The sequence below is a fragment of the Portunus trituberculatus genome, chromosome 10, assembly GCF_017591435.1.
Source record: "Portunus trituberculatus isolate SZX2019 chromosome 10, ASM1759143v1, whole genome shotgun sequence".
NCBI lineage: Eukaryota > Metazoa > Arthropoda > Malacostraca > Decapoda > Portunidae > Portunus > Portunus trituberculatus.
In genome coordinates this window covers 8,589,058-8,661,146 of record NC_059264.1, presented here as the reverse complement: position 1 = coordinate 8,661,146, position 72,089 = coordinate 8,589,058, and the positions used below count along the sequence as shown (strand labels likewise).

Genomic DNA, 72,089 nt, shown 5'->3' with positions numbered 1-72,089 from the left:
TCCTCCAAACCTAGTATCTTCTTTGACCCACTGAGTTAACACATTTTCCATTGCCAGTGTCAATAGTGTATTTCCCCATGTTGTCTCTGATCCTTCCATTGACCAGTCCTCCCAACACACCTCTTTACAATTAAAATCTCCCATCATTATAGTTCGTTCACAGCCACCCAACATTTCTTCCAGACATGTTCCTGTATCACTTATCATTTCTTCATATTCCTGTACTGACCATGCATTTGTCTTAGGTGGTACGTACACCACTATGTAGTGCCTCTTTTTTCCTTCATTAGTTTCTGCTCTGATCTTTAGCACTTCTGCCTTTCCCATACCTTTTTTCACTTGATCCACCTTTATATCTTTTTTAACCAGCAACATCACTCCTCCTCCCATCTTACCTACTCTATTTCTTTTCCAAACGTTATATTTCCCTTCTCCAACCTTCATCAGGTCTTCTCCCTCTCTCAGTTTTGTTTCAGTAAGACCCACAATATCTGGGTTCTTGTCCCTCAAGTAATCGTTGAGTTCTAAAATCCCCGATATCACTCCATTTATGTTGGAATACATTACATTTCGCTCATATGTAAGTTTCTTTAGTCCTTTCTTGCTGTACGTGTGTGTGTGTGTGTGTGTGTGTGTGTGTGTGTGTGTGTGTGTGTGTGTGTGTGTGTGTACTGTTGGATATAAAATGTCACACTTATGAAGTTTTGAATTCTGAAAAGCAAGGGTGAGCACTGGAAAGAAATTCCCTTCTGGAAACATAAATCCACAAAGTAAATGTTACCTTCCATGGTAGCAGACACAGTGAACCTCACAGTGAAATGTGAGATGTGTGGGAATGATGTCTGCCTGGGAGAGAGTTTGATTCTTTAATTTTCCACTTTCCCATGACATAAACAAAAATACAGATAGGGTATGAATCTACAGTGGTGTGATGAAAATACATAAGCAGCAAGTGAATTACCAATTTTTTTGTGAAAACAATTTGTATTCTACCATCAGATTTCTTTTGGCATTTCTTGCTGCTGCATATTTATCTTACACCAATGTAGATTAATACATGATATTTTGTACTTTTGTTAATTTTATGGAAAAGGACAACATTCAGGAACAGATTAACTTTCTCCCTGGAAGACAAACATTTGTACACTTTCTACAGGCAGGCTGTAGTACTTTCTGTGGTGCAACATCAGGTGCTGTCACTGCCTCACACCCAAGAGTTAGGGCGAAGTAAGGTCAGTCTTGCATATTACCATGGTCACACACCTTGTTCCTGGTGAAATGAGTCCCTCACTTACTCTGAAACTATCACTGCCACCCACAGTCCTGCTGTTTCCACTGAAACCAGTCATGCCAGAGCTGACACTACAGCTTTGAATAGCATGTTTGTAGTTGTATTTTTCAACTGCTTATTCATGTCTCCTACAGTGGTTTGTAACATGTACATTACTGGTTTTATAACTGAAATTTCAATGTCACCAGAGTCACAATTATGATTGTCATGTGCCCAACTTTAAATCATGCATCAGCACAGCACCAGACTCATAATGCATTGATTGCATCCCGCTAAATTTGTTCTGGGATCTATGTTACTTTCCTCTGTTATCTGTATATTTCTTACAATGATTTGTGATTTCCACATATTTCTGATGTTCATAGTTCAGAGAAATACTCCTGAAGTACATATATTCAAATATGTAATTACAGTTAAAGGTATGTAGCTAATATGACTGCTTCCCCCTCATTCTCTCTCTCTCTCTCTGGAACAAATTAAATTTGTAACTGTACATCCAGATATTACATATTATTGAGACAGGCAGGTGGTTGAACAAAGCAATTACAAACCCCTTTATGAATCAGCATTGTAGTGCAAGGGTTGTTGTGTCTGGTTGGAGTGGAAAGCGTCATGGTGGCTGGGCAGCTGTGACGACATCAAAAGAGGGCTGAGATTGTTTCCCTTGGGTTCCTCAATATGATGAGGATTAGATTCTCCCCTGAAAGATAAAGTAAAGAGATACTAACCTAAGATAAATGGTTAGATAGTAAGTATCACACAGAAGCAGTCTACCATGACCTTTGTTCCTAGCAAGGCAGCCTGCCCTTCATTAGACCCAAGGTCTACTATGACCTTCAAGGCACTACAGAGCTCTGGCAGTGGTGACTCAAAAATTTGTTGAGTGTGATTCAAATTTCCCATTCACTGTCAGATACTAGAGATGACTCAGGTACTTCACTAAATTCTCTGACCTACTAGTCTTTTTCATGTCTGTTAGTTTATGTATTTATTATTGAATTCTTGGACCTTTAGTGGTCTTTTTCATGTCTGTTAGTTCATGTATTTGTTATTGAACAAAAGTTCACCTGGAAGTCTCTGAAAGATTTTAATTTCTCTATATAGTGTACTGCATTCCGTCACAGCCACGAGTCATTAATGAACATAATGGAAACAAGATGGTAATTTTCTCAAGAATATTTTATATAAATTAGATGCATTCATAGACATGAGTGATGCTAACGAATGGCTGGCTTTAGTCTTAGTATAAAAGTTACTTGCTTTTTTCTATTGTTTAAATTCTTAAATTCAAGTAGTGATACAATTTTTTTCTAATGATTTTTGCCTTATAAATTACAATAGATATCGCCAGACTGTGCCTTATAAATTACAATAAATATTGCCAGACTGATCAAATGATAATGTGTAGCTTGTTTCTCGTCCATCTTCAAGAGTGTCTTTATGCTTACCCTTTTCCACACACAAGTCCTTTAGTGAGGTGATGATTTACTGATTATTGTTATCATGATTTTCTGACTTTTTAAGTATAGTGTTTTACTGCCAGGTCTTGTACATTTGTTTTCACTTTTTTTTTCACACCTCATGTGATTGTGTTTTAGTTATGGCGAGCATTTCTCTATAACAACCGTGAAATGCTTTCAATAGTTCAGGACTCATTTTACTTTACTTTTCTGATCATTAGATTAGGTAAGGAAGCCATGCCATTGTCATCACGGATGAATTTACTATCGAATGGGACCTCTCATTTCTTCTTTTATCTTTGTGCATTTCTGCTTCATATCTGTTAAGATTTCTCTCGTGCAGAAAATTTCCTCTGCATTCACAGCTTACTTGAATGAACTGACAAGACAAGCCTTGCAAGTTGTTTTGAGATTAATATGGTTTATATTTAGCAGTTTGTTTCTTATATGATGCAGGACATTTTATGTCATTGATAACTTTCAGTCTGCAAACAGTCATCCAGAATGGTACATTGATCTGTTCTTTGTTTTTGTAGGCTGTGATTATCATGTTCTTTGTGTGCAAATTTTTAATAACTTCTAAGTCCTGTGTGACTAAAGCTCACTGCTCACTGCTTGCAGGAATCAGGTGCCAGAAGTTATAGTGACATTATATGTATTAATTGTGAAATGTAACTTATCTTACAATTTTTTTTTGGAAAGTTAATTTCTGAGTTTGTTTTTTTTTCTTGCATATTCATGATGTTTTAAAGGCTGCTTTTGTTAAGATATTTATTTCTTTTTATTTTAATTAATTTTGTTTATTCTAAATTTGGAATTTCGTATTAATTATTTTTTGCTGAAAAAAAATTGTCTGTGGTCTCTTTTTATTCCCATTATCATTTCTTTCACTTTTACCTTCTCTTATCTGTCTGTCATCTTCAGTTCATATCTTGATTCTTTTTTCCCTTATTTATTATCCTGTTTACTTTCCATAAATTCTATATTCCCTAACTTCTCTTTTTTTTTCATCCTTTCCATCTATACCTCCCATTCTGTGTCCACACCTTGGTTTCTCGCTCCCTAATCCTTCACCACCGTCTTGTTCCTCTGTTACTGCCTCACATCTACCTCTTCGCGGCATTGGTGGTGCTTGTGCTGGCCGCCCTGACCCTTAAAGGCAAGAGTGTGGTATTAGTGCATTATCAGAGTGCAGTTTGAGCAGTCCCTCCACTTCAGTACTTTCCACAATACTATTCCATACTACCTAGATCTCCCCTTACAGCCCTGCCTCTAAAGCTGTACTCCCAAAAGGGCTTTTCTACCCCTTAGTTTGGCTTACTGAAGTCTTCCCTCCTCCCAGCTCATCCTCATCCCTTGACATGTTCAGAGTCACAAAGTGTCACTTTTCATAAACCAATAGTGGAATGCTAAGATTTGATCACTGAAGCAACAAAGGAAAAGTCGTGTTAATTAATACTGGGCTCCAAAATTTTGCATATGCTCTATTTCTTTCTCTCTTTCTCTCCTGCATATGCTCTATTTCTTTCCTAATATGTAATTTTCTGGTTAATTTTTTGTCAACTTTATTTATTTTTATTTTTATTTTTAGCAGTTGCATTTTTGGTTCTAAGATGTGATGGCAACATGTTCTAAAGGCAGCATTTTGAATTCTAGGGATAAAGTGTCATATTAAAGAAAAGCTTGTCTTTTCTTTAATATGGTTAAAAAGTTAATTATTTTTTATTTAAATTTACATTCATTACTTAAAAAGAAAAAGAAAAAAAAAATGGTGAACATATCTAAAATAAGGATATTTCTTTTACACCCATAATGTCATTGGTGACTTTGAGCATTGTTAGTTTGAAAAGTCCCTTCTAGTATAGGCTACAATGTGTGGTTATAGCAGTGAATCAGTTTCCATGAGATGCTGAACTAGTGGTGTAGCAATAAGGGATGTGCATGTGAATGACAGTGATATTGTGTGAGTCTGCCCTCCTGTTTGCACTCTGTGGACTCATGGATGGTTTTGCTGAGGGATGTGAACCAAGCAATGAACTAGCTCTGTGTATTTACCTAGTTGTATATTACAGAATTCGAGTGAGGTTCATAGTGACCTGTCCCCATATCTACATTTATCCAACTTTTCCTTAAATTTGTGGGCTTTTTCTCCTACTACAATTTCTTCATTCAGTCCATTCCAAATATCCATTGCCCTATGTGGAAAACTAAACTGTGTGTGTGTGTCAGTTGTATTATTTTGGTACATGGACTCTCAGTTGCTGATTTCTGGCTTTTGCAATGTCTTCTTACTATCAATCTGAAATGCTTTGCTTGAAGTCAGTGTTGGTGCTGTACATTATTATATTAAGTAAAGCCAATACTTTGTTCCATATAGTAATACCCATACCTACTGCTGGTTCACTGTGACCACAGTGCTCATGACAGGGAAGAGGTCATGCTTGGCATGCCAGCAACACAAGTACATACTGATCACTGATCACCACTGATCACATTGTTTATCAGGGATTCACCAAGAAATTGTTTACTGAGAAAAAGTGTGCCAAAACAGAAGTACTTACCTGGAGAATCCCAGCAAAGTTTTCTTTTGGTCTGAAGAGAATGATGACGAAGTAGATTCATTAGCCTAGAACTGCAGTATCATGTGTATGAGCTGTTGCCTTCAGGCTTCTGAGTAACCAGCAGTGGTGTGTCTCAAAACTTCCATATCTGTAGATGATATTCAACAAAGTTTGTACCTATTGGAAGTTTACATAATCTTAAGCTCTATCTAGTAGCTGTATAGTGTTTCAAGGAGACTGAGTGGAAATCATGCTTGGGTCTTTATGAGTAACCTACACTTCATGATGTTTTACTAAATCTTTATATTATTACCACCACCTGCACATCACTAGTACAGTGGTTAATTCTAAAAGTAACCCTTGAAAAGGTAAACATGTGGAGGTAAAGAAAGGTAAATATGTCTTCTTACTTGGGTAAAGAATGAGGATTGATATGCACCTGTCAGTGTGTCTGCCTCTGTGCTTCAAGGCAGTGCTGAGATGTAGTCAGTGGGGCAGTAATGAACACTGTTAGTTGGACAGACTCAATGGCAGCAAATGTGCAAATTGTGCATATAGATTTAATTGACAACCTTTCCATTCAATGCAAATCTAATTGAGTTTAACAAATCCTGCTTACAGTTTTTATAATGTAGAACTTGAGTAACTGAGATGGGAACAGTTGGTTATAAAAGGATGCAAATAGTGATTGACCAACAGGCGGATAGGCTTGGTTGGGCTGACAAAAAATCTCAAATTATTGTTCCACATGTCTACTCCAGGCAGGTAGGACACCATGACAAGCCTTTCTTCCTTCTTGTTATGTAGGTAACATTTCACTATTTCATTGATCATCTCTAACATACTGCAGGAAATAGACTAACCCAGTGTGAATCTAGAGGAGCACTCATAGCCAGAATGCAGCAGGTAGTGGAGTGTGCCAGCTCAGGATACCATACTCCGATAATCTCTGTCAATAATATTGTTATAATTAATTAACACTTGCCACATTCCAGATGACAGCACCACCACCACCACCACAACCTCCACCTCCACGCCCAGCCAAGATGCCACCAAAGCCTCTGCTGCCGCTGCCACTCCTGCCACTCAAAAGTCCGGCCCTCAGACTCAGACGCAGCCAACGCCCACTAAGCCACCCGCACCACTTAAGGTATCTCAGTCCAGCCACATGGGTGCTGAGGCAGGGAGTTCCTGAATTGACCAGAATGAAGGATGAAGACACAACCCTCTATCACAATATTGTTAGAATATTATGCACACTAAAACCTCTCTTATCAATACCCACTGAATTCAGACTGGATAAGTACTCTTCACCTATATGGAATGAATCTTCACCTATATGGAATTGAGTGTTTGTAGGTAATACTTTAGCATCATAAGCTAGCCATAACTTATTGCATATCATAAACTGTATCCTACTATACATTAAGTTTGTCTGTCAGTCAACAAAATACTTCTCATGAGTGTAAAGGAAGGGCTGGGTATGTGTTGGTATTAACTGCATGAGGTGTAAGACAAACTATGATAAAAGGACGCAACTGTTTGTTTTGTGACACAATGAAAGAAAACAACAAATTGAATCAACACATTGAATCAATCTACAGTTGCTGCTCTGCTCCTCTGAAGTCACAGTGCAACATTTATTGATATTGCAATTATTGTAATGTGTTCAGTATTCAAGTGGTGAAGATATAGCAAGGGAATGATTAAAGACAACACTGAGAAGTTAAACAAGTGCATCGAACTCTGACCTGCCTGGGCTTCCCTATACAGGCGATGGATTCAAAGTCTTGTGAGGCACTCTGCTGCTGTCTGGCACTACAGCAGAGCCAATCAGTCAAAGTCACATGAAATCTGAGTGTTGATGGATTCACTAAATAAACTATGGAACTTAAGAATGCTTATATTACAAGTGCTTGCTCTATAAGTAATGAGTAATGGTAGTCAAGATTTTGAGTTTACACAATATTAATAACACTGAAATATAAAATTAATGTTGTTTTCATGTCACACAGAGCGCGGCAGCTCCAGTCAAGGGTCAGGAGAAGAAAGAAGAGGAAGATGAGGAGGAGGAGGAGGAGGAAGAGGAGAGTGAAGAAGAAGAGGAGGAGGAGGAGGAGGAAGAGGAGAGTGATGAAGAAGAGGAAGTTGTAGTCAGAGTTATAAGAAAAGTAGTCCCTAAAAAGCAAGTGGAGGAAGAAGAGGAGTCAGAAGAAGAGGAAGAAGAGGAGTCAGAAGAAGAAGAAACAACAGAATCCGAAGTAGTGGTGAAGAAAGCACCAGTCACCACCAAACAAACGGTTGTCAAGACCATCACAAAGTCTGTTCCAGCAACACAAAAGAAACAGGAAGAGGAGGAAGAATCAGAGGAAGAGGAAGAGGAGGAGGAGGAGGAAGAGGAAGAGGAAGAAGAGGAAGAGGGGGAGGAGGAAGAGGAGGAAGAAGAGGAGACAGAGGAGGAGGAAGTCCCCAAAACCAAAACGACAAAGCCAAGCCAAAACCTTAAGAAGTAAATGGCTCCACAATGCAATACTTTTCCCTCTTAACACAAAAGGCTAGTGGTAGAATGAGATAACATTGAATTTGGAAGTATAAGTAGAATAAGCAAACCCAGACACATACATACACACATCAGTACTATAAAAAAGCCACCTTCTTTCCCTCTTCAGGAACTCAACCTTGGGAAATGTGTGATTATGTACAAGCAGACAGCGAGGCAATCTAATGAATATCCTATTGCTATTGTTGACGTCACAGACTTTGCCCAATAATTTTGCGACTATGAGGTGCAAGGATTTGGTAACCATTCACTTTGTACTGATTTAGTTAACTAAAAAAATCTTTCCTTTATGACTGATAGTTTTTGGAAAGTAATTGAGTGGAGAGTTCTTGTATCTTTTTATGGTATCAGTTTCATTCACATGTAAAAGAGAGAAAAAAGTACCATTAAGAGTGCTGTCACCAGTGGATTGGCTTATATATATCAGGTAGTGTTTCCGTGAAGATTTCTTGTATTTATCAAAACTCATTCTTTTTTTCCTGCTGCTCCAGTAACTCACTTCACATACTGTAAAGAAGTTTCTGGGTAAAAAGTAATGGTGATGGTTACAGTGGTGTATGTCCTGGCTCAAGTGCCCAGTAATTATATCCTGTTTTTACCAGTGTTAGAAATGGGATCTAATTCACTCGTCTCTGAGGGCAGAGGAAGTGGCTTTTTACCGCCCTGCCTACACCAACACTTCAGACTCTGTGTCATTAACAAAGTGTGTGTGCATGTGTTAGCCCTTTTACTGCTGTGGCTCTATGTTGACATTCAAAGATACTATAAAGCAAAGAGAATAGGAGGTTAATTTTGTCTTTTTGTGGTTACAGAATTATTTAAGAGACTGTAGTACAAAAATAAGTTTAAAAATGTGAATATGGTTAAATTTGTCTAGCTGTGAAAGGGTTGGAAGAGATACATGAGTATGTGTGACTGTTTTAAATCATTAAAGATTATTGAACAGTGTCACTTACTAATGCAGAATTCAGGTATAATATAAATTCAAACACACACACACACACACACACACACACACACACACACACACACACACACACACACACACACACACACACACACACACACACACACACACACACACACACACACACACACTGCAGTCATTGCTTATGCTCTTTCTCATCTTACTCTGGTGACTTACTTACCCTTGTGGTCTGTTTCAAAAGGAGTTCTGTAGTTTTATGTGTTACTTTCTTCAAGCAGGTAATCTTTGCATGAGACACAAGTAGTCATTCAACTTCTTGCACAGCGCTTCTCTAGATGAACTCTGTTAAAAGTAAAGAAAAAAATGCTCAGCTATGTAAGACAAACAGTCCTATTTCTCCTTCTGTTTCTGTGGCTGGATTATGGTTGAGCTTGACGAGAAATGGATTGAGGAGTGAACAATGAAATACTAGGATGGCTTTGTCCATTTGAGAGGATGCATATTTTTATACTCCTTGTTTATTTGTGCCAACATTAATCAGGTTTACCGAGAGACCAACAAAGCCATGCAGTGGACCTTACTGTTGACTAAAAAGTGCTATACTATTCACACTACTCATGTGCAAAGTCTTGAGGTTTGTTTCTCATGCAACATTTGACAGAAGTACTCTCAGTATATGCATGACAGATGAAGGGCTCCATTTTGTAGTTCATTGAGTGAGGAGATTAAGTAGTACTCCTTTATCCATAGACACCTTGTAGGAATTCTGTAGTTGTTAGAGATAACCTCATAGACAATAACAGCTCTGTGACATTACTAATATAACAGATTCCACACTCACTGCCTTAACCTTATTTAACTATAAAAACTGTAAGAAGTGAGGTACTTCTTATTCATCATCAGGAATCTTGATGTATGTTAATTTCCTCTGACCACCACCTACATAAATGTCAAACTTTATGGTTTTTTTCATCCATTTTGCTCCTTTAAATCAATCCATAATTGTGTCAATTAATAACAATGGATGAGGAGTGAAATGGAAAAAAAAAATTAAGCTTGTTCAGACACCTACACATACGCACAGACACACCAATGGTATAACTGTCTTCTTGAGGAAGAGAATAGGGTGTGTGGTTTGTGAAAGGTCTCACTTTATCCACAGATTAGAATATACAAACTAGGCTCTCAGTGGGAGGCTGAATCTGATCCTCAAGACCTTACATCTTACACTCTCACACACAATTTTCTTTCTCTCATAAATGCCTTGACAATAATGTAAAAGAAAGTTGTAGGCTGGTCACACTGTTTAAGTATAGTTATTTAAGTCATGTATTGACCAGGGTGATTCATGCATTTTTCAGATGATGGACTGTGTTTTTTCTAGTCATATGACAAGGAAATCATTGCTGTTTATTTCATCTCTGAACCTCAACTTCTGTAACCTTCACTGCAGTTCTTTATAGGCATATCTCACATATATTTTTAAGATTGCCAGCTTCATATCTCTCTGAGCAGATGAATGCTGCCTCCACTACAGTGTGTCTCAAGGACTTAGAGCATCACTGAAGCTGCGCATTCTCTGCTTTGACCCATTACCACCACATCCAAGGTGACCTGTAACATGTGTTACTCCTTCACACTACTGACCTGTCTCTTGTACAGTTTTCCTTCACTAACCGAGAATGAATGTACTGACTGCATTTTTAAGAAGTATTTTTTAGCTGTTGGTGAGTAGTAGGTGTGTTTACTTCTGTAATAATTATGTTGTTTATGGGCTTTGGGGATTGGCCAAGATTTGTGTAGGTCAGTCAGGCATGTCTGACTGTGTGCTATCAAACCATTGCTACATAGATGAAATTTATATTCCTGGCCAAAGTGAGGGTAGGTTACAGTGCTTTCCATGTGTGTGGGAGCTACAGAAGTTTCATTAGTTATATAATCGGCAGTGTTGTGACAGCCAAGCGTCTAACCTCCGGTGGCAAGCACTCAAGTTGATGTTTTTGTATATTGAAAGTCCAGCACCAGGGTGGGCAGTACATTGATGTGTATCTCTGTTATAGTGTTTCCCTTTGTACGGGAGTCCTGTAATTTACTCTTGTTATTTATATACATACATAGTATATATATCCTAAGAAAGGTATATACTGTTACTGGAATGTTATGGTGTCGAGTGTGCAATGGTTTGCTGTAGTGGAGGTGCTGAACACTTGAGGAATCTTTATCTCTATGTGAACTCCTTTTTAGCAGACTTTTTTTCTAGGCTGGAACGGAGATTATTCAGCAAAGTTAATGACTAGTAGTGTCAGTTACGGAGAGGATGAGTAAGAGGAAAACAAGCAACAGTTAGAAAGGAGACCACACAGTCCAGTGTCAACACAGGCAGTGATAAGAAACAAAGCAGGTGGTTAAAAGATATGATCCACATGTTTTATAGCTTCTGTCCTCACTGTGGAGGTCATTATGGGTAATAGATAATACTGAGCAGCAGGAGCCACATCTGACCTAAGACTGCCTTCCTCCTTCCCTCTACTTGTCCCAAGTGTCCAAGGCTGATGCGTGCAGTAGTGGTTGGTTGACCAGCAATATTAACTAGTTGTGATTACATTTATCCTAGTCAATATCTTCTAGTCATATTCCTGTGTTCACACAATGATTTGTGAGTCTCCATATTGGGTTAATAATAAAAACATAGATCTGAAAAATGCTGGTCTTGCTATCCCCAACTAGACTTCAACTGCAGATTGTTCTTTATATATTGAACCTGAACCATGTCCTGTAAAGTGTAGATAACAATTACCACTCACTTAGCATCTCTGGAATTTCCTTAAATTAACTTATTTATATTTTTAAGGTAGGGTTGCAACCATGTTAAAAATATGTCAAAGAGACCAAAAGTTGCATATGTAAACATGCACACTCCTTTAAATGCATCAAATAATCCACATTTGATTGCTGTATCATAGGCATCTATAAGACAACATTCTGAAACACTTCTGTGCCATATGTCCACTATGAGTTTCAAAGCTCTATATAGTTGAAGTTGCAAGACCAAGATTTCCACATTACAGTATTAGGAAAAGCATTCATGAAAAATCTGGCTAATCGTCACTGTGCATTTTGAAAACATTTAGTCGTGGTAAGAGAGCAAAATGTTTCAGAGGACCAGTCTTGAGTTAAGAAAGACAACTGTGACTGACACTTGGAAGAACTAGCAGAATGTTGTGATGATAGTTAGTGTAGGACATGTGGACTTTCTTTCTTAAGTCCTGGTCTGCTCTATCTAGTGACAACTATGTAAAGGGAGAGGTCAAGTGTCGCCTATAATTATATAAGCTGCAAGAACTCATTATGCCTACAAGTGACAGTCCCTGCATGAAATGCTAATCTATATTCCCCTATTATCCTCATTCATATTTTCATCTAGAATAGTATTCTTAAACACCTTGAGGCAATACTACTACTACTACTACTATTCAAAAGGCTTTAAATGAATTTACATGGGGATTTTAAGAGTATTTTTCAGGATTTTAGTGGCAGCACTAATAAACAACCTGCCTGGGAATATAGATGAAAATACATTCCTTTATATTGTGAGGCAAATTGAATGCATGAGACATCCTTGTTCTCTGGTTTATCAGCATGCATCATCACAGACTTACTATAAGCCATGCTGATTACTAAGTACTCGCTATCTCCTCCCCTATTGTCAAGGATGTCCCTGCAAGGAGAGAGGATAAGATGTCAAGGTTTGAAGATATGATGCTGATTTACATCATTCAGAGAGAGAGAGAGAGAGAGAGAGAGAGAGAGAGAGAGAGAGAGAGAGCAGCAAAGATTTCCATGATCACTATTTAGATTTGTTACAAGACAATCTACTCAGCTAAATGACAGACATATTTCCTTATTTTTAGAGATAAAATACCAGGCCAACAATATCATATGCAAACTATCATTTCAAATTACCAACACCAATGTCAAGGTAAACATTCATATTCTATTATATGGAGGAGGTAGTAGACACCTACCAAAATGATAATTTAGCCCCAGTGAGGTCTAATAGCACTAGTTAATGGGGTACTGTGAACTCTCCATTAAAGCTAGATGTGATCTCGCTGAATGCTTCCCTTTGTGTCTCACAACTCAAGGGGGTAGTCAGAGCCTGCTCTCTAAAGACAACTCTCCTACTTATCACAAAACTACATGCACTTGCCACACACACACCTTTTACTTAAAATTTAAAATAAAAAGATGGCGACTCCAAATCCAGCCTCAGAGTCCCCTTCTGGAGAGAGGACCAGAAATGTTCCTAGGTCAGACTGCTCTCTTGTTGACAACCCAAAATGTCTTGACACCTCTATCAACTTTATCTTCATTAACTTCTGCAACATTCATGGTCTTAGATCTAATTTTCAATCTGTAGAATACCACCTCTGTTCTACTAAACCTCATCTTTTCCTCACCGAAACATAGGTGTCTGAGGCAAGTGACAGTATCCCCTTCTCTGTTCTCTCCTACTTTCTCTATTCTCATTTTCGTTCCAAAGCTGGATGTTGTGTCTATGTGAGCAACGACTTAACTTGCTCTCATGCCCACGCTCTTGAATCTTTGAGTTTTCCACCATCTGACTTAGACTCAACAGTCACTCTGTAACTAAATTTATCTGTGCTGTCTATCTCTTCTCTAACTCTTCTGACTATAGTACATTCTTTGACTATTTAACTTCTATACTAGAACATATTCTTTCCCTCTACCCTTTCGCGGAGATCTAAATCCCTGGAGATTTCAATATTCACCACCAGCTTTGGCTTTTTTCTCCCTTCACTGACCATCCTGGTGAACTAGCCTTCAACTTTGCTATCCTCCATGACCTAGAGTAACTGGTGCAACACCCTACTCATATCCCTGACCGTCTTGGAGATACGCCCAACATTCTTGATCTTTTCCTTACCTCTAATCCTTCTGCTTATGCTGCTACCCTATCTTCACCATTGGGCCCCTCCGATCACAATCCCATTTCTGTTTCTTGCCCTATTTCTCCAATCTTTCCTCAGGATCCTCCAAAGTGGAGTTGCCTCTGACGTTTTACCTCTGCCAGATGGAGGGACCTTAGGATGTATTATGTTGATTTTCCCTGGAATGATTACTGTTTCCAAGTCAGAGACAAAGCTCTGTGTGCTGAAAGCATAATGAAGGTGATAGTGTCTGGCATGGAGGTGTTCATTCCTCATTCTTTTTCTCAACTTAAACCTTCTAAACCTTCAATGGTTTAACACAGCCTGTTCTCGTGCTATACATGATAGAGAGGTTGCCCACAAAAGATACTTGAGCCTTCCATCTCCTGAATCTCATGCACTTTATATTTCTGCCCAAAATCATGCTAAGTCTGTTCTTCAACTTGCCAAACACTCCTTCATAAATAGAAAATGTCAAAATCTTTCAAACTCTAACTACCCTCGTGACTTCTGGCATCTGGCCAAAAAACATCTCCAATAACTTTACTTCTTCATCTTTCCTTCCTTTATTTCATGCTGATGGCACCACTGCCATCTCATCTGTTTCTAAAGCTGAACTCTTCTCTCAAACCTTTGCTAAAAACTCCACCTTGAATGATTCTTTGCTTGTCCCTCCCTCTCCTCTTCCCTCTGACTATTTCATGTCTTAAATCAAAATTATTCATAATGATGTTTTCCATGCCCTCTCTGGCCTAAACCCTCTGAAGGCTTATGGAACTGATGGGATCTCTCCTATTGTTCTCCAAAACTCTGCTTCCGTGCTTGCACCTTGCCTGGTAAAACCCTTTCAACTATGCCTATCGACTTCTACCTTTCCTTCTTGCTGGAATTTTGCCTACATTCAGCCTGTTCCTAAAAAGGGTGTGCGACACTGGTAAGGCAGTCTACTTTCATTAACGAGAAAATATTATGTTTCTATTGTGGTGTACAGGCACAGACACACAACTCATGTGTATCGTGGTCTTAGATCAAATTTCAAATCTGTAGAACACCCCTCTCCTCTGCTAAACCTCATCTTTTCCTCACCAAAACATAGGTACGTGCCTGTGGCAACTGACAATAACCCCTCCTCTGTTCCCTCCTACTTTCTCTATCCTCATTTTCGTTCCAAAGCTGGATGTTGTATCTATGTGGGCAACAACTTAACTTGTTTTTATGCCCATGCTCTTGAATCTTCCAAGTTTTTCACCATACGGCTTCGACACAATAGTCACTTTTTAACTAAATTTATCTGTACTGTCTAACTCTCACCTAACTGCACTGATTATAGTAAATTTTTTCACTATTCAACTTCCAAAATGGGACACATTCTGTCTTTCTATCCTTTTGCAGAGATCTCTATCCTTTGAGATTTCAATGTTCACCACCAGCTTTGGCTTTCCTCTCCTTTCACTGACCATCCTGGTGAACTAGCCTTCAACTTTGCTATCCTCCATGACCTACAACATCCTACTCGTATTCCTGACCATCTTGGTCAGGAATACGAGTACTTCTAATCCTTTTGTTTATTCTGTTACCTCATATTCCCTGTTGGGCTCCTGCAATCACAACCTCATATCTGTATCTTGTTCTATTTCTTCAATCCTTCCTCAAGATCTCCCAAGGAGGAGGTAACTTTGGCATTTTGCCACTGCCAGTTGGGGGAACCTGAGAAGGTATGCTGATTTTCCCTGGAATGAATACTGTTTCTGTGTCAGAGACCCATCTCTTTGTATTGAATGTATAACAGAAATGATAATGTCTGGCATGGAGGCGTACATTCCTTATTCTTTTTCTCAATCTAAACCTTCTAAACCTTGGATTAACTCAGCCTGTTCTTGTGCTTTACATGATAGAGAGGTTGCCCACAGAAGATACTTGAACCTTCCATCACTTGAATCTCATGCACTTTATATTTCTGCCCGGAATCATGCCAAGTCTGTTCTTCAACTCATCAAACACTCCTTCGTAAATAGAAAATGTCAAAATCTTTCAAACTCTAACTCCCCTTGTGACTTTTGGCATCTGACCAAAAACATCAACAATAACTTTACCTCTTCATCTTTCCCTCCTTTATTACATTCTGATGGTACCACTGCCATCTCATCTGTTTCTAAATCTGAACTCTTCCCTCAAATCTTTGCTAAAAATTTCACCTTGGATGATTCAGGGCTTGTTCCTTCCTCTCTTCCTCCCTCTTACTATTTCATGCCATCAATTAAAATTTTTTGTAATAATGTTTTCCATGCCCTTGCTGGCCTAAACCCTCAGAAAGCTTATGGACCTGATGGAGTCCCTCTTGTTGTTCCAAAAAACTGTGTTTTCCGTGCTTGCCTTGCCTGGCCAAACTCTTTCAACTATGACTATCGACTTCAACCTTTCCTTATTGCTGGAAGTTTGCTTACATTCAGCCTGTTCCTATAAAGGGTGACCGTTCTAATCCCTCAAACTATCGTCCTATAGCTTTAATATCTTTGCTTGTCTAAAGTTTTTTAATCTATCCTCAATAGGAAGATTCTTAAACATCTGTCACTTCACAATCTTCTATCTGATCGCTAGTATGGCTTTCATCAGGGCCGCTCTACTGGTGATCTTCTCTCTTTTCTTACCGAGTCTTGGTCATCCTCTTTTAGGGATTTGGGTGAAACTTTTGCTGTCGCGTTAGACATATCAAAAGATTTTGATAGAATCTGCCACAAAACTTTGATTTCAAAACTTCTCTCCTACGGCTTCTATCCTTCTCACTGCACCTTTATCTTAAGTTTCCTCTCCAACTATTCTATTGCTGCTGTGATAGATGACCACTATTCTTCTAAATCTATCAACAGTGGTGTTCATCAGGGTTCTGTTCTATCATCCACTCTTTCTATTATTCATTAATGATATTCTTAACCAAACTTCTTGCTCTATCCAGTCCTACACTGCTGATACCACCTAACACTTTTCCATGTCTTTTCAGGGACGTTCAACCCTTCAAGGAGTGAACAGGTCATGCATGTAAGCCACAGAATGCCCAACTTCTGATCTTTCTAAGACTTCGGATTCAATGCCTCAAAAAACTCATTTTCTCCATCTATCAACTTGACACAACCTTCCAGACAACTATCTCCTCTTCTTCAATGAAACTAAACTATCCCCTTTTCTACACTGACTATCCTCGGCCTATCCTTTGCTCATAATCTAAACTGGAAACTACATATCTCATCTCTTGACAAAACAGCTTCTATAAAGTTAGGCATTATGAGGTGTCTCCACCAGTTTTTCTTGTCTTCCCAACTGCTAACTCTGTATAATTACCTTATCCGCCCTTGTACAGCGTACTCTTCGCATGTTTGTTGGGGGGTTCCACTCACACAGCTTTATTAGATATGGCAGAATAAAAAGCTTTTCATCTCATCAATTACTCTACTCTAACTGACTGTTTTTAGCCTCTTTCTCACTGTTGGAATGGTATTGCATATCTTGCTATCTTTATCGCTAGTTTTCATGCTAACTGCTTTACTGATCTTGCTAACTGCATGGCTCCCTTCCTCCTGTGGCCTCTCTTTCTGGGGAGGAGACCAGAAATGTCCCCATGTCGGACTGCTCTCCCGGTGGTGACCCAAAATGTCTTGACACCTCCCTTGACTTTTTCTTCATTAACTTCTGCAACATTTGCAATCTTAGATCTGATTTTCAATCTGTAGTCCACCACCTCTCCTCTACTAAACCTTATCTTCTTTTCCTCACCGAAACACAGCTGTCTGAGGCAACTGACAGTATCCCCTTCTCTGTTCCCTCCTACTTATTCTATTCTCATTTTTGTTCCAAAGCTGGATGTTGCGTCTACATATGCAACGACAACTTGCTCTCATGCCCACACTCTTGAACCTTCCAAGTTTTCCATCATCTGGCTTCGACTCAATAGTCACTCTAACTAAATTCATCTGTGCTGTCTATCTCTCCTCTAACTCTTCTGACTATAGTAAATTCTTCAACTATTGAACTTCCAAAGTGGAGCACATTCTTTCCCTCTACCCTTTTGTAGTATTTCCATTCATGGAGGTTTCAATGTTCACCACTAGCTTTGGCTTTTCTCTCTCTTCACTGACCATCCTCGTGAACTTGCCTCCAACTTTGCTATCCTCCATGTCCTACAGCAACTGGTGCAACACCCTACTCTGACTGCCTTGGAGATACGCCCAAAATTCTTGATCTTTTCCTTACCTCTAATCCTTCTGCTTATGCTGTTACCCTATCTTCTCCATTGGGCTCCTCCAACCACAATCTCATTTCTGTATTTTGTCCTATCTCTCCTATTCCTCCTCAGGATCCTACAAAGTGGAGGTGCATCTGGCATTTTGCCTCTGCCCTGAGAACCTGAGGAAGTATTATGTTGATTTTCCCAGGAATGATTACTGTTTCTGTGTCAGAGACCCATCTCTTTGTGCTGAACGCATAACAGAGGTGATAATGTCTGGCATGGAGGCGTACATTCCTTATTCTTTTTCTCAACTTAAACCTTCTAAACCTTGGTTTAACACACCCTGTTCTTGTGTTATACATGATAGAGAGGTTACCCACAAAAGATACACACTTGAGGCTTCCATCTCCTGAATCTCATGCACTTTATATTTCTGCCCAGAATCATGCTAAGTCTGTTCTTCAACTTGCCAAACACTCTTTCCTAAATAGAAAATGTCAAAATCTTCTAAACTCCAACTCCTCTTGTGACTTCTGGCATCAGACCAAAACATTACTTTTTCAACTTTCCTGATGACTCCACTGTCATCTCATCTGTTTTTAACGCTGAACTTTTCTCTCAAACCTTTGCTAAAAACTACATCTTGGATGATTCTGGGCTTGTTCCTCTCTCTCCTCCTCCCTCTGACTATTTCATGCCGCAATTAAAGTTCTTCGTAATGATGTTTTCCATGCCCTTGCTGGCCTAAACTCTCAGAAGGCTTATGGACCTGATGGGGTCCATCCTATTGTTCTCAAAAACTGTGCTTCCATGCTTACACCTTGCCTGGCCAAACTCTTTCAAGTATGTCCATCGACTTCTACCTTTCCTTCTTGCTGAAAGTTTGCCTACATTCAGCCTGTTCCTAAAAAGGGTGACCGTTCTAATCCCTCAAACTACTGTCCTATACCTTTAATCTCTTGCTTGTCTAAAGTTTTTCAATCTATCCTGAATAGGAAGATTCTTAAACATCTGTCACCTCACAATTTTCTATCTGATTGCCAGTATGGCTTCCGTCAAGGTTGCTCTACTGGTGATGTTCTGGCATTACTGAGTCCTGATCATCCTCTTTTTAGAGATTTCAGTGAAACTTTTGCTGTGGTGTCTGACATATTAAAAGCTTTTGATAAAGTCTAGCATAAAGCTTTGATTTCAAAACTGCCCTCCTTCGATTTCTATTCTTCTCTCTGCAACTTCTATTGCAGCTGTGGTAGACGGCCACTGTTCTTTTCCTAAATCTATTAACAGTGGTGTTTCTCTAGGTTCTGTCTTGTCACCCATTCTCTTTCTATTATTCATTAATGATCATAACCAAACTTCTTGCCCTATCCACTCATATGCTGATGATAACATCCTACATCTTTCTACGTCCTTTCAGAGACGACCATACTCTTCAGGAAGTCATCAGATCACGCAGTCACGCCACAGAACGCCTGACTTCTTATCTTTCTAAGACTTCTGATTGGGGCAGAGAAAACTTAGCTGTGTTCAATGCCTCCAAAACTCAATTCCTTCATCTATCAACTCAACACAACCTTCCAGACAACTAACCCCTCTTCTTCAATGACTCCCAACTGTCTCCCTTTTCTACACTGAATATCCTGGCTCTGTCCTTTACTCATAATCTTAACTGGAAACTTTACATCTCATCTCCCGCTAAAACAACTTCTATGAAGTTAGGCGTTCTGCGGCGTCTCCGTCAGTTTTTCTCACTCCTCCAACTGCTAACTCTGTACAAGGGCGTTATCTGTCCTTGTATGGAGTACTCTTCGCATGTTTTGGGGGGTTTCCACTTATACAGCTTTATTAGACAAGGTGGAATCAAAAGCTTTTCATTTCATCAACTTCCCTCCTCTGACTGACTGTCTTTGGTCTCTCTCTTACCGCTGATATGTTGCATCTCTTTCTATTTTTTATCGCTATTTTCATGATAATTGCTCAATTGATCTTGCTAACTGCATGCCTCGATCCACTCCTCCTGCAGCCTCACTGCACAAGCCTTTCTTCTTCCTCTCACCCCTATTCTGTCCAACTCTCTAATACAAGAATTAACCCGTTTTCTCAATCATTTATACCTTTCACTGGTTAACTCTGAAACTCCTTTCCTGTTTCTGTATTTCCATCTTCCTTTGATTTGACTTATTTTAAGAGAGAGGTGTCAAGACATTTGTTCCTGAATTTTGGTTAACTCTTTTTTTTTTTTTTTTAGGAACTGGCAACATAGTGGGCCCTTTTTTTTTTTTCATATTTTGTTGCCCTTGGCCAGCTGTCCATCCTGCATAAAAGAAAAAAATTTTGTCCAACTCTCTAAAGCAAGAGTTAGCTAGTACTTGCAGTCTTTCCTACCTTTCCCTGGTAAACTCTGGAACTCCATGTCTGTATCTGTATTTCTAACTTCCTATGACTTGACCACATTCAAGGGGGAGATTTCAAGACATTTGTCACTATCCTTTGGCTAATTCTATCGGCTCTGTAAGGAGAATGGCAACTGAAGGGACTCTTTTTTTTGTTTGTTGCCTGTGGCCAGTCCTCCTCTATTACATAAAAAAATAATCTGACATCATGACTGGAGTTTGTGATGTCACATCAATAGAGGTTTGGAGCACCTTGAGCTGGTGGCAAGATCAACTCATCTTGAAGTCATGTTAATGTGCGCACGAAAACGCTTTTGATCAAGACGGCCACAAGTTGTAATGTAGCTATGACGTCAGTTCAAGACCACTTGACTGCAAAAATGTGGTTGATTAGTTTGCCACAATCTACAAGAAAACATTATAATGTCTTTACTTATGTTCATATATGATACACCAACAGATAGGTACACACATGTACATATACATGTCGTCTCCCTACTTATTAAGCAATTCTCCTACCTATATTTCAAACAAAAGTGACATCTGTCATCCTTTTTTTTTTTTTTCATGACATGACATTGGCTATAGCTACCTCTGACGTAGCCTGGATGGCCTGCCTGCCTTTTTCTCTCCCCATACACACCTCATCTTCCCCTCCCTCATGCTTCTCAAACCTCCTTCACCCACCCCATACCAAGTGTTGCTATTGAGAAATTATATGGCCAGGATTGGCAAGGAGTCAAGTGCTGGCATCTGTAGTTACATGCGAGTTTCTAAAGGAAAACACTACTTGCATACGCACCAAGCAGCATCACAATACAAAATACGTATGTACGTGTGTGATGTTACAACTAGCTCATTAATTCAGATAAACATCCCATCATTTCATATCTCTTAATTCAAATAAAGCTCGTGTTTGCTGTTGTCTTGACACAAAGATAACACCACTTTACTGTTCTGGGAAAGGGAAAAGGAAGGAGAAAGGTCGCAGGAAGTTATCAGCTCTCTCTCTCTCTCTCTCTGACATGAATCCTTAAGGTGGTGTCACACTAGAACTTTTTCCGTCGATTAATGCGATTTCCGTCGATTTTTCAACCTTCCACATGAACTTATCGCATGAATTTGTCAGACGATAGGGATCGTTTCCATCTGCAAATTTTCCGCCTTTGTTTACATACCAAGACCAAGACCACAAGACTTGCCGCGTCTCCTCAATCTGTTTCTACGTGCATTGGTTCTACCACTAACCATGAACGCATCCATGCACGCTTTTTGGCTTGTTTAGCTCTTCTAAGTTTCGTAATACACAGTATTACGTTCAGAGCAGCGTATCTTTGCCGCAGCATGGCCTCCATGTTTGTGTTTTCATTGTGTTGTCGGGAAGTGATGATGGAAAGTGACGACGAAACACCGTTTGTGTGTGACACACACACACACACACACACCGCGTAGCGTATAGTGGTTAGCACGCTCGACTCACAATCGAGAGGGCCTAGTTCGAGTTCCAGGAGCAGCGAGGCAAATGGGCAAGCCTCTTAATGTGTGGCCTCTGTTCACCTAGCACAGGATTCTCAACCTGGGGTACGTGAGAGGAATTTTGAGGGTACGTGGCAGGTTTCTCAAAATGCTTCAGTTTTCAATAGCTGCAAATTTGTTTGTAGTAGGTATACAATGTGGCCTACATGTGCTAGGCTGGATGTGTCCTTCACTGGAACCAGGACATGTTAACAACGTTAACAAGAAAACTCTTGGAGTTATATCACTTGAAAGAAAGCTCTCTTGGATTACAGTTGCCACACAACCTTGCAAACCTATAATATTTGTTCTGATTTATTATTTTATACGTTATTCACACACACAGTGACTTATCTATCACTGTTACTAGTTACACGTTGCAACTAGCTGCAAGCAACACTAGTTCACTGCCATAATGATCGAAAATTGACTTGATATAATTCTGTAGTCTTCTCTGACTAGCCAAGACATGGATGGAGAGGTAAACCAAAAATGTTCGTTACTGCTGTTTATTATTGTACACACAAGCGAGCGGAGATCTTACTCGCAGAAACAATCATTAAATACTCTATTCACCTCTCTCTTGGGGACCTACAAAAACAAACAGACCTAATGAACTCTCTCTTAAAACATAACGGCTGCCCCACAATATCCTTCCCACAACAGTACATAGAAAACAACAAACAACATTACCAACAAAAATACACCGAACAAATGGAAAAAACTCCTCCAACCACATCATTCCTACCACAGGATTCTTCCTCCTCTGGTGACACCAGTCCGAGCTCACCACCGGCCCTCCTTATTGCCGAAGAGACATCTGGGGAACCGCAGCCCCAGAAGCCCTCTCCACCGGAACCTGCTCCAAACACCGACACTAACAGCAACTCCACAAACACCACCACCAACAACAACGCCACCGCCACTAACAACACCACCACTAACAACACCAACACCACAAAAAACAACCCTTGATACAAAGCGACACCTCCTTGTTCCACCCCAACCCTCCCTCCTCTACACGTACCGCGTTAAGAGGAAGGAAAAACATATAAAGAAATATGATAACAATTATGCAATTAAACTGTCGCGTCTTCTGGAATAACAGACACCTTATCTCAGAAGCCATCCTATCTACCGATCCAGACATTGTTCTCCTCAACCACACTGGTCTTCCTCCTAAACCCCTCAAACATTACGGCTACAATACACGATACACGATAGGAACGCCTTATGACGGCGTAGCCGTCATGGTTAAAAACAACATAAAACACGTACACATAACCGACTGGCCATCAGAACACTTCCTTGCAACCAAAATTCACACTCAGCACGGGCAATTCCTAGTTGCCACAACATATGCAAGACCAAACACTGGACTTCCTCTGAACAGTTTAACTAACCTTTTCAACAACACAAACATACCAGTCTACGTTTTAGCTGACCTCAACGCCACACACACAGCCTTTCGTCACAACAGCAACAACAGACACGGACAAGAACTCCTCATGCTCACACAACTCAAACGCCTCCGGTTCCTTGGCCCAGATTTTCCTACCTGCTTCACCAATCATGGATCTGGCAGACCCGACCTCATCCTCTCCAACCGCCAGTCCTTACCCTTCCATCACCACATCTCCCACGGACCACCCTGTGGCTCAGACCACGTTCCCCTCATCCTTAAAATATCCTCCAACCCCATCTCTATTCCTTCCCTCCCCATCCCTGATTACCGATCCACTAACTGGGAACATTTCAAGGAAACACTTGCTGACATACATCAAACACCACATCTCGAGGGCTTACCACACACACAGATAGACAGGGCCCTTGAGCGACTTCACAACGACATCATAACATCAGCCGACAGACACATCCCAAAAAAACACCACAAAATCCACATTGACTTCAGACCCTCTATCAGAACACAGAGACTACAAATCTGTTACAAAACACGCTTTTTTCAAAACCACAGAGACACACACATCCTCCGCAGACACATCATAAACAGCTTGCTAGATGACCACAGCGCCCACTGGAGAACTATGGTCTCCCGTTTGGACGGAGCCCGCTGCCAAAACCCCATTCAGTTCTGGCACATGGTGCACAGGCTGAGGGATGCCAGCAGGAGAGATTCAGTATCTCCTAGTGGACGGCGTGCGCATCTCTGACCCAGCCCAGGTAGCCGACACATTCAAAACACACTGGCAAAACATCTTCCATCCTCACCCTCTCCCTGCCTACGGGCCCAGTGTCGAACACATCAACAACATCACAACACACGTACAACAACACTTAGAAAATACGCTGCCTCACAACACACCACAGCTAACACGCTTAGATCCAAACCACTATCTCACAACACCCTTTGAGGAGGAGGATGTCTCCAAGATGCTCAGGCACACCCCAAAACGGGCACCCGGGCCAACAGGTATAACCTGGCCAATGATCAAAAATCTTCCCCCAGAAATTATAACCAGTCTCACAAAAATTTTCAACGCCTCCCTTTCCTCCGGGTACTTCCCAAAACCATTCAAAATTTCTAACATAACACTCATCCCGAAGCCCGGCAAAAATTTACATCTCCCTGAAAATTATCGCCCCATAAGCTTGCTGGAAATACTCGGTAAATCTTTCGAGCGGTTAATTAATCAAAGGTTAAGATCATACCTCGAAAGCAACGAATTGCTGGGTCCCCAGCAATTCGGCTTTCGTAGTAATGCTTCAACCGAAGACGCCCTTAACAGTATTATCACGTATTTAGATGGAAACTCGCCCTATTATAAATCTGCACTAGTGACAAAAGACGTGAAAAAAGCTTTCGATACAGTCTGGCTCACAGGATTAAAATACAAAATTTGCAATAACTTTGATCTACCCCCCCTAACCCAAAAATCCTGTGCAGTTTCTTGGACGAGCGAGAAACTAGAATCAGACACCAGGGCGTCTTCTCCGCTTATTTCTCCCCCCAGGCCGGAGTCCCACAAGGCTCCGTCCTCTCTCCCACCCTCTACAACATGTATACCGCCGACCTACCCCGTCCCACCCACAATGATTCCTTAACAATTCAATATGCAGACGATGTAACACAATTGGCGCGCGCCAGAACGTTAGATCGCCTTACTGACAAAATTCAAGAAGAGTTAACAACCACAAGCTTATGGGAGCTAGAATGGCGCATTCACTCCCATCCAGAAAAATCTAAGGTTACCTACTTTAACACCAAATCCAAACAGCCCCGCCAAATTTCACTTTATAAAACTTTCCAAACCCTGTACCCATCCCAATAAGCAAAGTCAACATTGTCCTTGGCCTCACCATCGACAATCACCTTAGATTTCATACCCATATAAGTAAAAAAGTCGCCACTGCCTCAGGGGCCCTGAGCAACTTGGAACGTTTTCGCGACAGTACTTCTAAGCTGAAACTTCACCTTTATAAAGCTTTTATTCTTCCTCTAATAACATACTGCCCTCTTGCCTTGTCTCTCTCAGCCCCTTCCAATCTTCAAAAACTACAAAAGGTCCAGAACCGAGCAGTTCGTTTCGCACTTGGAACGAAGTGGTTCGACTTCCGGACCTCTTCATCTCTTCATGAGGAGTCCAACATCCTACCACTAAACATCACACTCTACAACAGAATAAACAAACAACTAAACACGTTTCCAGACAGACACACAGACACATACAACTTCCTGAAAAACCTTCCACGACCACACAGACGTCTACCCCACACCACCCTCCTTGACCCCACAGATGAACCTCCTGATCCTATCTACAGATAACGGACTCCTCTTCCCCTCTTTCATCATCTCTCATCTCACCTTTCTTTCACTCCCTCTTATTAACTAACTCCTACTCCTATCCATCCTCCCTATCACTTCTTCACTAACAAACCTTATTTTATTTTCTCTCCATCCATCCTCCTTTCACTTCCTTTCACACTCTCCTCTCACTTATCTTTACTACTAACAGTACCACTCCAGGTGTCAGAGTGGCATCACCCACACCCCATCACATGCCCCTTCCTACGGAGTGGGCCCGCGTGCCAACGCCTAGTGGTGTTTTCATATTTTTTGTCTTATGGCTTTGTATTCATCTTTTTGTTTTTATGCATTATTTTTCCGTCTCGCAGCCTAGGCTTTAAGGGGGCACCGGACCACCTCCAAGGGTCGGGGACAGCATTACCGCTCCTCCCAGTGACGGCACGGCATGGGGCCCCCGGCCGTCTGCATGACGTTCCGGTAGTGGCACCCCCTGTGTCTGTTACTGCGGAGCGGCCAGTACTGATGGAAGGTACTGTGAACGCACAAAATGCGGGAACATTTTCATCACCTCCACAGAGGTAGTTGGGAGCGGCCAATGCTGGGCGAATGACGAGAACAACCGCACCCCTCCCTCTGACGGCGCGGCAATGGGGCCCCCCGGCCGTCTACATGACGTTCCGGCAGCGGCACCCCCCCGCGTCTGTTATGGAGGGGCCAGTACTGATGGAAGGTACTGTGAACGCACAAAACGCGGGAACATTTTCATCACCTCCACAGAGGACGCGGAACTGTTCGGTCATCTCGCCGTCACGTCATCCACCCTCACAAAACAAACCATCTCCATCCAATTGACATTTTTAATCCTTTACTTATATCCATAGCAGGTTGATATCCCCAGAACAGGGTGATACTCCAGGACCGGACCACTCCCGGCGGACACCACCAAACACCAATATCCATTCATCACATGCATTTAATCACAAATAAAATATTCATAACCCCCCTCACCAACCTCGCTAATAAAGTTAAAACATATCCTACAACCCCAAAATCACCAATTCTACTACTATCCGTGGTTCGGAACCCACGTAAAACTGTAGGTCCCTCCGCTATACGGAAGTACTTCTCACCCCATCCTCTCTATGTGTCATCCTTTCCCCTCCTACTATCACGTACTTCACTCTTCCTGCTTCACGGTGTTTGTTGTTTGCACTGAAGACGAAAAGATTTGGCCGCCACTTCCGTGTGGGTGCGTCGCCCTCGTCCATGGCATTGGCGGTCCTCTGCTCTTGCGTGCTCGGTAGTAATGCGCTCTGCTTGGCTCCCCCTGGTCTGGTGCCGGCCTCCCTTGCCGCGTCCATCTCTTCCATAAAGAACTTCTATAATAGACGTAGCGCTCAGTAACCACAAAAGTCCATCTTGCGCCTGGGTCAAGCCCCAGTGACTTTACCCTCTTACTGAAGCTCCCTTCTTATCACCCATCTATTCTTCTTCTATCCCCACTTCCCCCTCCCCATCTTTCCTTTTCTGATTCTGTTCTGTTCTGTTCAGCGGAGATGAGTCGAGCGGTGTGCATATCACGAGGTTTCAGTGCTGACTGGAGAGTCCTCGGCTGAACATCCGGCCCGTGACCTCACACCGTCCAGCTGGAGTCAGGTCACTGCACCTGGCCTGGCTTAGAAGGGGATCGGCGTAGTGTGTGGAATCCTCGGGCCGTGCCCCACCTAGCCCAGCTGTTCTCAGGTAGTTCCACATCTGGGCCGGATTAGCGTGTAGTAGTAGTAGTAGTAGTAGTAGTAGTAGTAGTAGTACTAGTAGTGTGGTTCACTACAGTTCCTTTTTGGTAAATGTATTGCATGATATAGTATTTCCCTGTGAGGTACCAGTTCCTATCTACACTACCTCATAGAAACATACTAATATTAATTAAAAATTTGTCTGCTCCACATATATAACACAATTTAAATTTAATAAACTAAGTCAATAAACCATGCATTTATTGTTACCCTTCCTGACGCTGCATTGTGGGTACGTGATCAATACTGAAAGACTTCGAGGGGTATATACATAAGATTAAAAAGGTTGAGAACCCCTGACCTAGCAGTAAATAGGTACGGGATGTAACTCGAGGGGTTGTGGCCTCGCTTTCCCGGTGTGTGGAGTGTGTTGTGGGCTCAATCCTACCCGAAGATCGGTCTATGAGGTCTGAGCTCGGGGAAGAGCTGGGGAAGACTGGCTGGGTGACCAGCAGGTAACCGTGGTGAATTTTAGACACACACACACACACCCGATAGCTCAGTGGTTAGAGCGCTGGCTTCACAAGCCAGAGGACCGGGGTTCGATTCCCCGGCCGGGTGGAGATATTTGGGTGTGTCTCCTTTCACGTGTAATCCGTGTTCACCTATAGCAGTGAGTAGGTACGGGATGTAAATCGAGGAGTTGTGACCTTGTTGTCCCGGTGTGTGGTGTGTGCCTAGTCTCAGGCCTATCCGAAGATCGGAAATAATGAGCTCTGAGCTCGTTCCGTAGGGTAACGTCTGGCTGTCTCGTCAGAGACTGCAGCAGCAGATCAAACAGTGAAACACAATGAATTGACGCATTGAAAGGAGGAAGAGATGTTTGAACGTGTTTACAGTGCAGCTTCCCCTCGTCCTCGAGAAATACATATAACAGGAACAGACTTATTAAAGTCTGTTCCTATTGTTACTGGTGCATAACTATAGCTGCAGAAACTGCATGAATAATGTAAATATGTAAGTAAGACTATACAAGACCAAAAACTAATATTATTTTCAACTCAATACTCAAACGTTTATTTCTGCTCCTTATCTCTTCCACTTGTGATTTATAGCCATTACTGATCGAGTTTCGTTCCCATAATTCTACCTACTTAGCAGTTTAACAAGAATTCAACATCAACGGGAAAAAAACTAATGAATATATAAAAGAAAAATATGCAGCCTTTTTTTTATGGAGCCCTTGAAAATAAATATGAAAATATATAAAGTGTGGTTTCTTAATCACCAAAGTTTGTATATATATACATTTATGTCCGATTGACTCCAGATTAAAACAGCTTTCCTATCTCTTTACTTCTAGCATATGCCATATCTATTTTCTTTCTTTATCTTTATTATTATGACTACACTATTATTTTCATTGCAGGTGTCACTGATTAGAGCTGGCTTTAACGAAAAATTTTAAGGTCGGTCTTCACCCTTTCCTTCACATCCTCTTTCCATGTCCTTTTCTCCTTCCTATCTGTCACACTTTGCTCTTCTCTTTTTGTCAATGAAAATGATAACATAACAAAACAATTGAGAATGCAACTTATACTACAACAATAAATTAATAACTACCACAACCCCCACTTCTACTACTACTACTACGTTCACACATACAGGTCCTTAGACGTGTCTGCACCACCATGCTAATAGCTGGCAACAAGCTCGCTTCTGTACCGCGAGTCATCAAGCACCAGAGAAGGGTGGATTCCCAAGGCCATAATGACGTCAGTCATGGCAAGACTTCTGCCTGGGATTTACAAAAGATCCTCTACTGGGGGAAATACCGTACGTTCAAATACTCACTGGTCTATTTTTCTGAACGCTCTGTTTTCTCATGCGAACTGTTTCTCTGAAATACTCAGATGAGGTTCAGAAGGTTTTCTTTATTATTTATGCAGAATTCCTGTTGAACTACCACTATAATCATGAAAAAAAATTCACCGGTCTATATTCTGCACGCTTTGATACCTCACTTGGACTTTTCTTTTAGATTACAGAGTTCTTCATTCTAGTTCTCATTGCAGTTTTACCAGTGATGTTGAATTCTTATAAAATGACTACATTCCTGGAAGCAACGCACTACCAATCGCATAATATTCTCCCACACTGTTCTTTCATGTGAATAAATTATTGTTTTCTCGGACTACGGGTGTTCATTCTGGTTCTCATGGAAGTTTTTACTGCTGGTGATGATTCTTGTTAAAATAAAATAACACTAGAATCCTAAAAACGACACATGGTCTACATTTCTACATAACTACTCTGCTCTCTCATAGAAACAAGCTTCTGAGACCATAAATATCTATTTCTTATATATATATATATATATATATATATATATATATATATATATATATATATAATTATCAATGATCTTTTTTTTATTTAGAAGATGGCAAAGGCTTGGTAAAACCACTTCTAGAATAATGAAAACATTCCTAAATACCCAAATAAAGCCCATTACAATTAGCTAAACTAGATATTAGATATACACAGACCAGGAAAACTGTAAATTTCAATCCTTAAAGTAAAGCTGACTAAGATTCAAGTCACAGTCATGCAATAATAATTTAGTGTAACAAAGATGTAATGTTCGATATGCAACACACACACACACACACTGAAGTGAGAGGGGAGTTGTACACGCTGCAGCGTTCTATGCACAAAGAGACTGACGTCAAGCAGAGTTATCATGGCCCTATACACAAAGCCACACATCACACTCATTTACAGTCATGTTACCTGCCTCTATTTTCACCGAATGCCCGTGATAATCATTATACGACGGTGTTCCTGGAAAGCTAGCACGTCGCACGACTAAGATATCCTTCTCTTTAAATTCGAAGCCAATGTCGATCTTTACATAAGAAGAAAAATAAAATAAATAAAAGTGCGTCATTGCTGGAGTCAGTGACGTTGCAATTCTGTCTCCTCACAAAGACTTCTTTTTTTTTCCACTATTTCCACTTTACAGACAAGAATCTCCTATCTTTCTCCGACTCTAATAAAGGTATTAAAATGGTTGTATAAAGATATCATGGCAACTCTTCATATTACAGCAGGAAATAAAAAAAGGAAAACACAATACATATTACAGCAGGAAAAATAAGGAAAACACAATAAACATGAATTTAATTTTTTATTTGCATCTGTCATTGTAGAGAAAGCGATTAAGCTACCGTGTCACTGCCTACCTATACTACACTTGTCCATGTAAAACCTTAATTATTGTGCCTGTCTGATAGAAAAAAAAAAAAAAGATAAAAAAGTGAATTCAAGATGATCGCACGAATTCTACTCTTAAACAAAGCACGTGAGGCGAGGAGACTGACATGTAGCTATTACCCCTTGCCATTAGAGTAGGTACCCACTATACGCACGTCACTTACTGTAGCTACATGATGGAATAAAGTAAAAAAAAAATAAAATAAAATCCAGGCATTCCACTCTTTTAGATAATCGATGCACGTGAGGGGAATGTCACGCAGTTCCTGGTAAGCAAGGATTGATTAGTTCGTGGAAGACAAGCCGTTGCGAAACCCTTACGATAAAGGCTCGCTAGACAGCATGGACATTATCAGACGATGACAACATTGACACTTATTCATCCGTGGAACTAGGTGATGTTCGATTCTCGAGGGAATAGATACACGCCACTGCTATGTATAGTACCGTAATTGGTCTGCTCTTTGTATATGTTCATGTTCGCTAAAGTAAATGCAATCAATCTGTATACCAATAGGCAATCCTATAAACGCGGTGGCACTACAGTACACGAGCACCATTCACACTCATACCGTCGGCCCATGTTGTGAAAAGGACAGTTTTGTGAGAGAGAGAGAGAGAGAGAGAGAGAGAGAGAGAGAGAGAGAGAGAGAGAGAGAGAGAAACACTGGCAGAGATAAAAAGGAGTTTTGTAGCCATCCCCCGAAGTTCAGAAATACTCGAGTAAGATTAGATTAGATCCATAATCACCAGAACCATCATAAGCAAGCATGAACATAGCTTGACATAACCTTGTTTAAGCCTTGTTCACCCATCAACAACGCACTCCATTGAAGCTTATCTATATTTACGGATGAACGAAGTGCGGGCTTTGGTAAATAAAGCTGCGTTTTTTAATGCCCCTACGGCTAGACCTCGCCTTAAGGCAGGCTTAAGCAAAACCTGGGACAATGGAAAACGGGCCTGCTAGACCTTCGATCACGTGACCAGTCACCAGCTGACAGATGACAACAATAAAGATGGCAGACGAACAGGAAGTGCAAGATATGCTGCAGCTTTGTAACTTATCTTTCCTACATAACATAACATAACATAAATAATAGGATAGCAAAGGGCCACCAGGGCCCATCTATGTTATCCTGTATCAGTCGCACAGCGACCTCGTCATCAGTACTTAAAGTTACACTTACAAGTACACAATACATTATATACTAATTCTAAATATTTGGCCCATTAACAGGGCTAAGTCCTGCAGCGAAATCCTCTACAATTTGTGGTCCCCATACATGGGGATCATGTCTTGTTTAACTATAGTAAATTTCTTATAAAAACTATCATGCAGCGCTATACATAATTATAAATCTAATAAATTTAAGTGCTTATCTAATCTGTTTTTAAACATTGTCAAACTAGTGCTATTTACAACCGTCTCTGGCAATGCATTCCAGAAGTCTACCACCCTATGACTAAAGAAATATTTTCTTATATCTAACCTGCAGCCTTGCTTTCTAATCTTCCTGCCATGATTTGTAGTCCTACTTCCCTCCTCTAAGGTAAAGAAAGATCTCACATCTATGTAGTTTGTATCTGAGAACATTTTAAATATCCCCTCTTATACATCTCTCAAATGAAAACATGTTTAATGCCTTTAATCTATCTCTATACTCCAGGCGCTTCAAAGCTGGTATCATCCTAGTTGCTATCTTTCCTCCCTGCATCAACAGTCCAGTCCATCATGTTTCCAGACTTGCCAGAGATACCAGAAGATACTGAAACAGCATTCAGTTTGGTGCAGAACTATCAACAGCAGCTAATGGAGCATTCATTCGTCATGTCTTATTTGTTTATTTACATGTGACGTCACAACTGGCTAGCGGAAAGTCGAGCCTGCTCTGCAGCTGGCTTGAGTTTGGCCGGCCCTGCCTTAAGGCGGGCTACGCTCTGGCTCAAGTTTGGGGACATGAAAGAACACAAAATGACGTCAGCCTTAAGCCAGGCTTAAGGCTGCCTTAAGCGTGGACTATCAAAAACGCGCCTTAAGATCTGCGTGGTGAAATAGATTAAACAAGTGACGCACGCACGCACGCACGCACGCACGCACACACACACACACACACACACACACACACACACACACACACACACACCAATACCACGAAATGAAAGTAGCTAGCTTAATTTATCTTATCTTTCAGGAAAACAAAGAATGGATCTGCGGATGTGAAGCTTTGTTGCACGAGATCTTTTCTCGGGATGTGATAGGCTGTAAACACACACACACACACACACACACACACACACACACACGAACTTGAAACCTCATGTGCTCGGTTACCCCACGAATATGTGTTCGCTTCATTCCTGCAGTCACATAATTTATTCAGCGCACAAGTTCCACGATGACACGGGTTAACAAATGACCAGTGATCATTCACCAACAGCAGCAAAAATTTCTTTCACGAATTTAATAACTTTGTGGCCCGCCTTTATAATCATTTTAGGAAAAAAAAAAAAAATAGCTTGCACATAGAAAAAGAGAATGCAAAGTTGATTTTGTCTTCTCTAAGCATTGCAGGCGTCGTCTCAAACATGTTGGCAAATATGGGTTAAAATTGGCACGCAGTGAAAATTAACGTTAGACGAGAAGCGTCACTTGCTATAGCTTCATCGCAGAAAAAACTGGACATTAGTAGCTCACGTAGACAAGATGAAAGAGGTTTCTGGTAACTATTGATAAGGCTGCACGTTTGCTCATACGTCCCACCTCACGCCGCCATTCGCTAGTCTCTCCCAGTGACTCACTCACTTCAGATACAGGATAGGACGCTCTGCTGCGGTGCCGTCCACCCCCAAACTCGCTCAACAAGCCAGTGATTGTTTCGCCACTGATACCAACGTGTGTAGGATTATTGGGCGTGGGTAATAACTTGCAGGAATAAGGAAACAACGCAATAAGCAATAAAAAAAGTAAGTTTCATTTCATAAGACTTGTAATCTCTCTCTCTCTCTCTCTCTCTCTCTCTCTCTCTCTCTCTCTCTCTGTTATAAGGCAATATATTCCACTTGACTTTGTAACACGAGTATATGTCTTTTTAACTCTTCTCTGTACCCGCACCACCCTCCTTTGTTGTATTTATTTATTAATTCAACCATAAATGTATCAGTCAATCTCTGTACCCGCACACAGCACTAAATAGGTTCAGTAGCACCAAGGTTCAGAAGGGTCCTCAAGCAAAAAAATTGTATAGGACCCTCGATCAGGACATGCGACTGTGCGATATTTAAATAAATACTATTCAGGGAGACCCTTCAGGATATTTAAGACACCTGTATGCAGTGAATGTGAAATAGGTTGAAACTCGTGGGGCCCTTGTTTTCTTGGTCAAGTTGGGGTCCCAAGCAAATGCTTGGTTTACCAGACGGTTAACGCCTCTAACTTTGTAAGGTGCAACTTGTGCACTAAATGTAGCGCCGTTAACTTCGTGATATATGTTCTGTACTTAAGTGTAAATCACACTCTACTGATGCTGTCGTGTCGCATTAATTGGTACCTTGAGTCCTGGACAAGGCAAGCGCACATGACTCAGCGACATACCAACTAGAGCGTCAGCGCAACCAATCTTTTTTCCCCCAAAATATCCCCAAATTTTGGCTCCTGAATCCTGATTGATAATATAAGCTATTCCATTTCCGTCGCAAATTAATATGTTTCAAGTTATGTATATTCATATTTGTACAGGACCTGGTCCAGCCATACGTTTACCCCAAAGACAGCTTCCCACCTTTCATCCAAGTCCAACGAAGCTGAAAAATAAAAACTATTATCTAATTTCTATGTATGATTTACCATCTAAATCTTCATGGCACGGTATACTAGTCTTTTAAGGCCAAACATGGTAAACGGCCTCGAAACATGGGCATAAGACGAAAAATAAGGAGCGTAACTCTGGCGTTCCTATGTATTTTCAATGGGCGGCTGCAGGGTAATGTTTTAGGAGAAGGGGGGGGAGGGGGTAGGGGCAGCAGCGGACCAATGCAGCATCAGCTTCGACTTCTGTGACGTCATATACCGCCTTCCATTATTCAACGTTCTTGGGATAAACCATTTAACATAACGGACTTCAGTTTTTCTGTAATCTTCAGACTTGATTTTTCATTCACTCCTTTTCTCCATTCCATTCCGGTTTTCACTACTCTATAGAGGATGAATAGCTGCTTTATTTGATGTACTGCTTTACGTCAGTACAGCTTTATTTGATGTTCTACTTCAGTGCACTCGAAAGCATGACACAAGAATCATGATTCACGAAAATTTCAGAGCTTCGATGATGAGATCTGGGAATTTTCTCCCTGAATGTTAAAACTATTGTCTAGGGAAAATTCCCTAAATCGTAGCATGCATTGTTTTGACGCTCGGTCTGTCTCCAGTGCCCTCGATTTAGCACGCTCGTGTTAGTTCACGCTCGACTCGCCCATAAACCGCTACATTTACATTTCAATGATGACCACCATCTTTCATCATCACATTGAAGGGCATTAATTGCTAAAAGTCACAATCATTTTACACATCTCTAAAAATGGTGAGAATATTCCGGGCTGTGTTACTTGTTACTAGGGATGGTGTGCATCTGAGTAGGAAGGGTGTGGATGTGCTGAGTGGATGTCTGGAGGGGGGAGTTGGGATGGAGTGTAGGGGGTGAGGTACCAAATGCATTCCAGAAGAAAGATGTTAGGCATAAATTAGATAGGATAAACAGAGATAGTGAAAAGATTAGGAAAGATTTCCAGGTGCAAATAGGAGAGAATAGGATTAGGATTCCAAATAAGGAGACAGCATCTAGGAAGGTAGCAGTACTTAAATGTTTTTATGTAAATGCCAGGAGTCTTAGGAACAAGAAGGATGAGTTATCTAGTTATATAGTTGAGGAGGACTTAGATGTATGTGTCACAGAGGCATGGGTAAATGAGGAAAAGTTTAGGGAAAATAGGAAAGAATATGAAGTAGATGGATACATTATGTATTTACACCAGAGAATTGGTAGGATAGGTGGAGGAGTAGTTATTTATGTAAAAAAATCCTTCATTTCCAGTCAGGTTAATGGTATTAAGGTAGATAACAGAGTAGAGTCCTTATGGCTGGATGTTAGAGTAAACAAAAGTAAGGTTATTATTGTAGGAGCTTTTCATAGACCACCTAACCAGTCAGCAGATGTAGACAACCTTATGGTAGATGAGATAAATAGGGGTGTACTAGTCAGACAATTATCTTAGGGATTTTAATCTTAAGTCAGTAAACTGGGAGAGGATGGTAGGAGATGCTAGTGAAAATAAGTTTATGGAAAGTTTTCAGGATAACTATTTAGTGCAGATGGTAGATAAACCTACTAGGGGGAGGAAGGTTTTAGACATAGTACTAACAAATATTGAGCATTGTTTAAAGGAAGTTGAGGTAGGAGAGACTTTAGCAAACAGTGACCATCATATAATTAGATTTATCATTAATTCCAGTAGGGATAATATAGTGAATAAGACTAGAGTCCCAAACTATCAGAAAGGCAATTATGGTAGGTTACGTCAGTTATTAGGAGAGGTAAACTGGGAAGATAGTTTTGGAAATAAAACTGCACAGGAGATGTGGGATATTTTTAAGGTTGTAGTAAAGGGTATAGTGATGCAGTGTATCCCTTACAAAGATATAAGGCAGAGAAACAGGAAGCCATTATGGTGGACTCACGAGATAGGTAGACAGATCAGAGAGAAGAAGAGGGCATATAGAGAGTTGCAGAAAAGTGGGAAGATGTAGATTTGATTAGGTACAGACAGGTCAGGGATGATTTGAGTAAGGTTATAAAAAAGTAAAAGGCAGGCAGAGATAAAACTAGCTAGAGCTGGGAGTAAAGATCCCAAAAATTATATAGTTATTACAAGGTCAGTGATAAAAGAAATAAGGATAGGATTGGACCACTCAGAAAAGATGGTGTAGTAGTGGATCAAAATGAAGACATAGTAGAATTATTAAATGAACAATTTTCTTCAGTATTTACTAGGGAAAGGATAGGAAATCCTGTTACACACAGTGCGACGAGTAGTTTAAGAGCTTTAGAAAATATTGATATAAAACCGGGAATTATTAGGAAATTTATTCTTGAACTAGACGATAAGAAAGCTAGTGGTCCTGATGAGCTACATGCCAGAGTACTTACGGAGGGTGTAGACAGTATTTCTGAAGCACTTAAGTTAATCTTTGAAAGATCACTTAGGTTTGCTGAGATACCTCAGGACTGGAAGTTAGATAATGTTATACCAATATTTAAAAAAGGTAGGAAGGATGATGCAAATAATTATAGACCGATCAGTTTAACTAGTATAGTATATAAGATACTAGAGAAAATCATTAAGGGTAGTATTTGGGAGCATTTAAATGAGAATAGGTTAATTAGAGATACCCAACATGGCTTTAGATCAGGGAGGTCCTGTCTTACAAATTTGCTAGATATCTTAGAATATATTACCAAGGAGTTAGATGATGGAAATAGCATAGATGTTATATATCTAGATTTTAGCAAGGCATTTGATAAGGTACCGCATAGGAGGCTAGTGTACAAATTGAGACTACATGGGATAGGGGGTAGGTTAGTTGATTGGATTAGTGAATGGCTTTCTGATAGGAAACAGAGAGTAGTATTAAATGGGGCAATGTCTGAGTGGAAGGAAGTGGTTAATGGGGTACCCCAAGGATCAGTGCTAGGACTTCTTCTTTTGGTGTACATTAACGATTTAGATATAGGAATTAGTAGCAAAGTATCAAAGTTTGCAGATGATACTAAGATAGCATGTGCACTACAGGGTGAAAAGGACAATTACAGAATACAACGAGACCTGGACAGGCTGATAGCATGGGCAGACAGGTGGCAGATGGAGTTTAATTTTGAAAAGTGTCAGGTTATGCATTTAGGTAAAGACAACACAAACTTTAGCTATGAGATGGAGGGATGTTGGCTAGAGGCAGTAGAGGAGGGAAAGGATTTAGGAGTAGTGATAGACAGGACTATGAAATTTTCAAAGCAATGTTTAGAAGCAAGAAATAGAGCAAATAGGATCCTGGGTTTTATAAATAGAAATGTTAGTTATAAAAGTAAGGAAGTGGTGCGTAGCTTATATAATTCCTATGTTAGACCCCATTTAGAGTATTGCATGCAGGCCTGGTCACCCCATTATAGGCAGGATATCAACATGTTAGAAGCAGTTCAGAGAAGAGCAACTATAGTCCTGCTCCTCTAACAATGTGGATTGGGTGCGGCTTGTTGGGTAATTCCCGCTGTACAGTGGTGAAGCATGTCTCATAGCCAGTGATGCAGCAGAGTTCTAATAGTAGTAAAACTTTAGCAAATATGGTCAGCAAATATACATACGCATTTAGCCTTAGTATTACAACGTATGAGAGAGCAGTAAACTTATTATTGATAATATATTCATAAGCCTGGCAAGAAACGTGGCATACATATTTTACAGTGTTGCTAAAAAAAATAATATACTTATAAAGAGGTTTCCTTGCGGTTTGGGATGAGTAAATAGTTCCATAGTTGTAATTAGATTATATCGTGAAGGAAAGTACTTTAAAATAAGCTGACATAAGTAAGAAAAAAACTACATTCAAATCTTCACGGCAGCAACACCAATCACGCCCGCCATCCATACAGGTGGTGGGAGGTCAGCTGCGGTGTCCTTGACCAGGAAGAAAGAGAGGGGGAGGAAGAGAGGGTAAGAGAGAGGGAGGAAGAGGAAAGAGGGGTAGACAACGAGGATTAAAGGTATGGCAGCGCTGTCCTCCCGCTATTTCCCATGGGCCGCACCCAATCCACATTCTTAGACGAGCAGGACTATAGGATGATACCAGCATTAAAGCGCCTGGAGTATAGAGATAGATTAAAGGAATTAAACATGTTTTCATTTGAGAGGAGATGTATAAGAGGGGATATGATAGAGTTATTTAAAATGTTCTCAGATACAAACTACATAGATACGAGATCTTTCTTTACCTTACAGGAGGGAAGTAGGACTAGAAATCATGGCAGGAAGATTAAAAAACAAGGCTTCAGGTTAGATATAAGAAAATATTTCTTTAGTCATAGGGTGGTAGACTTCTGGAATGCATTGCCAGAGAGAGTTGTAAATAGCACTAGTTTGACAATGTTTAAAAACAGATTAGATAAGCACTTAAATTTATTAGATTTATAATTATGTATAGTGCTGCATGATAGTTTTTATAAGAAATTTACTATAGTTAAACAAGACATGATCCCCATGTATGGGGATCACAGATTGTAGAGGAATTTGCTGCAGGACTTAGCCCTGTTAATGGGCCAAATATTTAGAATTAGTATATAATGTATTGTGTACTTGTAAGTGTATCTTTAAGTACTGATGACGAGGTCGCTGTGCGACTGATACAGGATAATCTAGATGGGCCCTGGTGGCCCTTTGTTATCCTATTATTTATATGTTACATTATGTTATGTTAAGGGCACTTGCCGCTTGACTGTCTAAACTCTAGAGTTATTCTCATTTTCACGTGAATGTGGTTCAATTTGGGAATAAATCAACACTGCACTACGCGAAATGATCCAGAACTTGCACTGGAACAGAAAATTCTAATGATTCTACCTCTTCGCATGTTTTATAAGATAGGGTGGAATCAAAAAAGCTTTTTGTCTCATCAACTTCCCTCCTCTGACTGACTGTCTGTAGTCTCTTTCTCATCACTGGAATGTTGCATCTCTTGCTATCTTCTGCCTCTATTTCCATGCTATCAGCTAATTGCTCTTGTGATCTTGTTAACTGCATGCCTCCCCTCCTCCTGGGGCATTGCTGCACAAGCCTTTCTTCTTCCTCTCCCCTAGTCTGTCCAACTCTCATCCCTATTCTGTCCAACTCTGTAATGCAAGAGTTAACCAGTTTTCTCAATCTTTCATACCTTTCGCTGGTAGACTGGAACCCCCTGTCTGCTTTTGTGTTTTAACTAATTGGGGTTTGTTTTGTTCTTAGTTGCCTGTGGCCAGCTTTCCCCTTTTTCATAAAAAAAAAAAGAAGAAGCACAGGAATGGCAGACATTAAGGAAACTCATTTAAAGGATGGGAGGAAGTCTTAGTATAGTCAGACGCTGTGCTTTCCTTGTTATAAAAGTTTGCTCTCTCTCTCTCTCTCTCTCTCTCTCTCTCTCTCTCTCTCTCTCTCTCTCTCTCTCTCTCTCTCTCTCTCTCTCATATCCATAAACTGTCAACTGATACTCAGCTTACATAGAATGGATCTTGTGATGTCAGTTGGTGTCAAAATGCTGGATTTTGTTTTGCTCATCTGTCACCCACATGTCTTGGCTCAACACCGCCGATGTTACTGTGTCCTGGTCTTCCTTTCTTCTGTGGAATAAGCAGGTCAGGTCAGTGAGAGGCATTAGTGCAGGATGGTGGAGGTCATGGCACTGTACAAGGCATGAGGGCAGCGAGATGGTAATCTATAGCAAATAAATGTAACTAATAAGGCAAGAAAATATGAGTTGTAGAATGTCAGTTAATCTACACAGGGCAATTTTTTTTTGACATTTTGATGAGATGTTAGAGATTTTCACTTGAAAGCAGGGCAAGAAACACCATAAAAGATGATTAGTAAAGATTAGATAAAGGGTTTTCCTCTGAAAGGGAAAATAAAAAGTTTCATAAAAAATATATTATTAGGGATTTATACTTTGTTTACTGGTGATGACTTCATCGTGCTATTACAACTTTTGTCACTGAAGTAAAATATCAATATGAAAATCTATTTGAGTATGCCAGTTTGTTATATCTGAATATTTGCTCCATTTGCAATTGTTGGGTTGGTTAGGTGAGAATAAAGGTAGGATGGTAGGATGGTTACAAGAACTCAGTACAGCTATCTGTGAGTCGATGTATCATACAAATCATTCTATACCCACTCATCATCATACCCATTCATAAACTTGTCTGATCTTTTAAAGCTCCTTGTTGACTCGACACTAACACAGCCAAACCTTTTCCACTATTCTAATACTTCTCTTTAATTGCAGGACAAACAAATATGGCAACTGTGAATGGCTATAGTCACCAGATACTAAATGGCCACAGTCACCAGAAGGCATCAATAAATGTCCACATGCAGCAGCTAATAGACAGCCACTGTCCACAAATAGCATCAATAAATGGCCACAGCCAACAGAAGGTATCAAGAAATGGCCACAGTAAAAAAAGTGAAAAGACTGTGGTCACCTTGGCTCCCAGTCCCTCCAGTGCACTAGCATGTCAGGGCAAGAAGGAGCCTCAGATCCTGACACTGTACCCCTCTAGTACACACACTCAGACTGCCAATACCACAGCCACTCAACACAAGACTTTGCTCTCTCCCGACACGGAATACAGCGGCAAGAAGGTAAGACTGGCCATGTGTAGAGTAAGCTGTACAGTTTAGCAAGATATGGAGGAAAAGTAGCTAGTTGGGAAAATAGTGTGCCTTTTTTAAAAGGGATAAACCAGCCATTTCCATCCATTAAAAAAGAAAGAGTAAGCCATACTAATCATTGAGAAAATAAAGAAATACACTAGCTAATTCATGAAATCGAGAAAGATTGCTTAAGCCATCCAGGGATGGAAGAATGAAGAACTGTAAGTTATTATGTAAAGAGAAGACTAATGTAAGTCATACTGATCAAAGATAAAAGAAGGATAGACTAATAGCATTAGCTATTCTCAAAGAAAACACAGTGAATTGTATGATTCATTGACTATCTATTTATCTATCAATATAATATGGGAGCAATTCCACACAGGCTGACCTAGACAAAGCACACACACACACACACACACACGGGACATCGTCGATGGCGGATGTGGTCGCTGAGCTCCAGAGCAATCATCTTTAATTCTACAGTTACCATTGCCTAAGAGTAACCAAGGTGGGAAAGGAGCTGGTAATGTTTGTCCCGTCTCCATATAGTCATGTTAACTGTTGATTAGCAAAATAATGTCCAGGGAAGGTAAATATAAACTGTAGCCTGCGTTTGAGCCATCAGCTGGTTTGTTTACATCTGCGCAACATGGCGGCCATGAACTCGAAAGATGAATCAGACTTCACAGGATTTCAAGGAATAATGGAGAAGAGCGCTTATGTGAAGAAAATTCTGGAGTTGGAAGGTAAAATTGAAAACTGTTTGAAAAGTATGGGGCCTGGAAACGAGTTATGACAATGTAATGAAAGAGTGTGCCGATATGAAGAAGGAAAATGAAGCACTGAAAGAGGAAGTTAAGCTAATTAAAGTGAATTGCGAAAATGTGGAGAATCTCTAGGAAAAGTGATGGAGAAGCAGGCTGAATGGAAAAAGTCAGGAAGTGGAAAGAAAGGAGGTAAATTACAAAGTTGCAAGTCTGGAAAAGGAAATCAAAGAGTCTGGGGAGAAAACTTTGGGCCTTGCTGAAATTATAGATCAACAGATCATAGAAGAGAAGATTGCTGAGAAAGTGGTGAAGGTTATTAAATCAAATGAGACATTGGTGAGGGAAACTGTAGACAAAAAGAGATGTGTGGTGATATTTGGTGTGGAGGAGGATAAGACACCGAGTAAAATGGAGAGAGAGAAAACATAAAAAGGTGATAAATAATATCATTAATGTGGTGCAGGAGGAGGAAAAGACCTAGTACAAGAAATAGAGGACTTCCATAGAATTGGAAAGTTCACAAGAGAAGGTATGAGGCCAATAAGAATCAAACTTAAGTCACAAAAGGATGTAGATGAATTGGTGGAGAAGTCATGGAGGCTAGCCCAGCAGGAAACAACAAGGAAGATTTGGTTGAGAAGAGATCTCGGTGAAAAGGAAAGAGAAATGTTAAATGAGTTGAGAAAGGAGGCTTTGAAAAAATGAAGAGAGGACAGAAGAGGAGAAGAAAGAGTTTTTCTGGAGAATCTTGGATATGAGACTGAGGAAGTGGTTCATAACCCAGAAAAGTACAGCAAGAAAGGACTAAAGAAACTTACGTATGAGCGGAATGTAATGTATTCCAACATAAATGGAGTGATATCGGGATTTTAGAACTCAACGATTACTTGAGGGACAAGAACCCAGATATTGTGGGTCTTACTGAAACAAAACTGAGAGAGGGAGAAGACCTGATGATGGTTGGAGAAGGAAATATAATGTTTGGAAAAGAAATAGAGTAGGTAAGATGGGAGGAGGAGTGATGTTGCTGGTTAAAAAGATATAAAGGTGGATCAAGTGAAAGAAGGTATGGGAAAGGCAGAAGTGCTAAAGATCAGAGCAGAAACTAATGAAGGAAAAAGAGGCACTACATAGTGGTGTACGTACCACCTAAGACAAATGCATGGTCAGTACAGGAATATGAAGAAATGATAAGTGATACAGGAACATGTCTGGAAGAAATGTTGGGTGGCTGTGAACGAACTATAATGATGGGAGATTTTAATTGTAAAGAGGTGTGTTGGGAGGACTGGTCAATGGAAGGATCAGAGACAACATGGGGAAATACACTATTGACACTGGCAATGGAAAATGTGTTAACTCAGTGGGTCAAAGAAGATACTAGGTTTGGAGGAGAGGGAGCATCGTCAAGACTGGACTTGGTCTTTAGTACAGAGCCAATGGTCATTGAGGAGATGAGGGTGGAGTGCCCTTTAGCAAAGAGTGATCATGCAGTTTTGGAGTTCAAGGTGATAGATGAAGAGAAATCTAGAAGAAATGAAGAATATAAAGTGGGAAGATGGAATTATGCCAAGACAGATTTTGGAAACCTAAAGAAATTCTTTCAAGAGACAAATTGGATGAAATTCAAGAGTGCTAAGGAGCAAATGAAAAGTGGAAGGAATTTATAAAATATACAAAGAAGGTGAGAAAAATTTGTACCAATAAGACAACATAGAGAAGTTGGAAAGCAGGACTGGTTTAACGATAGATGTGAAAAGGCTAGAACAAGAAAAGAGGATGCATGGAAGAGGTGGAGAAGGAAAAGACGGATTAAGCAGTGGGAAAGTTACAAAAGAGCAAGAAATGAATATGTGTTGATTAGAAGAGAAGAAAGAAAGAAACAAGAAAAGGATATAATTGATAAATGTAAAGACCAACCAAGGCTTTTTACAGACATGTGAACAACAACATCAAAAATAGAGAAAGTATTGAAAGTTTAGAAGTAAATGGAGTATGCAGTGAAGATCCCAGGAAATGGCAGAGGCTATGAATGGATGCTTTCGGAAGGTATTCACAAAGGAGACTGCTTTTGACAAACCACTGGTAATGGAACAGAAAGGGATTATGAAGGAGTTTCAAGTAACTGTGGAGGAGATCAAGAATATGATGGGGAGTTTAGAAGTGAGAAAAGCTGTGGGACCTGATGGGGTATCAGGATGGATTTTAAGAGAATGCAGGAGCAACTGGCAGAAAAAGTTTGTGAAGTAATTGATGCCTCATTAAGGGAAGGTGTAGTGCCCCAAGACTGGAAAAGAGCTAACATTGTCCCAATCTATAAATCAGGTAACAAGAGAGACCCATTGAACTATAGACCAGTGTCACTTACAAGTGTGGTAGCTAAGATGTGTGAGAGGGTGGTGAAGAATAGATGGACAGACTTCTTGGAGAAAATGACATACTTTGTGAGTGTCAATTTGGTTTTAGAAAAGGGCGTTCATGCACGACAAACCTGATATGTTACTATTCGAGGGTGATAGATGTAATACAGGAAAGAGATGGTTGGGCTGATGGAATATATCTGGATTTAAAAAAGGCCTTTGATAAGGTACCACACCGGAGACTGATCTGGAAACTTGAAATGGTAGGAGGAGTGCATGGCAGTTTACTAAAATGGATGGAAGACTTTTGGTAGGAAGAGAAATGAGAACAATAATTAAGGACAGACCATCAGAATGGGGCTTGGTGGAGAGTGGAGTTCCACAGGGATCAGTGTTGGCACCAGTAATGTTCGCGGTCTACATAAATGACATGGTGGATGGGGTGTCCAGTTATGTGAGCCTATTTGCAGACGATGCAAAATTGTTAAGAAAAGTGAGATGTGACAAAGATTGCGAACTACTCCAGGAAGACTTGGACAGAATATGGAAATGGAGCTGTACATGGCAAATGGAGTTCAACACGACAAAATGCAAGAAAATAGAGTTTGGCAAGAGTGAAAGAAGAATCAGGAGTATGTACAAGATAGGAAATGAAGACATAAAACCAGTCATGAAGAAAAAGACCTTGGGGTGACAATTACCAATGACCTATCGCCAGAGAGACATATAAACAAAATAATTGGAGAAGTATTGAACTTATTGAGGAACATAAGAGTGGCGTTCGTATATTTAGATGAAGAAATGATGAAGAAAATAATTACTGCAATGATAAGACCGAGGCTTGAATATGCAACAATACAGTGGGCTCCGAACTTAAAGAAACACATAAGGAAACTAGAGAAAGTACAGAGGGCTGCAACAAAATGGTGCCTGACTTAAGAGATTTGACTTATGAAGACAGACTGAAAAGAATGCAACTTCCGACCCTGGAAAACAGAAGAGAAAGGGGAGACCTGATAGCAATATACAGAGTGATGATTGGCATGGAAAAATGGATAGGGAAGATCTGTGTATGTGGAATGAAAGAATGTCGAGAGGGCATGGGAAAAACTAAAATGGCCACTTATAGGAGAGATGTGAAAAATATAGCTTCCTCATAGAAGGGTGGAAGCATGGAATAGTTTAGACGTGGAAGTGGTCAACGCAAGGAATATTCATGATTTTAAGAAAAAGCTGGACATTAATAGATATGGAGACGGGACAACACGAGCATAGCTCTTTTCCCGTATGTTACAATTAGGTAAATACAATTAGGTAAATACACACACACACACACACACACACACACACACACACACACACACACACACACACACACACACGGTAGCTCAATGGTTAGAGCGCTGGCTTCACAAGCCAGAGGACCGGGGTTCGATTCCCCGGCCGGGTGGAGATATTTGGGTGTATCTCCTTTCACGTGTAGCCCCTGTTCACCTAGCAGTGAGTAGGTACAGGATGTAAATCGAGGAGTTGTGACCTTGTTGTCCTGGTGTGTGGTGTGTGCCTGGTCTCAGGCCTATCCGAAGATCGGAAATAATGAGCTCTGAGCTTGTTCCGTAGGGTAACGTCTGGCTGTCTCGTCAGAGACTGCAGCAGATCAAAGAGTGAAACACACACACACACACACACACACACACACACACACACACACACACACACACACACACACACACACACACACACACACACACACACACACACACACACACACAGTCCATACTTTCAAGACTTGTTGGCTTATGATAGAAAGGGACAATCTTGTGGGTCACCTTACTACACCTCCAGTGATAAGTGACGACAAAAAACTGCAAAGAACTGTCAAACCCAAGAGATAAGATACTTTTACTTTACTGCACCTAAAACTCTGAAACATCAAGCCTTTCTTATTCTGAGAAATAATTTAATATTTTTTGATTTAGGAAAAATAAGATTATAGATCTAATCACCAGCTTCAGATTTACCAGATTTTCCATACTAAATTAGCCACCAGATTGGAGATCATTGTATGCATTAATTCTCATTAGCAGTAGTAGTTAGAGAAACATCCATTAAAAGTTGTTGCAAATTTTTAAATTTTGCTGTAAACAAAGTCAACAGATCACACAGGGACACCACAGAATGCCAGACTTCAGACCTTTCTAAGATTTCTGACGGGGGATAGAAAACTTAGTAGGGTTCAATGCCTCAAAAACTCAATTCCTCCATCTATCAACTTGACACAACCTTTCAAACAGCTATCCCCTCATCTTCAGTGACACTCAACTGTCTCCCTCTTCTACACTGAATATCCTCGGTCTGTCCTTTACTCATAATCTAAACTGGAAACTTCACATCTCATCTCTTGCTAAAACAGCTTCTATGAAGTTAGGCATTCTGCCAGTATTTCTCAAACCCTAACTGCTAACTCTGTACAAGGGCCTCATCCACCCATGTATTGGGGTGTTCCACTCACACAATTTTATAAGATAGGGTGGAATCAAAACCTTTTTGTCTCATTGACTTTCCTTCTCTTCAGCCTCTTTCTCACTGTCGGAATGTTGCATCTCTTGTTATCTTCTACCTCTATTTTCATGCTAACTGCTCTTCTGATCTTGCTAACTGCAGTCCTGTAGCCGTGCTGCACAAGGCTTTCTTCTTTCTCTCACCATTATTCTGTCCAACGCTCAATACAAGAGTTAACCAGTATTCAATCATTCATACTTTTCTCTGATAAACTCTGGAACTCCCTGCCTGTATCAGCATTTCCAAATTTCTATGACTTGACTTCATTCAAGAGAGGTTTAAAGACATTTTCCCTCTTTTGGATAATCCTTTTGGACCTGTAAGGGGACTTTTTAATTTTTTTGTTGTTGTCCATGGCTAGTTCTTCCCTCTTACATAAAAAAAAAATAAATAAAACTAAAGATCAATGTATAGAGCATTGCAGTATATAATTGGGGCACTTGTCTAATGCTACAGACTCCCAAGAAGAAAATCCTACTGAGGTGCCGGTTTCTATAGGAAAAGACCAAAGGGTTCTCCAAATTTGAGAAGTGGCTAGAGAAGTCTTTAAATGATTAAAGTCATAGGTAGGAAGATATAGAGAACCAGGTAGGGAATTCCAGAGTGTATCAGTGCAGGGAGTGAAAGATTGCTAAATGCTTATCACATAAAAATTTGCTTAGTGGATACTGTTTATGTTTATGCAAGTCACCTAAATAAAGTCATCGTATCCAGTGTGTCATTATCAGTGTCATTACTAATAACTATGATATCACTAATCTGATACAGAACATTTGATTTCCTAATAGGTAACATTCCTCTTTGCACAGAACATAAACATTTATCTATCTAGCTATCTGTGTTCCAAGCCAGCATGAGTGGTGGCCCATACATAGCATTTTCTTCCTCTTACACCAGATAAGTTTGCCACTGAAGTGCACAGGAAACACAAAGGAGTTCATGTTGCCTTTGTAAGCTACTCATACCTACATCACCATGAAAAAGTTCTTTTTACACTTCATGGCACTGCTGGCCATTTATAACACGGGATGATCCATTTTTTGAGTAATTCTGGAATGTCTATATATACATACTAGTAGTTCCACTGCCTACTGAGGATTGAGGCATTGATGGCAGCAGTTCAAGTACAGCAGATGGCACTCCCTGAACATTCATTGCTCTCTCTCATGAACAAGTCTTCCCATCTTGTCTGCAATAATTCCACAATATGCATACTTCTTCCTGTAATGCCTGGCAGTCAATTTGAGACTGAACTACACAACACCCTAGAGTGTATTGAAGAATCCAAGAGCAACTCATGGAAAGGGCTTTGAGATATATATATTAGGATTATTCCATGCAATTGTCAAGTAGTATTGACATCTATATAGCTGCAGTGTACAGAACCTATGATAGGTTTGTGTGATCTTGTCTCAACATCTGTATTTATAAAGGCTTGCTTTCAACTTCAGTGGATACACATTTGTGCCTTTTGTTCACTTATTACTTCCAAATTATTGCACACATTTCTACGTAAATGGGGAAAGCTTGGTATGATTCTTGAGTGTCAAGTTAGGTGCACAACATTCAGTTAGATTTTGCCTGTGTTTCTTTTTATTCTTTTAAAACACAGTTATTACTTTGATCACTTCACACTCCAGTCCATTGTACTTGTTTGCCCCTCAATGGATAAGTGTGTATTTCTCAAGTGTCTCTGTTGAATGTGTAACACTGAGTCACTGGATGTTGCAGGAGAGCACTGCCACACCTTGGAAGGATACCATGCTGAAGAAGCTGGAGGGGCAGAAGTCTGGCCAGACGCTGCTGTGGCTGCCGGGGAGTGGGCGGCATGTCAGTGAGGGGCCCGACTCCTACCAGCCCTTCACCCACATCACTCGCACGCTGCACCTGGAGGATGCCCTCAAGGTGTGCACTAGCTGGCGCATCCCACCCAAGAACATCATCACTTTCAGCAGCATTGACTCCCGCTGCCTGCCGGCCAACCACCCCTGTAGGGCGCTGCAGGTGTTGTGGTTCAGCACCAGCATGTCTGAGGTGGAGGAGGATGAGCACGACTGGTATGGCAATGTGGAGTTTGCCGTGAGTGCATCTCTCCTGCTGGAGCGATGGAAGTATTGCTTCCTAGTGGAGATGATGACCACTCCTACACACACCACCTCCCGCATCCTTCTCTCCAACACCGACTTCTCCAGCGTGCTGCGGCCCTACAGCCCCTTCCGTGCTGGTGGACCATGGCAGGTGACCCCTGAGGGCCAGCTGGCGCTGCACAAGTGTTCTCGCTACCAGTTCCGGGGGTACAACCGCCACCCTCACATCCTTGAGTTCCTCTTGGATGTGACTGAGGAGGATGAGAAGAAGATGCTTCAAGAGTGCCAGCTGTCCTTCAAGAACCATGAGGAGGCGCAGGACTTGTCTGTGCGTCATGTGTGCAACAGACACCAGCGTGCCAAGACATCCTGCCCCTCGCCCTTCCCTCGCACTACCACTGCCACCATGTTCACTGCTCAGCTCCAGATGATGAACTGTCCCCTTGGCAAGATCCCCAAGCTGTCCAGCAGTGCCAGACAGCTATATGATAAGGCCGTGCAGGAGCTGGGCATCCAGACATCTGTGGCGTGTGCTGCACCTGTGCCCAGTGCCTTGTGTGTTGACAGTCTGTATTCTCATTAAAATTAACATCAAAGCACTTCTTTGTCTTGGCTCTCATGGATCATCAGGTGTTTTTCAGGTGTTAGATTCTCATCTATAAGTGTCATCATCATATCATCATTAAATGAGTAATAATTTTTAGTTCTCAATGTACAGTCACACCAAAAAATCGAATTAAATACTTTGTAAAATCTGATACAATTTTATTAGTTAAATGTATGTTTATTTTCATCACAAAAGTTTTTTCATATTTTATTTTTATATGAAATGTATAATTACCGGAGGAAATGTTATGCAGGGAACAGACTGTGGGACTGTTTTATGAAAAGCTTGGCCAAGGAAAGATTTTCCACACACCCTTTCATATTTTTCATGTTGAACAATGACATACACTGTGGTGAAGACAGATGAGTGGACCTCACCGCCATGTTTTTAATTGTTTCACACAGGTCCTTCCCTCACATCACAGCATTGCAACATCCTCTGTAGCTATTGTGCTTGTGGAAAGTTAAGATTTGTTATTCCAAAGTTATATATGTACATTATTTAGGTAATATTTTTGCATGCCCTTGTCCAGTTTACTCCTCAGGATGTGGTAGGTACATGCAATCCCTGACATTTACACACACACACACACACACACACACACACACACACACACACACACACACACACTTACTTTAAGAGAAAATTAGACAATGTGAGATAAAGAGACGGGACAACACGAGCATAGGCTCCCCTCCCGTAAAATACAACTAGGTAAATACAAGACAAGATGACATAAAAAGATCAGGATGAGGCAGTGTGTGAAGGATATTGGAAAATAGAGTTTTCCACACAGAACGGTGGAAAAATGGAATGCATTGGATAATGGAATTGTTACAAAACATAGTGTGCATAACTTTAAAGAAAAACTAGATAAATGGAGATATGGAGACAGGACACTATGAGCCCCGCTCGAACCCTGTACAATACAACTAGGTAAACACACACACACACACACACACACACACACACACACACACACACACACACACACACACACACACACTCTTAAAAAGTCCCTATTTTAATTAGTTTCTGTGTCATGTTCCATTATACAAAAAGGCAGTATTAGTTTCAACCCTCATGGCACAATTGATACCAATGAGCTGTTGTGTTGAATTCCAATATAGTGCAGTTTTATGCATCTATGTAGAATTAATGCAGATTATGTATTTCTCAAATTTCAAGTTTTTAAAAAGATTGTATTAGTCTGCTTATATTTTATTGAATTTTATGTAGACCATTAATTCCATATGTCTTCTGAGTACCTAACTTGAAGGTGTATTTACTTATTTGTACTGTTATAAAATCGGGTCAAGCTTTGGAAGCAGTAGTGCATGGCCGGCTGTGTTAGGTTTATGGATATAGTAGGATGGTTGATACAGTTGGCTTGTGATGTCTTAGTTTTAAAGCCAAATCATAATAGTATTTTCAGTACAGTTATGTATATTATTTGCTTATACCAAACTAGTCATGTATTCCACAGATATATTCATCTGTTTGAAGACATTCATGGGAATCGTGTTTTCTCATTAATTTGTATACTGCACATGGCATTGTTGTAATATTATTGCTCAAGTGTTTGTATGATAACAGTGCAAAGCCAGGACAGTGAAAGGGAACCAAAAATCACTGAGGTGATTACTTATGGCCTGACTGGTGAAGTGTTGGATGGCACATTTCCCCCTGGTGCCTATCCTGACAAAAGGTTTGGTCTCTGGGGAAAACCCCCAGTGGTGAACTTGTCTTCTCTTAGTGTTTCTTTCTATGCGATGCAACATTGTCTTGTAAACCATTCTGATGTAATGTTACCAGTTCCAGTATTTAAGCTTTTTGTTTATATATCTATTTATCATGGATGATACCTTCATCTCTCTCTCTCTCTTTCTAAGAAATCACCATGCCTACACATGGCAGTCCTGTATGGAACACTTAAACCAGTGTCCACTGTTGCTATCCACAAATGTACCTTATCTTTTATAGCTTCCTGTTAACATTGATTTTCAAGTCTAGTCCAGAACTAGTATGTATAGCATATGTACTCTAAGGGACCAAATCAACACTATGTTCATTCAGGGAACCAGAACCACAGGAAAGACACTCAACTTTACAATACCAAATCACTGCATGGTCTGACTCTTTCTTGGGACCTAATATTATATTGGTCTCTACTGGCCATCTATTGTGTGCATTTGCAAACACTGTACAGATTTGTACAGCTTCTGGTAAAAGATGATGCAATGTATAATACTGTTTTGAATGCCTATTATTATACCAGGCAGACAACAACACACACAGGATGGCTCAGATAAGTTTCTTTTTTTCTATTTTAATGTCAGGAGATCGAATGAATTTTTCTTGAGGTATGAGGGTAATAATACTTGATAGAAAGAAATTTATTAAGAAAAATGTATTTAATTTGTCACACAAAATTAACTTTGATTAATTTTGAAAGCTTGTATGATTAAGCTATGCAATTTAGCTTTTAGATGTTTCTATTCATATCAAGTAGAACAAAGACATTTTTATTTTCAATTCTTTGTGTTCTAATTGAGCCATTCATCCAGTGTGGACAGTGTTGGTACAAGGTTGGAAAGGTATTCAGGAAACTCAGGGGAATCAGCTAGTAGTGCTACATTATGTTGCATTTCAACCACATGTTCTTCAGAGAAAATTCCCATGAAGAACATGTGCTTTGAAATGTTACAATATGCTTCCTATTCTGCTCTCCCTATTTATTTTATTTTATTTTATTTATTTATTATTTATTTATTTTTTTTTGTATACACATGTTGGTACCATTTTAATATTAGAATATGATGACTCCTATACCTGTTTCAAAGTCCCCTTTCCTTTTCACTTGTTTCAGGACCATTACCTTATTGGGCTTTTTTTCTTCACAAATTTTGTTGCCCTTGGCTGGTTTCCTCTTATATAAATAAAAAAGAAGAAAAAAAAAATTCCCATAAATTTTGTGTTGTATGGTTCCTACATTATTTTCTATTATTCTTATGTACTTTCTATTTATTTTGATACTTGGCTGGTATCTATAGAGTATTTCATTATGGCTGTGAATTATACCAGTTTCCTTCCATCAACTGAAATCATTGTCATTCCATCATTGTGTCACTCATCTACCAATCCCAGCTGTCTTTCCTGTTTTTATCTTATTAATATTGCATTAATTTACAGTTTGTATTAAAGAGCACAACCAAAATTTCAACTTTATTTTTGTTAGTATTAAGGGGCACAATCAGAATTTCAACTTTATTTTTGTTATTATCATGATTTGGTTAAGTTAGTTGTAAAGATATGTAGCCCATATACCTTTCTTTATAGGTGGAAATGACAATTTATATATCAATTCCAAAATAAATAAATTATTTCTTGTTCTAATCTGATTACCAACTCTGAAAAATTTTGCTTACATCACGTTTAATGAAATGTCAATGTTAAGTAAAATCATGAACAAAGGTAAATGGATTGCTACGTACTAAATGGACAACGGCAGCACGCAGGATAAACATTTTGAGGTATGTACAGTACAACAGCTGTGACCAAGCAGAGGGTGAACCTTGGCACTATGGATTCTCATGAGGGAATCTGCCCCAGATGTCGGCCCTTTTAAGCCCTAAAACACAGTAGGCTTGCAGCATATGCAGTATTTTTGCTAGTTGTGGAGGCTGCAGCTAAAACCAGTTAAGAGTCATGGCTTTCATCAGACCAAGGTGGCCAATCAAGAATTACCAAGGAGGAAAAGGAAACATTGACCTTTGCTTGAGGTGTGAGTAGCAACAGGCTGGTAGATAAAAGGAGACAAGGTGAAGTAATACCTCGAGCTAAGGATTACAACTTGCAATACAAGTCCTTCCTCCCTATCATCACGAATCTCCTCAAGACCAGCAAGCTTGGGGGCCTTGTAGGGAAAATGGGAAAATGGGGTTTTCGGATGGAGAAAGCTAAAATTTTGCCTATTAAAAAAAAAAAAAAAGAGGGAAAATACCCTTTACTTAAAGCTAACAACTCGCTACATTTGTGGCTGAATCCAATACATTTAGCGAAAACCCAAATGAGGTACAAACCAAATCCAACATTATAACCTGGGCTAGGAGGGGAGGGGTGCTGCGCCCCCTAGATAGCCCCTTCGGTTACTAACCAAACCCTAATCTTACCTAACCTAACCTAATTCTAACTTGTATACAAAATGTAGAAAAACACTGGTAACGCTGCTCCGCAATATAACACGGCAACGCTCGCCACAGCCGCTGAGCCCTTCAAGAAAATCACAAGAATGTCTGGTATCTGGTACTACTCACAAGTTTGGGAAGCAAACTCAGCCCGCGCTGCACACCCAAATCGAACAATTTGCTTGCGTTTCAGGTGTAGCGGTGATAGAACTCAAAAAACCTGAAATCATGGTCAGTACACTGAGCGTCCATGGTTAAAGCAGCTTAGCTAATAGTGGAAACTGCCATGGTTCATCCTCTCTCACGAGAAACGAGTGCAAAACTATAAACAACTCTCGGCATGGCGAGCTCTCATTGGACGTCCCATGGTGTAAGTAGGACGTCCTATAGTCGAACGTCAGTGATTGGTTTTGCCGTGCTGCGTCATTAAGTAACTACCGGCATGGCGGGGTCTCATTGGACGTCCGTGACACGTTATCTATAGCCACCACAGCTCCAACAAGACCCACAATGTTTTACTAATGTAAACAGCCAGAAGAAGAAGGGGGAGGAAAACTGTTTGCAGGACTCTGTTTCTGTGGCCGTGTAGATTTTTCCAATGCATCACTACAAGCTGATAAAACCTTTAGCGTGAAAAACCCCCCAACCCTAAATAAACGTCAAGTAAACTGAGTATGTTACCACAACATTTACGTAGTTGTGTCATGGGCTACTATCAAGGACCAATACTAAACATTACCCCAATAGGGCACCACGTATGGCAAGAGGCACATTCCACTGCTTCAGTCACACTGTTGACGCATAACGAAGTCCCTAATCTTGTTTAAGCAAATGAACGCCCAGCAGGAGGTCGTGGGCACACGTCAACTTCTGAGGTTGTCACACGAAGAGAAAACACTGACACGGTGAACTGACCCTCTGCCGGCATCTACATGAAGCTCTGAAGCTGCGGTACGAATTCTTTATTCTTTATTTTTTATTCTTTGTCATTACATTCATACCCTGCTCCACCAACTAGTGGCGCTCTGCAGAGCCTCTATTCCAGTGTTTCCCAAACTTTTTTAGTACGTGACCCCTTACAGCAGTACCAAACCTGTCATGACCCCCACATTTATAAGCCTTCCAAAATCGTACTAATTTTAAATGGCACAGATATATTTTAAAATTATAAATATTAATCACAGCAGAGAAAAATAAAATCTCCATTGATCTTTATCAATGTTTATTATAACAATGACTGATTTATTAACATTTTAATGTGAAGAATGTACCTGCTTCTTTGCTACAAGCAAATCAATACGAGGGTCTGTATGGCTCAAGGCACATCGCATGTCTGCTTCAGCATTCAACCTGTTTCTAGCCTTCGATTTGATCACCAGGAGAGTCGAGAAACCACTTTCACAGAGGTAAGTGGATGAAAAAGGAATGAGTACTTTCAGGGCAAATTTGCTGGTCTTGGGGAAAGCGGAGAGCATCTTGACCCAGCAGTTAGAGCTGTTGAACTGTTGCTGTTCCTGGAACTCCTCTTTCGCTGTGGTGTTGTTGATGAGCTCCAAGAATTCCTCTTGTATGTCATCAGGAAGTTCATCCACAGTGCATCGGAAAGGATTGCGAGCAAGTGTCAGCTGTACATTTTCATTTATATCAGTTTCATGAAAATAGCGTTTGAACTCTTCTTGGAGGATTATCAAGTGTTCCTTGATCTCTTGTTGCAGCTCCTCGGCAAGTGGTTCTTCTCCGATGACCTCGTTCAGACGCTGAAAGGAAGCTACATTTCCCCTTTCAACTTTCCTCTTCCAGAGAGCTAACTTGTCGAGGAAAGCCTTGATGGCATCGGTATGCATTATGATAGTGGTATCTGGGCCCTGTAGTTGCCGGTTGAGTCCATTCAAAGCTTCAAAAACATCTGCCAAGTAGGCAAGACTACACTTAAATGGCCCCTGAATGTCATTTAACAGCTGATCCGTTTTCTTCCCTTGAGCTGCCAGAAATATCAGCAATTCATCAAAGAGTTCAAATACACGGGCGAGAACATTACCCTTTGACAGCCAACGAACAGATGTGTAGAAGAGTAGATCTTGGTGAGCAGAATCCATGTCTTGGCACAACCTACGAAAAAGCCTGGTGTTGAGTGCCCCTCCTTTGATATGGTTGACGATGCGGATCACTGTTTCCAAGGTAGCTTTGAGAGGAGCAGGAAGCGTCTTGGAGGCTGAAAAGTTTAGCCCCGTTCCGGCAAGCTGAATGTAGTACATACAGTTGTTAGACCCTTGATGACCCCCAGAAAAGGGCTCATGACCCCTTTAGGGGTCATGACCCCCAGTTTGGGAACCCCTGCTCTATTCTATAGTAATTAAATATAAAATACAAATATGAACAATACCTAGCAGAGTACTATAGAAAATATTGTAAAAACTGCACACACACACACACACACACGGTAAAATCTAGCTATACATGTAATGTAGTTTAAGTAATCAAAACATAAAAATTGCATATTAAAATCTTACACAGTATAATGTTGAATGACAGTCATATCTGACATATCATAGGCATCCCTAAATAAATATGTCTAGTCTTTTCTTAAAAAGTTCAATGCTATTGCTTGCCTTAACCTGCACTGGAAGCCTATTGTACAGTCTTGGAGCACACACTTGAAAGGCTTTGAAACCTGTATCTGAGTTACATCTTGGCTCATTTAACCTGTACTCATCTGCTGCATGCCTTACTACAACACTTGTCCTAAGCTCAAATGGATGCAATAACTTTCTTAAAGAAACAGGTTTTCCAGTAGTCATGACTTGATAAGCTAACACACAAATTTTATAAGCAATACGAGCCTTTATCGGTAACCAATGCAAGTCAATAAGTACAGGCGTTATTCTGTCGCGAGGTGAAACATATTTGATCATTCTGGCAGCCCTATTCATTGTCAGTTGTAATTTCCTTAATTGATAATTTGGCAGGTTATAATACAAGGAGTTGCAGTAGTCCAGCTTGGCTATTACATGATTTTGAATCAGAGACTTGATAGAATATTCATCCAAATATCTCCTTATGAAAGCAATGTTCCTCAGATTATACCTTGCCACTCTCACAGCCTCATTTATTTGATCATTTAAGCTTAAATACTTATCAACTATGACTCCCAAATCCTTAACCCTCTCAGATAAATAAATATTTGTACCATTTACATGTAAACTTTGCACTTCGTTAAACCTCCTAAGGCCACTCTTTTTTCCAATAAACAAACATTCAGTTTTCTACATTTAATTTCAACTGTTTTTATTCATCCATCCCTTAATAAGAGCCATAACTCTTGTCAATGTATTTTCTGTATCTAAAATATTGTTAACTGTTAAGTAAAACTGAGTATCATCAGCATAGAGAGCGAAGGTTACATCAAATTCCTCCAAAATGAAAGACAATTCTATAGTATAAACACTAAATAATACCGGTCCCAGCACACTGCCTTGGGAACACCTCTGTTGAGCTGACAGTGCTCAGAAAAGGAGCTCCCCACTTGGACACAATAACTCCTATTTACAAGGTAGCTCCTTAGGTACTGCAGTGCACGTTCTCTAACACCTATGATCTGCAGATCTTCTAACAGTACATCATGCACTACAGTATCAAAGGCAGCACTCATATCTAACAATATTAAAACACCACACTTTCCCTCATCCATCATACACAAAAGATCATTAGTGACACTACACAATGCTGTTTCAGTTGAGTGTAACTTCCTATACGCAGACTGATTGTCAGGCAATACATGAATAGTAGATAAATAATCCATTAGCTGAACATGAATCACACTTTCAATAATCTTTGATAGGAATGATAGGTTTGAAACTGGTCGGTATGAAGAAAGGCACTGCCGATCAAGTTTACTCTTTAGAGTAGGTTTAACAATAGCAAGTTTCTCACTTTCTGGAAAAACACTCACGTATGCTCAAGTTGACAATTTTAAGAGAATACTTGTGAGCTGTAAAAAGTCTTCCCCATTGGCTACATCTGACATAGGAAATGGATCTCGAACACAATAAGTCTTTTTAATATTTTTTAACAATGTTTGTAGAGTATCTATACTGACCTCACTGAAAGAGGCCAGACCAACATAGAGTATGTTGGGCATATATGTGACATGGTGAGCCTGTTCCTCCTCTTCCAGGCTACTAACAATATTTCCAATTTTTCTATCAAAATGTCTCATGAAATTGTTTGCCAGGTCTATATCTGAGAGCCCGTCAGGAAGCTTCTTGACATTACTCTTACCAGTTAGGGTGTTAAGAACAGAGTACAGTCTCCTAGCATCAGTTCCTGCCTCAGTAATCTTTCGCTTGTAATATATACATTTACGTTTTCTTATTAGTTTATTTACAATATTCTTAGCACAAACATACTCTCTGCGGGATTGTTCTGTGCGAACACGACGCCAAGTTTTCTCCTTATGTTGTCTGACTTTAATGGCGTTCGAAATCTCGGTATTAAACCACGGAGCATTATCTTTCTCAACAATGACTTTTTGAACAACTGGACACATATTTTCATACTCACTTCTAAGGGTGTTGGTATATAAAGGAACAAGACAACTCAGGCAGTCGTCAATTTTCCGCACAGTGTCAGGTGCATGAAAGCAATTATCATTAATTTCACTAGAAATCTTAGCCATTACGGTGTCAATCAAAATTGAAGAGTCAAGATTAGTTTTATTTCTGTAAGTAATAGTTTTCCTGGTCTTCCTGTTTCTCTGCACCTCAATCATGAATGTAATAAGTTTATGACAAGGAGAAGTGGCAAAGTCTGGCTCAACCACAAGGTGATGAATTCTTGCCAACACACTGTCACAAAATACTAAGTCCAGTATATGTCCTGAAAGAGAGGTGGGTTCATCAACTTTATTTAAGAATTGCTGAGCCGACATCATGTCCATGAAATTTTTAGAGTGTTGATCATGTACGTCATCAATTCTAAGATTGAAATCTCCACAAATATAGATATTATCATTTGTATCATGAAAATGTTCGAGGTAGGTAGTGAATTCCTCAATAAAAGCAACACTACTTGTCTGTGGAGGTCTGTATACAACAACAAAAATATGTTTATGGTTGCCGTTAACCAGAAAACTAGCTGTCAATGATTCAAACGTATTAAATGTGTGAGAAGCATGTAATTTTATCTGTGGAAATTCATTACTTATAAATATACCAACCCCTCCACCTCTCCTGTTTGCTCTGGGAACATGTAGAAAGGTGTGAGTGCTTGGTGTCATTTCATGTATTTTGGCCTCGTCGTTAACATTCAACCATGTTTCAGCAATAGCAAGAACGTCAAAAGATTTCTCCACAATTAATTCTCTCAACTCAATAGTCTTATTACCAACAGATTGAATATTTACAAAACCACATTTAAGAATGTCTTGTCTCCTAGTATCCATGATCAGTTATGTTTCTTACTCTCACCATTTCTGCATCAAGTGATTTACACTGCCTACTGTTTACTACATGGTTCACATCATCCCTGGAGTGTCTCATACAATTAATACACTTAGCACTCTCACTAGTATTTACTGTACAATCTTTGGTAAGGTGATTATCAGAACATTTAGCACAACTGGCAACATCTCCATTACTCTTAAATTTGCAGTTGCTCTCTGAGTGTCCATATCTTTGACAGTAGTAGCAGTTAAATACGTGATACCTGTCACGCACAGTATATCTAGCCCACTTTAGACACACAACATCACCGTGTTTATATATCAGCCCTCTAACATCAGGTGTACATCTCAATATGTAATGTACAGTGTTACCATTGGCAGGCTTATCAAATACAAGCTTAATTTTATCATGCACATTGTCTACACTTTGAAGATAAACATTTTAGCAACCAAAATTCAACAATATCTTCCTTACTCTCCTCTTTAGAAACATTACAGATCATTATCTTAGGATGAAGCTTCTTAGTGAAATTCATTTCCAAATTCTTTAATCCATTGCTGATCTTGTTCGCCGCCGTCTGGCGCTCAGACTCACTAGCAAAATTCATGACAGCATTACCACCACTTGTAAACTTGGTATCCACTACTGGCACATCCTTCAGAACCTTAGCAAGTTCAGCTTTCCTGCTAGCTACATTATTATCCTTATCAGTAGACTTTACAACCAACAGATTTTTCTCCTTTGTGACAGTAGCATAGGACCTAGCATCACTTACATTCTCCTTAACAATGTGATTAGCATGTAGGTTAACCATGGTACTTATTATCTCATCTTTCATATCAAGTAGCACATTTCTCTTAGTTCCAGCCACTGGTGCAGGAGTAGCACCAATATCATTTTCTCTTGAGTCCTCTCCCCACACACTAGCATGCATGTTAACAACAGTGTTGATGATCTCATCTTTCACTTCAGACAGCTTCTGGTTCAGATTTTCTGTACTAGCAACAATTTTGGTTATGCAGTCATCAAGATCAGTGTTATGACAACCCTGTTCTAGTTTACTTTCCAAGTCTCGATTCCTTTGTTTTAGCATTTCATTCTCTCTGTTTAGCCTTTCTGCCTGTTTACCTAACTCAACTAGCTTATCATGCTAACACTTTTTTCCTACATGGACGACACATCCAATCCACCTTGTCCAGATCCTTATCTCGCACATCTTTTAAGTATACACACACCTTGTGATACCAGCTGGGACACAGATCACACCCGACACACTCTGGGGAAAATTCCTTCCCCTTTCCACAGTGTTCACAGATGGTAGGACCGGCCATCACCTACACTAATCTGTGTTCTTGATGGTTACCCGAGACTGCTGTACTGCTCTTTCGAGATGTTACCATGGCAACGACATCAGTGGCTACTGCGCATGCGCAGAAAAAGGTTGGAGGGTCGAGGGAGGGCTATGCATGAGGGGTTGAATATTAAGCCGTAAAATAAGACTAAGTCCGACAGGCAGTCCACAATCTATGCAGCTCCTCATGAACTACGTATCTTCACACACCTGGTGACCCTCTTAAGACGTCCTAGGCCTTCTTCTTCTCCTATAATCCGTAATAATAGTAAAAGCGACACCAGCTGCGGTTTGTTTACATCGCCATTATTGTTGCATTTTTTTCGAGACATATATTTCGATATCAACAATGGTATCAATAAATTAATTAATTCCAACTATTATACATTGTTTGCCGTCTACAGAAAAAAAAAAAAAAGATCAACTCATGGCGATACTGAAATGTATAGCCTATATCTTAGGGCGGGTTCACACGCGTCAATATACGACTGAAATTGCACGTCGGTAGAGTTTGACTGAATATCGGTGTCTAGCAACTGGAAAACCAGTCGCAAAACAAGACCGATATGTTGGTATTGTTAAGCTGATTTGCGACTTTGTTTGAGGCGGGTTCACACGTGTCAATATGCGACTGAAATTGCAAGTCGATAGTTTGACTGAATATTGGTGCCTAGTGAACTGGTTGAAAACCAGTCGCAAAACAAGACCTATATGTTCGTTCGATTTGCGATTTTGTTTAAAGTGGGTTCATGTGTCAATATGCGACTGAAATTGCAAGTCGTTAGAAGTATCGACTGAGCCCTTCTAGTCGGAACATGTTCACACATGCTACTGGGAAGTATCGGCTTGTTGGCGGGAATTGAATGTAAACAAACAATTACTCAACAAGATGTCTTCCTCTGGTGACGATGACGATCGCGATCAAATTAAATCATCACAAGTATTCAATCCTCACCTCCAACACCCTGCATATAGGGAAACACTCCTTGGAGAGTGGCAACGATCTCATGAAACGTCGATTTGCCTATTTTTTTTTTTCTGAATAATTAATTTTTAGTGTCCCAAATGTGCTCTTTTTCCCTCATCAACTCCAACATCATCCTTATATACATCTGGACGCCACATTTTCAAACCTTTCTCCGTGACGTCACAGCGTAAACAAAGTCGCAAATCGACTAAACAAGACCAACATGTCGGTCTTGTTTTGCGACTGATTTCTCCTGTTGTTACGCATGGATATTTGGTTGGAAACTCTACCGACTTAAAATTTCACTCGCATATATATACCTTTAGAAAGGAGAGAGAGAGAGAGAGAGAGAGAGAGAGAGAGAGAGAGAGAGAGAGAGAGAGAGAGAGAGAGAGAGAGAGAGAGAGAGAGAGAGAGAGGAAGAGTTTCGGCTATTTCACCGTGGTCTATCTACCAAAAAATAAGTCAAGCAGTCAATATAAATATAGATAAGAATTTAAGGCAGTAAATAGAAAAGAAACTAATTTCCCATCCCCCCTCTTTCTCTCCCTTATATACAGTAAGCCCCGCACTTGGCGAATTAATAGTCAGGAGAAACTACCGCCAAATGCGAATTTCGCCAAACACGAGTTCTTTATACCATATAAATTACCTAAAAAAATGTCTCAATCAGTCTTTGGTTATTGCCCAAGTCCCTCTTTTGACCCCTAAAATACCATCTTTTGAGCTGAAATAAAATCTTTTGCCTTCACATATTAGAACACATGTACAAAACAGACCAATAAACAATAAATAAAGCTAATAAGACATGATATAAAAGCTGTAACTCCAGTTTTTCCACCTGTTTCCCTCGTCCACTTTCGTCCTTGCTGCCACCACCATTGTCCTTACCTCAACGGTACCACCTGTTGCGCTGGTAGAGGCCATGTTAGCGGTAAATCGCCAGAATTCGTTCCCACGTTAGCAAAACAGAGGGTAGCACAAACAAAATGGCTGAAAGGGACTCTCACACTGCGTTCTGATAGGTTTAGAGACAAGTCTGACGTCAATGGGGAGCCACGTAATTCGCTGTGCGGCTGCCAGGGGACCGCCAAGTTTTAATTCAAATCGCCAAGCGTGCACTCGGTGGTCCGTGGCCACTCTACCACCAAAAGTGAATTTCGCCAAGCTGAAATTCGCCAAGTGCGCAGGATACTGTGTGTATATATATATATATATATATATATATATATATATATATATATATATATATATATATATATATATATATATTGTTATCAAATTAATATGACTTTAAACTTTACGTACGAGGAATGCTGTTCGCTGTGCAAAGCCGGAATTTCCTAAATTCCACTTATGAACATTAATTGGTTTCTCTATTCAGGAGCAAGTGAAGTGACAGAAAAGTGTATGAATATGAAGGTAGTGAAGAAAAGTGTATGAAGGTTAAGAAGGAAAGTATAAATCAACAATTCCCTCTTCTTCAATGACACTCAACTGTCTCCCTCTTCCACACTGAATATTCTCGGTCTGTCCTTTACTCAGAATCTTAACTGGAAACTTCACATCTCATCTCTTGCTAAAACAGCATCTATGAAGTTAGGCATTCTGAGGCGTCTCCGTCAGTTTTCTCGTCCCTCCAACTGATAACTCTGTACAAGGGCCTTATCCGCCCCTGTATGGAGTACGCTTCCAGTCACACACCTTTACTAGATAGGATGGAATCAAAAGCTTTTCGTCTCATCAGCCTCCTTCTCACCGCCGAAATGTTACATCTCCTTTTATCTTTTATCGCTATTTTCATACAAACTATTCTACTGATCTTGCTAACTGCATGCCTCCTCCTCCTCTTGCGGCTTTGTTGCACAAGGCTTTCTTCTTCCTCTCATCCTTATTCTGTCCAACCCTCTAACGCAAGAGTTAACCAGTACTTTCAATCATTCATACCTTTCACTGGTAAACTCTGGAGCTCCCTGCATCTCTATTTCCGATTTCCTACGACTTGTCTTCTTTTAAGAGGGAGGTATCGAGGCATTTCCTCCCTAATTTTGACTGACGCTTTTCCTCTTTGTAGAGAGCCAGCATTCAACTGGGCCTTTATTTTTAATCTTTTCTTTTTTTTTGCCCTTGGCAAGTTGCCTCAGACAATTGTGTATTGGTGAGGAAAAGAAGATGAGGTTTAATAGAGGAGAGGTGGTGTTCTATAGATTGAAAATTAGATTTAAGATCTCTAATGCTGCAGAAGTTAATGAAGAAAGAGTTGAAGGAGGTGTCAAGACATTTTGGTTCGCCAGTGAGAGAGCAGTCCGATCTGGGGACATTTCTGGTCCCCTCTCTAGAAAGGAACTCCGAGGCTGGATGGAGTTGCCATTTTTTTATTTTATTTTATTTATTTTTTTTATTTTCAGTGAAGGGTGTGTATGTGGTAAGTGCATGTAGTTTTATGGAAAATGGGAGAGTTGTCTTTAGAGGCCAGGCTGTGACTGCTCCCTTGAGTTGTGAGACACACAGGGGAACGTTCAGTGAGATCACAACTAGCTTTTGCCTTCACAGAAAACATCTAGATATAAAAATTCATTTGTACCAGTTAGCATTAAATTGTATAATTCTGTCCATGCAAAAAGGTAAAGTTATTGCTTCCATTGTGATTTCGATTTTGATGCATGGTAAATTTACAGCATGGTGTTTTTAAAATAGTGTAGTGTATATAGTTTTAGTCTCGGACCTTACCTTGTCACAGATATTTTATTGTGTGTTGTACTGTATGTGTGTTGTAACTGTAACTGAATGATCTGGATCAACAAAGAGTTTCAATTTGTATGTATCATTACAAATTGACTAAATAAAGTAATTATTATTATTATTATTATTATTATTATTATTATTATTAATGGAGAGTTCACATAACCCCCTGAACTAGTGCTATTAGACCTCGCTGGGAGTAAATAATCGTTTCGGTAGGTGTCTACTACATCTTCCTCGCAACACTTACCCGGTGGGTTCGGCGGCTATAATTGATGAGCGGAAGGCAGGAAACTCACCAGGCAGACTGAAACAAAGCAGTATAGACAGACACAGGCACGCTGGGTGGAAAAGACAGGCACTGGGGTACATTTAGCTTCTTTATTGAAGTCTAGACATGCACACGCAGATGCATTACGCAGTCACTGGCATCCAAGGACACGTGAAGCTACCTCACCCCACCCCACCTGCACACGGCACTTGTCACTTACTGTACACTGCACTTAGAGGCGTCCAAGGCACTTTTCACTCAATGTACATTGCACTTATGGGCGTCCAAGGCACCTGTGAGGCAGAGAAGGCACTGTCTGGGGCACGTGTACACAACACTGGTTAGGCGAGAGGGGAAGACACCTGCGAAGCGGCATAGGATAGCTCACCAGGCCTCCCCTGAGCTCTCTCTCTCTCTCTCTCTCTCTCTCTCTCTCTCTGTAGTATTTCACTTCATTTTGAGTCTTTTGTAAACCAGTGTTTTGATCAGTTTGGTGTACAATTTGGTCATTGGATTTGCCATATTACAACGCTTTCTTCAACAATAACACTACTCATGGAGGAGATCTGGCTGTTTATTTGCATCACAATTTTCCAGGCTCAACACTGCATAATATTTCACAATCATCACTTTACATCGAATCTTGATTTATAAAAGTCACTAAGCCCTTCAGTTTTTTTTTATTTTTTTATTTTTTTTATTGGAGATGTTTACAGACCACCCAATCCTAATTTAAATGAATTTTTGTTGTGTATTGAAAACTTACTTGAATATTTGGTTAACCAAAAAATACCTTGCCATTTGATGGGTGACTTCAATATTAATCCCTTGAAAAAAGAAAGCAACGTCCAGGAATTCATTAACTTGCTTTACTCTGACTATTTCTGCCTTATTATTACTAAGCCAACTAGAGTTACTGCAACATCAGCTACATTAATCGACCACATTTGGACCAATAACTTGCAAAACCATAAGGTGAGTGGTATAATATTCATTCTGATATTAGTGACCATTTCCCAGTTTTTAGCGTTTTTAATACGTTTAACAGTAATCGTGAAGCCAGATCATCATTTTTTTTTTTTAAAGATCTTTTGATGATTCATCCACCAGTGCATTCAAAGAAGAGTTACTTCATTATAACTGGATTTCAGATATGGACATTAATGACAAACACTAGTTTTGATAATTACATGAATAAGTTTCTGAATTTGTATAATAAACATTTTCCCTTAAATTAGCATTCAGTTAAAGGAAAACATTTAGGTAAACCTTACATTACCAAAGCTATAAAAAATCTATTAATCAACGTAACAAATTACAAAAGCTTTTTGCTAAGTGGCCCCTTACTTATGGAAAAGTTTTCAAACAGTATAGAAATACACTTACCTCTGCCTTAAGAAAGCGAAACATAACTATAATAAGACCAGATTAAAAGACAATGCAGGAAACAAAGAAAACCTGGGAGATTCTTAATTCTATAATGGGTAGAAATGATAAACAGTTGCCATACGAACTTTCTTTTGAAAATAATGTCATTAGCAGCCACCAAGAAATTGCAGAATCCTTCAATAATTATTTTTATAACATTGCAAATAAATTAGCTAGAAATATACAACAGCCTCCTGTTCCTTTTACGTCCTTCCTGCCAGACCCTGTACCATCTTCCTTTTTCCTCCGACTAACATCTCTTTCTGAAGTTACTTCAATAATTAATAATCTTAAGGCTACTGCACCAAAATATAATGACATCAGTATGAGAATACTTAAAGAATGAGTTAGTCACATTTCGCCATTCCTTGAATTTGTCATAAATGCTTCGTTTAAAAAAGGATGCTTTCCCAAACATCTTCAAATTGCCAGAGTTGTGGCAGTTTACAAAGAAAGTGATCAAATTATTCATTCTAATCACAGACCTATTTCCATCCCTTGAAGTTTTAGCAAAATTTTTTTATAAAAATTGTAGTAGATAGATTAATGAATTATGTCTCAAAATATTCTATTCTCTTTAATGATCAATTTGGTTTTTCGCTCTAATTATTCATCTGAACATGCTTTGCACCTCCTTTGTAAAAACTTGAACAAAACCATGGACAACAAATGTTTCCAAATATCAGTATTTTGCGACCTCTCCAAAGCTTTTAACACAATATCTCACAAAATCTTGATAGAAAAACTAAAAGTCTACGGTATTCGGGGTACTGCACTTGAATAGTTCAAAAGCTACTTAAGTTCTAGAAAGCAGTGCATAGTGTATGAAGGCTCCACATCATCTTTCGCTCCGACTGATTATGGGGTGCCTCAAGGATCAATTTGGGTCCCATCCTCTTTCTACTATTTATTAATGATATTACTAGTAGCTATGGTCAACTTAAATATATCCTGTTCGCCGATGACACCACTATTTATATCCAGGGGCAAAACCTTAATGCTATCAAAAATACCTTAAACACTGAACTTCAACATCTTTCTAATTGGATAAAGAGCAATAAACTAACTCTCAATATTTCCAAAACCCATTATATGGTATCTTCTAAAGTTATGTCACAGTCACCCAAGATTGATATTTCCACTGACAATTATTTAATTGAACAAGTTGATGAATGTAAGTTTTTAGTGTCATTGTAGGCAATAATTTGAAATGGAAATCTCACATAGCCATGCTTAACACTAAACTTAACAAATTAATAGAAGTATTAGTCAAAGTTAGGAATAATATCACAATTGATTGTCTTCGTAAAATTGATCTATCCTTAGCACCCATACTTACTTTATTGCTCATCTGTTTGGGAGAGGAGTATTTGACACTTTAATCAACAACATTTTTATTACTCAGAAAAAAGTTGCTTCAGTCACCGATATGCCCACACTGATCCCCTTATTTATAGATCTAAAACTCTTAAAATTCCAAGACATTATAACTTTGCAAACTGTATCATTTGTCCACAAATCATTATCTTTCCCACATATTGCAAGAGATTTCCAACGTGTAGCACCAGTCTAGAATACAAGGTACCCCAATAATGTTACCATCCCATTATGTAGGACATCGCATGCCAAACGGTGTCTTTCCAGTAGAGGAGCCTCCCAGTGGAATCTTCTACCACAAGATATCAAAAACATTACATCAAAAACACTTTTTAAAAATAAAGTAAAAGGAATGTTCTTTGAAGAAAATTGATAAACATATGTATACATATTTTTTGTGTGTGTGCATATGCCATTGTCATGCTACCTTACATCCGAACTTTTCATGAATGACTTAATTGCTCTTTTGATGTAAGCTTTTTTTTTTTTTTTTTTTTACTTTTATACTTTTTGTTACTTTTGTCATTATTATTATTTTCATCATAACTGTTCTCTTTACTACACGTCATAAATTCCCAATTTACTTTTTTCTAAATCTATTTCCATTGCTCTGCATCTTCTTTACTAGTTACTTATTCAAATCTTCATTTGATGGTTATTTCTAATGGTACTCTATGAGTAATATCAGTTATCATTATTATTATTATTATTATTATTATTATTATGATTATCATTATTTTTATTATTATAGTTTTATCATTTTTTTCTATTATTGTCCTTATTAGTATTGTTATTATTGATCGATGTTATTACATTCTAGTTAGAAACGTTTCCTCTTCTTCTCATTATCGCTATTACCATTACTTCTATTATTGTTCTACTAGTTCTACTGTTATCCTTAATTTAATTTGTATTATTTTTGTTATTATTATTATTGTTATTATTATTTTTATTATTATTATTACTATTATTATTATTATTATTATTATTATTATCATTATTAATGTTATTATTATTATTATTATTATTATTAGTTTTTATCATTATTATTATTAGTATTATTATTATCATTACTATTATTATTATCATTACTATTATTATTATTATTATTATTATTATCAACATGTTCATTATCATTATTATTGTCATTATATTATTGGTATTATATTACTATATTATTATTATAATTGTCATTACTAGTATTGTTTGCATTTTGCACTAGACCTTAGCACTGAACTTCAATGGTGTAATTTTTGTTTTTTTGGGCCTGTAAAAGAGCCCCGGCTCAGCAGATCTTTGTTCACTATTTAATTAATGTTATATTATGTTAAGTTATGTAGTACATGTGGGCCAATAAATGTATCATTATCTCTCTCTCTCTCTCTCTCTCTCTCTCTCTCTCTCTCTCTCATACATGCAGGCAGACAGAACAGAGGAAAGCAGGAATGGAGGAAAGAAGACAGAGAAGCAAGCCACACAGACAGGAAGGGAGAAAGGCGATCAACTTTCAGGAATGGAGGGAGGGAGGGCAGGAGGAGCTAGTGGCGCGGGCGTTATAGGAATAAAAAATATGCAGGCAGCTAATATTTCGTGGTAGGGTGGTGGTGATGGATGAACAGCGCGTCATAAAACACCCCGATAGCTTGGGTGGGGTGGAAGTAAGGCACGAGCTGAGTGTGTATCTGCCGCCACCAGCAACGGTCTGGGCTTGAGGCTGAGGGTAATAAACATGCTCCCTCAGAAACGCTTCCCTCAAACAGTATGACTATTTTCCAAGGCCACAGATGTATAAGTTAGATTCTCAATAGTGTTTTTCTTGTTAATAATGTAGAAGTCACATTAATCTGTCACTAAAACCATAAAAAAGCGCCATTAAAGCCTATATTATCTATAACTATAAGTCTTTTAATGCAGTGGTGTGGCGTAGAAGTGTTTCTTAAACACGTATTCTCAAACACTTCTGTGCTTCACCTCCACTATTTCAAAAAGCTCTATCTAAAATTTATACTGTTTTCTAAGGTATTTTTACGGTTCTAGAGGAAGACTGACAATATTTCTACATCATTAACTGGAGAAACACTCTTGCAATCTCCTCTAATCATCTCTGTGGCCTTTGAAAACAGTCATGGTGAGGGAGCAGAGCGTTTCTAAAGACAGCACTTATGACAGTTAACAAGCCATGATCTGAAATCTCGACGTCCCAACTACTACTCTCAATAGGTTATGGTTGAAATTACACGGAATTTTTGGTATTATTTATATATCCATTTATTTTTTTTTTCTTTTACTGTTCTAGTGACACATTAACAGGACTGTTACATCAATAGCAGACGAAGCACTCTCAAGAGGTGTGTTAGAGTACATTCATGCTATGGCATGGCTGCACCCTTGAACCACTGGCACAGCACATCTATACAGAGTGTGAAATTCTTTTTACTTTGCTATGAGCCGCATGTTGTGGCTTCCCTGCCCCTGTGTGTGGCGTATGAGGTCAGTTCTACCATGAGCTAAATTTTTGAAACACTTTTTCCCTTACCTACACTTATTCAAAACACACCCGTTGAAATTACGCTGCTTTTTGATGGTGTTTGTAGTTCTCGTTACGGAATAACAAGATTTCTACATTATCAAGAGAAGCACTCGTGTGAATCCGATTAATCATATCCGTGGCATTTAGAATAGTGCGGATGAGGTGAGAGATCTGTGTTTCAGAATACCAAGTGGGAGTCTTCATAATATTTTTTTAGAACGACTGGCTGTGTTAAGAGATCTGCAATAAATGACCTGGTAGATTTACACACACACACACACACACACACACACACACACACACACACACACACACACACACACACACACACACACAGTGAGTAGGTACGGGATGTAAGTGAGTAGGTACGGGATGTAGTGAGTAGGTACGGGATGTAAATCGAGGAGTTGTGACCTTGTTGTCCCGGTGTGTGGTGTGTGCCTGGTCTCAGGCCTATCCGAAGATCGGAAATAATGAGCTCTGAGCTCGTTCCGTAGGGTAACGTCTGGCTGTCTCGTCAGAGACTGCAGCAGATCAAACAGTGAACACACACACACACACACACACACACACACACACACGGCCCGGTAGCTCAGTGGTTAGAGCGCTGGCTTCACAAGCCAGAGGACCGGGGTTCGATTCTCCGGCCGGGTGGAGATATTTGGGTGTGTCTCCTTTCACGTGTAGCCCCTGTTCACCTAGCAGTGAGTAGGTACGGGATGTAAATCGAGGAGTTGTGACCTTGTTGTCCCGGTGTGTGGTGTGTGCCTGGTCTCAGACCTATCCCAAGATCGGAAATAATGAGCTCTGAGCTCGTTCCGTAGGGTAACGTCTGGCTGTCTCGTCATAGACTGCAGCAGATCAAACAGTGAATTACACACACACACACACACACACACACACACACAGAGAGAGAGAGAGAGAGAGAGTGTAAAGGTAAAATGTATTAGTGCACCTAGTGTGTAGATAAAGCTTCTATAAAGGTGAGGCTTCTGGAGTTTTTTTTATTTATTCATTTATTTTATTCAGATTTTTACAAGTGCAGTGAAAAAATGTGGCATGGAAATGTGTGAATGTATTTTATTTGTTTGTAACGTTTTATGAATTTTTATTTGTTTATTTTCTTTGTTTTTTAAAGGTATATTTCTTTTATGTTTTGTGAGGGAGCAATAGAATAAAAAACGAATTTGTCACTAAATAAACACAACAACAACAATAAGTACCACTACTACTACTACTACTACTACTACTACTACTACTACTACTTTATTAATTATTATCATTGTAGTATAACAGTAGTAGCTGTAGATTATTATCATTATTATTATTATTATTATTATTATTATTATTATTATTAGTTGTAGTAGTAGAAGTAGTAATAATAGTAGTAGTAGTAGTAGTAGTACTAGTAGTAGTAGTAGTAATACTACTACTACTACTAGTAGTAGTAGTAGTAGTAGTAGATGAAGTAGTAGTAGTAGTAGATGAAGTAGTAGTAGTAGTAGAAGCAATAACAGTAGTAGTGAACAGCGCTTCCTAGAAGTACACCTACAGGCTCTATAGGCCATAACATAAAAAAAGAAAAAAAATAGTAGTAATAGTAATAGTAGTAGTAGTAGTAGTTATAATAGAAGTATTAGTAGTAGTGGTAGGTGTAGTAGAAGTAGTAGTGGTACGTGTAGTAGTAATAGTAGTAGTAGTAGTAGTAGTAGTAGCAGTAGTAGCAGTAATAATAGTAACTATGGTAGTGGTACGTGTATTATTATTATTATTATTATTATTATTATTAGTAGTGGTAGTAGTAGTAGTAGTAGTAGTAATTGTAGTAGTGTAGTAGTAGTAGTAGTAGTAGTAGTAGTAGTAGTAGTAGTAGTAGTAGTAGTAGTAGTAGTAGTAGTAGTAGTAGTAGTAGTAACATAGGTAGTATTGTTATCATAAGTATTAACATATAGAAATAAAATTTTTTTCCCAATAAATTTTACGTCACCTCCACTAACGGAAGAGCACGCCTGCCTTCATGTCATCAATACAATAACCTCCATGGTCTCTAGCAGCGAAAGGCAAGGGGAACCAGTTATAACGTGTCACTGTGGCAAGCGAGTTCCTTGTTTCCAACGGGGCGGAGTGGCTGTTTTAACTCTTTTTAACCGTTGTGGTCCCCTTTGTAACATTCACAGCACCGTTAAATTGTTTCCACGTAAATTAAACCCACAGGAAAAGAGAGAGGATAAAAGTGAGAAAAAGTGATTAATCTATTTCTTTTCAACATACAGGAACTATTTATTTTCATCCAATTT

At 39.7% G+C, this 72,089-nt stretch overlaps 2 protein-coding genes and 2 long non-coding RNA genes across 23 annotated transcripts in view; 2 read left to right on the top strand and 2 right to left on the bottom strand.

Moving 5' to 3' along the window:
• The window catches only part of LOC123502099 (proteoglycan 4-like), an 84,603-nt gene extending 73,101 nt beyond the window's left edge, over positions 1–11,502 (top strand). For all 19 annotated transcript variants that reach the window (XM_045251301.1, XM_045251312.1, XM_045251296.1 and 16 more), the window contains 2 exons: positions 6,308–6,462; positions 7,328–11,502. In XM_045251301.1, the coding sequence (XP_045107236.1) occupies positions 6,308–6,462; positions 7,328–7,825 (653 nt within the window). In that variant the 3' untranslated portion in view covers positions 7,826–11,502. The remainder of the gene's footprint in view (positions 1–6,307; positions 6,463–7,327) is intronic.
• On the bottom strand, positions 1,843–9,142 carry LOC123502101. Its single transcript, XR_006673796.1, has 6 exons — positions 9,021–9,142; positions 6,176–6,261; positions 5,723–5,787; positions 5,313–5,460; positions 3,798–3,903; positions 1,843–1,991 (listed from the first exon to the last, which is right to left on the bottom strand). It is a non-coding gene; the product is annotated as an uncharacterized LOC123502101 (long non-coding RNA).
• Positions 11,503–27,010: 15,508 nt separating the features above from the next.
• Positions 27,011–54,604, bottom strand: LOC123502102. Its single transcript, XR_006673797.1, has 3 exons — positions 54,425–54,604; positions 39,957–40,076; positions 27,011–27,403 (listed from the first exon to the last, which is right to left on the bottom strand). It is a non-coding gene; the product is annotated as an uncharacterized LOC123502102 (long non-coding RNA).
• LOC123502100 lies at positions 33,453–50,111 on the top strand. Of its 2 annotated transcripts, none has more exons than XM_045251315.1 (3): positions 33,453–33,627; positions 40,742–41,100; positions 48,536–50,111. In XM_045251315.1, the coding sequence occupies exons 2-3, from the start codon at positions 40,753–40,755 to the stop codon at positions 49,472–49,474; spliced, it is 1,287 nt and encodes a 428-aa protein (XP_045107250.1). In that variant the 5' UTR covers positions 33,453–33,627; positions 40,742–40,752; the 3' UTR covers positions 49,475–50,111. The 2 variants fall into 2 exon arrangements, with proteins under 2 accessions (XP_045107250.1, XP_045107251.1); XM_045251316.1 differs by lacking the exon at positions 33,453–33,627 and adding an exon at positions 35,083–35,240.
• Positions 54,605–72,089: the final 17,485 nt, after the last annotated feature.

Coding starts and splice junctions, on each gene's coding strand:
- LOC123502100 (XM_045251315.1), top strand. CDS start 40,753: ATGGCAACTGTGAATGGCTATAGTCACCAGATACTAAATGGCCACAGT. Junction 41,101..48,535: donor CGGAATACAGCGGCAAGAAG/GTAAGACTGGCC, acceptor TGGATGTTGCAG/GAGAGCACTGCCACACCTTG.